This window comes from Accipiter gentilis, chromosome 17 (assembly GCF_929443795.1).
Source record: "Accipiter gentilis chromosome 17, bAccGen1.1, whole genome shotgun sequence".
Classification (NCBI taxonomy): domain Eukaryota; kingdom Metazoa; phylum Chordata; class Aves; order Accipitriformes; family Accipitridae; genus Astur; species Astur gentilis.
The window spans coordinates 22,715,174-22,787,262 of NC_064896.1; the positions used below are offsets into that span (position 1 = coordinate 22,715,174).

A 72,089-nucleotide genomic window follows, 5' to 3' on the forward strand; every position below is an offset into this window, starting at 1 on the left:
CACCTTTCAGTAATGACTTTCTATGTGTCCTTCAAGTGCCAGTTATACGTACTGGGGGGAAGTATTTTAAGTTTATCTGAGTTTGGGGACTGGCGGTTACAAGACAGCTGATAACTTAAATTTCACCTCGCTTAAGATCAGGGGCAAGATTTGAGTTAGAGTTGGATGTAAATAGTTGTGGGCACAGAGCACCTTGCTGGGGAGCCGTGCTGCTCGCTGGCTACCGCTGCCCCGCTTTGAGGCAGTTTCTGATAGTTTCTCATTTTCTTTCTTTTCTGTGGCTGCTCACGTGAGCTTTTCCCTCCCCCTTTAAGACCAGATTAGAGAATTACTTAGTGTTTTAAGAAAGACAACAACATGTGGCCATGCTCCCCGCCTGGAGCGGGCAGAGACTTGCTGGCCTCGCAGCCTTCGTCTTAGTCCTTGTGCTCTCTCCTCCAGAGGAAAACACGTCAGCTGGTCCCCAGCTCAGCGAGAGAGCTTCCTTTTCCCAGTGAAGAGCAAAAACCAAGCCTTGGCTTTGCCCCCTCCACACCCCACCGGTGGGCACAGAGAGGAAGAAATGCCCTTGCAGCCAGCAGTCCATCTCCGAGCCTGACAGGAAAGCAGTGAAAATAAACTGCTTTGGGCTGTGAGAATAAGACTGTGAGCAAACCCTCAGACACGTAACTTCGTTAGGTCTAGAATTTAGCAGCAGTCACAGTCACGCTCAACAGTTTATTTGTGAACAATTAGTGTATGTTAAAGCTATTGGAGAGTCAAGACTTACAGCAGCTCTGTAAAATGGAAAAAAGAAGAGCCCCAAACTTCCTAATTCCTCAGCTCAGCAAACAAGTAGCAGCTACTTGGCTTTCCCAAGGCCACGTGGCAAATCGCCTGTGTCCCAGCGAAAGAACCAGACGCTTTGGGGCAGTCCTTCAGCCACAAAGCACGTATCTTTTTTTCTCGAAAGAAAATGGTTTTATTTCTAAAAATAACCTGGAGAACAGGTTATCAGCATCCGTTGCCTTACGAAAGTAGACACGGACGGACTTTCAGCTGGGCTCTGAAAGGGAGTAAATCCGTGGGGAGACTGGTCTGCCTAGCTGGTGGCACCGTGGGAGCAGAGCCCAAGCCTGACGGCCGGGGTCCGATGTTTCACTGGTCCCAGAGCTGCCTGAACTGGCCAGCAAAGGATGGTTGAGTCCCCATCTCGGCGCTTTCCCTCAAAGCAAGCGAAGTGTTCGTTTCCACGTAGGTGATCGCTACAAATCCTTTCTCCTGCAACGGCAGTTCCCTTCCTTGAGAAAACACAGTGAAGAGGAGCTGCTCCCCTCCACCCATTAGCCAGTAATCCCGGGGTTAATTGTGGGCCTTGACAGGATTTCAGCACAGGCTAGGTACTGAAGCGCACAGCACTCTGAAGATTTCAGCAAACTCTGGCTATGCCAAGAGCATTTAGAAAGATTTATTGGGAGGCACTTAAACACCTAAGGAATTAAAGCACAGTGGCTAGGTGACAACAGAGTGGGAGGACGGAGGTCTCGTTACTTCCTAGGCAGTTAGATGGTTAGGGGGTTTTTTTGCACTTTCCCACCCTCCCCACACTAAGAAGCCTTTAAATCTGTGTTTCCTGGTATTACACTTGCTGCTCAGAAGACCAAAAAGGGGCTTAATTTTTAAATATTGTCATGACCACAGAGTGGTGAAGCATTGCTAAACTGGCAAGTGTTTGGCTAAATGCTTCAAAATGTCAAATGACTGTATTATCATTAGATCTGGAAATTACTGGGTTTTTAAAAAAGATAATAATGCAGCCAGTTTTGTTATTTATACCATACTAGTTTTGATAGTAAGTGGTATACGGTAAAGATTGAATCATCCAAAGCTTGGTGAAAAGATACATAGGAATTGCTATTATGGTGTTTATGACTCTGTTGAGGGGAAATAGCTGTAACCAGCTCATTTATTTTCTTTGACCACGTCACATGTTGGTGGACAGCAAATTCATTTTATCCGACGCACAGACACACGGTTAACGCCAAACTTCTTTAGTAGCTAGTCCAAGAAAAGTTAAAAAAGTAAAGGTCTTGTTATAACACATTCAAAAAACTAGCAGAAGACGATCTGGCAGGCTCAGTAGCACAGATTCTTGTAGGAAAAATTTGCCTCATGAAAATCAGTTGTTCCGCTTACAGAATCGGGGGCTGCTCGCCGGTGCAAGGCTTTCCAAAGCTGAATTGCAGAGCTGCTTGCTTTCCACTGGAGCAAGCACTGATACCTGCCTGCCTCAGCCTCATACCAGAAAAAATGGACTCCTAGATGGTTTCTTGTTCTGCATTTCATCCCAGAAAAATGTTAGGATGGGGGAAGAACGCAAGTGAAGCAGCTTGCTTATTCCTTCTACATCTGGCTGCAAAGCTGGTAAGTGATAAATTGTTTGCAAAGAGCTGGAAATGTGCGATATGACAAAACATATCCCCATCTCTGCAAGTTTGGTGATATCGCCTCTGAATTAAATGGATGACTTAAAAAGATGATTCAATCAGCAAGCAGAGAAAGTTGCAAAAATTAAATGCAGTTTAATGGTGAAACATTTCAAATTTTGAGGCACTACATTAAATTATGCAGCTGTACATCAAACTAACTTTCAAGTCAAAGTGACCTTTGGTTAAGGTATATTGAAATAATCTTATTTTATGAAATATTTGTTAGGGGGAAAAAAACCCACATGACATACATAGATTTTGCCATTTCAGATACTTGTCTTACTAAATTAAAAAATACCGCCTTGTAAGTGTTCATTAGCAGCAAAAGAAGCGCAGCAATACGTAGAGTTAGTGTGATCACACTGAAGTGTTAAATTACCTGAGCCAGAACTGCAGTAATAGATTTCTTTTAGAAAAAGGATGGTCAAGTAGACATAGATGGTAAGATTACCTTTACAATGTTTTACTGTAGACCTAAAATAGCCGCCCAGCTTAAAAAAAAAAAAAGACCGAGAAGGGGAGGGGGGGGGGGAAGAGAGTGAGAGAGAAAATAATTTCAAAACCCTTAGCTTATTTTTAATTTATAGTCCTTGGAAAAAAAATAAGTGGATAGCCCAATCATTTATATGCCTGGGCAAAAGCAATACATCTATATAAAAGTACAGTGATATATTTCTGTTGCTAGTTTAATGTGCTGCTCTGTGCCCTGCGTGTTCTGATTCATTGGAGAGCAGCAATCATGTCGACAGGAGCTGTTCTTCAGTTCCCATCAGCGACAACTAAAGGCCAATTCAAGGTTGTGGTGGGGTCATGAATCTAACATAGTCACTGATAGAACAATTTCCCTTCCGCATGACACCATTGGTGGGACACAGAGGGAATATACAGCAAGGACTGCTGCAGGTATGTCTTGTTATTCTCATCCCTCCTCTCCTTCCCCCCCCCCCTTTCCTTTTTTATTTTTAATTTTTGGCGATGGTCTGTGCTGTTAACAAGGAGCCTCTGGGGAATACAGAATCAGTCAGTGGAAAATAAGAAGAGGGGAAACTTCTAAGCCTTTAAGAAACCAGCATACTCCTGGCCTCTGTGCAGGGCAACTCGGCAACATCAGCTCAGTTTGAAAGCTGGATCCACCCCAAGACAATACGAGCTGTGCATCCCTGCCAGTCTGACAAACGAGAAGGATGCTGGACCAAACCCCGCAGTGATTTCACCTCTGGTCCAGCACCCTTTGAATTAAATAAAGAGGCATTTTTATCTGGACACAACCCCACCAGAACTGCTACTCTTCTGCGGCATGAAAATCAGACCTGAATTTTGCCTGACAACGCTATTATTTTTGCACGTTGAAGCCTGTAGATGATCCTTCCAGGGGACTTGGCACAAGCTTTGAACAAGTTGCAAAAAAAAAAGAGCCAACTCCCACTATTGTTTCTGCCATACACATCCCAGGGAGAGCAGATTTTGGACCAGATGAGTAATATTTCATTCTCTTGCCACTATTAGCCATCATGAGACTGTACCGGTGTGACTTAGCCCTGCAAATTCTAAGCACCGGGCATGGGGCTCATGTTGAGGAGCAACTGCATTGCAGCTGATAGAAATGCTTAATGCGGTAAGCTTTAAATTTTGAAAAATTACTTCTAGTACCTCAAGTCTGCAGACAGTACTGTTTTCTGCCTCCCCTATTAGAAGAAGCAGACCTGTAAAATGTGGCTTTGCAGATTTTGTTAGAAAGAGACCACTTTAATTAATGCAATTAATGTTTAAATCATGCTAGAAAAAGCTGCAGACCGCCGGTTCAAAACCGAAAATAATCAGCTACAGCAAGGTGCATGGTTATACTCGATGCTTTGTATTTCCCGTGTCTCGAAAGCCAAAAGCCTAGGTCATATCTGCAGTGAATAGGGATGGGTCCAAGCTTTTCTTATGACCAAATTTTCCTCCCTTGTGCGTTATGCTTATTCACACCCGGCACCAGGCCACGCTGCGGAGGTCTCTGAAAAGGCCATAAGTGAACTTGACCTCGCTCAAGTCCTCCTTCAACGGGCTGAACGCGGAAGGGCTGAAAGAACAACGGCCCTTCCTATTCACGCGGATGCTGTTCGACAGGGGCATGGGGAGCTCAGCCAGCCTGCGGGCTTGAACCTGCTGGCTGGTTCAATCTTCCCTTTCTGGTACAAACGCACCAGGCACGACTCGGCGAAGATGGGGGAGAGGGAGCTGCGGCAGTACCAGAAAGCAGGTGGAGCCCCCAGAGGAGCTCTGCTCACTGGAGGCATCTCCCCAGCTTTCTAGGGAATGTCCTTCAAAAGAAGTTCTGCTCTCCCTTTAAAATAAGGGGCTTCCCTCCTTTTTTTTTTTTTTTTTTAAGCAGCTTTAAAGCTAGATGAGCCCCAGTCTGCCATTTCCCTTTGATCCCCAAGACAATTTCAATGATAGTTTACGTGAAAACACCAACAGGACCCGTTTTAGGTATCTAAACAAAATTTAGGCCTCGTCTCTACCGCTGTGACCTTTAAGACTTTTCAGACCGGCGGCATTTCACAGCTCAGCATTGGGGAAACTTAAATGCACCTTGGCTTGCACATTGGTATGGGGATCCCTAGCACAAGGAGCACGGGAGTTTCACGCGAGTCGTGCGATGGAGCCAGCCCAGCCTCAAGCCTCGCTGAGGTCTCACTACGTCAAGTAGTGTTACAGCATTTTGGGTGGTGTTTTGGTGGCCTCCCCTGAGTAAGCATGTGGGCTCGCAACCGTGTCCCTTGCAGAATTAGCGTCACAAGGAGGACCTCAGTGGAGGCTGCGATGAAGGCCCTTGCTCTGAGCACTCTTAAATTGGTAGGCGAAGGTGCGGAGGGAGGTCACCCGCTCTTTTGTGGCGGTTGCTTCCACGGGTATCGCTAGTACCTCTGCTCACGCACGCTGATATGAAAACACAGGCGATGAACGAGATAAATTGTCCCTTTTTCAGTGCCAGTGGTTCTTCAACAACATGAAAAGCTGCTTTGCCTTTGTCTGGATTTGGAAGAGTCCGTGAAGCTCTGGACAACCTTCTCAGTCCCAGAATGGGCCTTCTCAGGCCGAGATGCATTGGCAAAGCAAAGCCTGAAAAGCGACGGTGGGTCTGTGTGCATGCTGGGGTATAAATACAAGGCTTTGGGGCCCAGAATCGTCCCACAGTTACCAGCTGCAAATACTAAAATCGCAGTGTTTCTGGGAAACACTAAAACCAAATTAACAAAAAGCTCAAATCTAAAAATATAGCTGTAATTTACAATTCCCTTTAATAGAATTTTATTCCTGCACTTGTTATAATTGAAGATATTTATAGATAGTGTAAAAAAGGGGTCTGGAAATTTGTATTTATAAATAATGAGGAAGAGCTGTAAATGGCAAGAAGAGAGGTTGTGCAACGTTCCTGCTGAAATTCCCCAGCAAGGTCCCGTCGAGGATGTTAACGCTTACCCACTAACTGCTGACTCTGGCTCAGGCCCTGTCGGCTGTACGCAGCTGTGTCTAAGTACAGGAGGGGGTTTTTCACTCTTGTTTATACTGTTGTAGTTGCTTCTCATCAAACTTGCTGCAGATAAGATCACAGCATGTATTTGAACTCAAAGGTGAAAGCACACGTCTTTTATCCTCTTACTGAGCAACTTCCATGTGTGCATGCATCGCTGTCACACCAGGGGTGAATAAAAGGGAGGGTCTAAACCCTCTTGTCCTCAGGCATTACAGCTAAACTCGGGTTTTAGCCTGTCTTTGGGCAGAATGTTTTGCCATATTTATTTCACTTGCACTAAAAATTCTTCTCTGGAAATGAAAGACTTGGATCTGTCTCATTATTTTAGATCTGAGCTGGCAACTGAGTCAATATTAAAATGACATACACACACAAATCACATTTCCTATGTTACAAATAAGTGGAGCAAAGCGAATATACCAACATTAATAATTTACCTTATGAGCTCAGCTCCTTTTTCTTTTTCTGGAACTTCCACAAGCAGATTGCAATTTCCTCCAATTTATTCATTATTCAAATTCAGTCAACAATTTAAAAGAAAATGTTTACCTACCAGATAGCTTGCATTTTGCTTCCATTTTCACTACTCGGTATTTGTAACAAAGTGTTAGTCACAGTTGTGTAATTAAGTCACATAGTATAATTTCTTTTCCTCAGCTAAATCAAAATGTAATACTTCTGGGAAAAAAGTACTGTTGATGTGTCTATAAAAATCAAATATATACAAATAGTCTTGTCTATGTCTGAATTCCATCTACATTCATTCTGACTAACAATTCAACTGCTCAGATGTTTAGCAAATGATCATCAAAACAGGCAAAGAAGCTTTATTTCCTTGCTTCTTTGTAAAGAAAGAAAATACATTTTCTTTCCTTTGGCAATCTTTAACTTCTTCTGCTGCCCCTTCCCCCTGGTTCTGCAGGTGCCATTAACAAATAAAAGGCTACTGACAGCAGCCGTCTTTTAGCTAGCTTTTATTCACGTCCTAGAAGCAGCCTTCAGGTTTCTGCAGATCCATGGGCCACAAGTGAAAACCAACACCAAACCAAGGAAACCTCGGGTACCAGGAGCAGAACGATAAATCTTCTTTCACTCTTCCCCCAATTCTTGGGGTTTTTTTTTTTCATTTTTCTTACCCAGGACAGTTTTTTTTTCATCCCTGTTTAGTTATCTTTATTGTTAATTTCTGATCATATTCCTCATTTATTGGGGGGTTAGCAAGAGGTGAAACGTGCCCATAGAAACTTAAAGGGCACCAAGCAGACCTTTGCCATTTCTCCTTATCTGATTTTCAGCTAAGCATTCAGATGCTCCTCACAATCTGAAGTCGCTGCCATCGTGGCAGGATGCGATGTCTTTCCATTACCACTGGAAAAACAGCGTCTCACCAAACCCAAGTCCTTACCACGTACTGCAAATCCAAGCAGAAGACCACACTTGACCAGACGTAATCCCCTTGTGTGAACAGCGTAAGTTATTTTGTCAAGCCCCGTGGGCTGCGTGGGTCCTGTGAGGTGAGCCACCCAGGCGGCTCTTGATTACTGGCCCGAATACCTGTACCTTCAAATGAGAATAGAAATAAATATACAAAGATGAAAAAAGCCTGTCCTAGGAGACAGCATTACTAAAGCATACTTAGGAGAGGTTTCTCTCTGCTGCTCCTCTATAATGATAACATAACTTTCAGCTGTCTGCCACAGCGATCACTGAACGTGATCAAATTGGGTAGGAAACCTGCAGACTGCTCTGTTAGACACCGTAAGGATTAAATGTGCGTGCCACCCAAGCAGCTGTTCCAGCGCAAGCACTGCAAGTCCTACAACGGGCGATGAAGTTCTACCAGAAAGTAGTTATCACTTATGGAATTAGCATAGCGAATATGCAATACCAGGTGACAGCTGCACGTGACCTGCAGACCCTCCGTCGCTAAAGCAGAAAATGTTGTTCCTCATAAGAGCATGTCCATGGGGCTTGTCCACAGCAGAGACGGGCGACCCTGGCCACCGCTGGCAGGAGCTGTTCGCTGCCTCCAAGGTCTGTCCCAGGTTCGGCCAGGCACTTGCAGCAGCTGCTGGATCCTAACGCCTCTATGCGATTCAAACAGGCGAGGCGACGTCATTCCGTGGAGGATTTCTGCCAACCTGGTCTTTGGTGCTGCTCAACGGATGTGAAGATTTTAACACCAGTTTGCATAGGCGCAGCTCTCAGAAATGAGCAAAGGCTTTGCCAACGAAAAGCTGAGTCGCCGCAGGAGCTGTGCTGCTGTCGAGAGGGCTGTGTGAAGGCAGGTTCGCAGCAGGCGGGTCAGCTCTCGGAGGGCAGGGATCTCTTCTTCCTAATCTATTCTGCCTTCTAAACGGCAGTGCTCTCTCTGCATTTTTGGAGGAGACAGAATAGATTTAGAAAGTGGCTGCTTATTGATTTATAGTCTTTAGGCTGGACATAGCTTTTTATTAGAGAAAGCAGATACTCAATAGTGTTAACTAGTAATAGGAATTGACTTTTCACTAATTGCACAGAACCTGGCATTAATACACTTTAATAGAAAATAGGCCTGTGCGCTCCAGATCAATCCAAAAGTTTTTCCTGACTACGCTGCAGACAAAGGACTCCGACAACAACAACAACATGGCTAAATAAGACATTTTATTTATTTATTTATTATTCCTCCAATTATCAAGATAAGGACATATCTCCAGGGAACGAGGGAAACGATTTAACTCAGCTGCGCTTCCGCTGTTTGTTTGCTCCATAGGGATCATTATTTCCCAGGCTGCTATTCTGCCCCATTCGCCTAGTTTGTACACGGAGGAGTGGTTTTGTCTGCCTCAGGTACAGTGGGATGCAGGCAGAATAAATGTCCTAGAAGTAAGGCTGACATTAGAAATAAAGCAATTTATTATTTAATAAATATTGTAAATATATAGAAATAATAATATTATTATTATTAATAATAATTAATTATTATTATTGGCTTGTTTTAAATGTTAATGTTATGAAACAAATTCTCTATGTGCTTAGCTTCACCTTCTGGTTTCTCATTAGAGAAGCACAAGGTGGATTAACAGCTGTGCCCTGCTGAGCACCCTCTCCCTCCCTAGCTCTTCATCGCCAGCCAGCCCTCTCCTGAACTACTACTTCACTTGAAAAGCTCCAGCTTCCACAAGAGCAGTCCCTGCCTGGCTATCTTGCTGGGTTGCTCTTTTTGTCCAGAGAACATGTAGCCACCAAAGTAATTCTCTGTGACAAAATGTTGGTGGTTCTTAAAAAATCCCTCAAGGTTATCTATCATTTCGGGTGTGTAGCTCCCCAGGGCTCAGCAGCTGGTCACCGAGAAGGTATATCATGAATTTGTGGGATCCAGCAGAAGAGAAAGCTGGTGTGCTCAGTTACAAGTACTGCATTGTTCACCCAAGTGTTGTCACTAATTTTGAATATTTGCTAAAGAAAGTCTTGCTCCCATTATGCAGCTGATATTTATTTTGCATTGCCTGTCAGCCACCTCCATAAAAAAGTTGAAGACAAACCAGGATCAAGACTCAGTCCCTGCCCTGCTGAAACTCTCGTAGAAAATGAGATTTTGTGCTCTCACAGCAAATAGCGGTTCCAAGTGGAGCAAATTGGAGTCCCGGCCCCTTTTAGGCACTATTACCAGTCAAATAAAGCAGCTAATAATAAAGGATTGCTGTTTTATTTCAAGCACTTAAATAAAACAGATTGGTAAAACCTTACTAATGGTTTGTGACGCTCAAGCCTTATACCAGCCAGCTCCTGGAGACAGGCTCCTGCAAAAAGGCAGGGTTTTTTTCCAACAGCTGTAGGCTTTTAAAGGGTAGACGCCCATAACTCCACCTGAATAAAGTTTGAAGCACCCTCACCTTTACAACTATCCCTCCCATAGTTATCGGCTGCTTTTAGATCCCCCCCTTTAGCCTACTCTGAGCCCAACTGAAAAAAAGAGCCCTGTTCCCCAGGGCAGCGGCAGTGACACGGGGGCTGACAAAGGGCAGTGCTAATTAATGCTTCATGCTAGTTAGTGATGTATGCTCGTGTCATGAGAAAATCATTTTTAGCTCCCTGTAGTTCACACAGCTTGACTACTTCTGTTGCCGGCCTCCCACGGAAGGGACCCCGAGATAAGCCGGGATACAGCAACGCTGTATTTCTCCCCACCGAGGCAAAAGCAGCTCTGAAAAAAGGAATCCTAAACTTCGGAAAACTTCTGGCTCACCACGACACTCCTAGCGCGACAGAGCCAAACAGCGGAGGAAGGGGTACTCGGAAATCCCTCTCTAGGTTAGTCCCGACGGCTACAGCTCTGCCGTGCTTGGGAGGACGCAGGAAAGCGGGAGGTCTCCTCTGGCAGGGCTTCAGGCTCAGGGTGGAGATTTGCCGTCTGAGAAGATGGTGAATGTGGTCCCGCAGGCGGCTAAAGGGACCCCCTTGGGATGCGGTACCAACGTGCTCATTACTACTTAAAAGCATGTTGTGATACTGCCTGTAAAACACTATTAATGTATCGTTAGTATCCTATCCTGAAGTGAATTTATGCCATTATTAATCGGTGATAAAGCCACCTATATTTGTCCTCTTTTCATAATATGGTAGTTTGTACACAGAGAGCCACTCTACTAGTAGTGCTGGACACTTGGATTCTTCCGGATGCCTGCAGATATGCAGTGTAACCTGTCCCCCAGGAATGTTTTTTTTAGTAAGACAGGACTTGGAGAAGTGAAAGGGTAGCCATTTCTGATCATAACCTTGGCTTTGCATGCCTAGTAATTATCCTTTAGTTGCATTACCCTATTTGAAATAGAGTTGTAATTGGAAAAAAACAATTTGACGTTCCCTGATGCATACTCTGACATGCGTTATTTGCTTTTTATTTAAATATAAATGTTCTCTATAATACTATCAAAGAAAGGGGAAAAATGAAGTGAAATTGAAATGTCAGTAGCAATTTCTGACATGTGAGAAGCATCATCAACTAGTGCTGGAAGGTAGGCAAGGATTTTCAATCCATTAAAAAAAAATAAATAAAAAATTGTGAAATTAGCAGAGTCAGAGGGAAGGAGAGATGTAAAGGGGGAAAGGGCTACAGCTCTCTTCTTCCAGGAGAGCTTTCTGTTGCACATGGTAGTATCAAAATACCAAGCCAGCTACCAGCTGTAATTGAGTGATGAATGGGCCTTTCAGATTACATTGAAGCAGAAGACGCAGAAGGATAATTTCCAGCCTTCCAGTTAACTATTGAATAATTGTTAAGGTCAATAAAAGTCAATGAAACGGAGGTCCCCTTCACTCATACCCTACAGTACAGAACATGCACTTAGGCAGAAAAGCGGTTTTGCATCTTCCTTCTCAACTCCTCTTGGTGTGTGGGTCATACAAATCCACTCTGATGAGCGGCAACTTACACCACTTCGTTTGCACCTTGTATTTCGGAGAGGTGAGCTCCAACTAGTTTGTCTGGATCAGCTGCACATACAATCCTATATGCACTTACACATACACACAGAGCTTTATCGAGAACTGGAAGAAGTAAAAACTACCTGATGGGGTTCAGGATCTGAATCAGCCTTGGACCATTTGGGGCACTATGTCCCCGAATTAAATTAAATTAAATTTAAAAAATTAAAAATTAAATGAATTACATGTACAAAGTTAGTGGGCTAGGTTCTGCCACTCCGGAAGAAAAATATTACTTAAAACTAAGGAATCAGTATGTGCTCAGACAGTACATGAGGAAAACCATGGCTTATCATGTTACCCCAGTTTGGGAAGACGGTACCCGGCTGGGATGGGGGTGTGTGCATGTAGAACTGGCTGTTGGAGTTTACTTACACTGGAGGAGGAGAAACTGCAGACATCTTCTGCAGCGACTCCTATGATGGATGTCCTTTGTCAGCAGCCCTGAATTCTCATTTGCTCCAAACCAGATCTAGCCCAATGTTTTACTTCAAAGAGTCAGCAGTTCACAGACAAGAAATTAACACAGGGGAGTCATAAAGCAGAAGTAGTTGGCACAGACTAGGCTGGATAAATTGTGCCTTTCTGGTTTTTTTGATAAAAGCAAAACCAAATTCAAAACACAACAGTAGGAAGAGAAGAAGAAAATTCTGGGTTTGCCTAGAGATATAACCAGCTTTCATTAGTGTAAAAGTTAATTACTCTGTGCTTTCTACCCAGCTAGTTTATTATGATCACATCCAACAGAAAGCATATGAGAAGTCATCTATTCTACCTCTCCACATTCGGCTGCCTTGTCCCCATTTCCAAGCCTGACTCTGAACTCCAGTGGGAAGTCCAAACATTTAAGTCCAGATCCAGGCATACGGCACTTAACATTTCGTAGGGACATCAGGCTTCTCTGGATCTGGTCTGTAGGGGACAATCCTGTAAAGGTTACCAAAACATTTTATTTTGGGACCCCAGCAGCTGAAGGAGATTTTATTTTAGGCGTACACTGATGGCTGCTCCCTTCCACGGTGGCTCGTAAGATCTTGGGCACAGTCTCTACTCCTGGGCCAGTACTAAAGCATCCGTAACGGGGTGGACGGAGGGTGAACGGTGTCTTTGTCCAAACAGTCCCGTCAGCTTCAGCGCTTTATCGTGACGCATTTCACCTGTGCAGAACCCATCTATTTGCTCGGCTTGCTTATCCACCTAAGCAATTTCACTGAAGTCAATAGGACTGTTAATATGAGCTCATTACCGAGACAGAACAGCTTGCTATTGCCAATGAAATACATGGACAAAGTGGCTTGATGTAACAGTGTAGCTGAGATCGGGCCCCCCTCAGCGATGATCCGAGGATTCTGTACAATTTAAGGGGTCTGGCTTGAGGTTAGGCATACCACACACGTATATTTAACAGAGTAATAACTGATTTTTCTCTTTTCTTAGAGATTCAGCTGAAACTCCCAGGAAGCAGCACAAAGATAGTAACAGAAAACTAAGCTGAAATATAATCACTCTAATTAATGCTTACTAAGAAGAGCTGGTTGTCAGGAGAAAGGTTGCAGCAACATTGAAGTCAGCTGGCAAGATCCAGACCATCTGATTGGAAATTGCCAAGGGAGTCACGTCCCAGAGCACTACTGTGTTATAAAACAGAAGGGAAGAAGCAGCCTTGAGGTTTGGTGGTGGGGATTTTAATGTTTGTTTCTTTTTTTGGGGGTGTGGTGTGTGAATTATTTTTGTGCTACAAACTTGCAATAGAAAATGAAATGAGGAGAAAACTCATTCTCTTGAATACGTCTGGATTATCAGGTACTCCTAGGAAGGATGAACTAGAACAAGAAATACTGGATTTAGGAAACTTAACTTTGGTCCTGAAAGTCGGTAAAATCTGATTTTCTATCTTTAAGCAAAGTAGTTTTGTTAATTGAAGAACTCTGTGATCTTTATATATACATTAGATTATGATGCTTCTTTCTTCTTTATCTGGGCTGGGCTCTGGAGAACATACTTTGATCCTTAGTTCCAGTTTCTTGGATGACTTATGAGGCCTTAAGAACTGTGAATTGAGTAGGATCCTAGTGACTTCTTTTGAGAAGTTTTTAAGTTCTGATGGTTCTTGTAAGTGACTCGCTTGGTGCTTGCCAGGACTATTTTTTTTTAATATATATATATAAAAATGACTGTTGTCAGCTTCATGGTACTAATTCAGTAGCTAAAATGAACAATTTAAGGTAGGGAGAGCTATCAATTAAAATGCAAGAACAAATGGAATAATAACAAGGAGAAAATCAGAAAATGACAGAAGAGGATTGCTTTTACTTGTGGTTGCAGTTTTGGGCTCTGCATGGACAGTAAATCACTGTTTACGCTCAGGAGGTTATAGCAGATAGTGCTGTCACCTGTGGGCGAGATGGAGAACTGAGTTTATTACACTCCAGTTGTTAATATTGCCCTAACTAGAGCCTAGAAGGGCAAGTAATTTAGTGAGCTATACAGATTTAATTTGCTGGCAAGTACATGTGAAGGGCTGCCAAAGGAAGCTGGGGGAAGAAGAGAAGAACTAGGGCAATTTTCTCACCACCTAGTAATACTAGGAGACCTAGTATTTTCCCTAGTAAAGGGAAACTTTTCCCATCCCCGGCTGCCCCTCTTGTCTTTCCCCACCCTGGCCTACCACAGCTTACGCTAGGCTCCTTCTGGTTCCTACTGTAGCTTCTCTGGTAAAATACTGTCAGAATATTTTACCTGCTTGTCTGGGAAACAGGAGATGTGTGGTTATTCAGCTGCGTATTGCACGCTGGCAGTAGCACCAGTGTGGATGTCAGAAGGTTTCCTGTTTTGCTAACAAGTGTAGGACCCTGCTGTGGGCGGCTTTCTTGGCTACTGATACTGAATTTCTAAGGGAATGCTCAGGTAGAAGCTCTAAACCAAGGTTTCATAGTGAACACTGTAAATTTTAAATGTATCTATAAAAATCACATTGATCTCTAGTTAAAGAACTAACAATTGGCAAGGTACCTGGGGGCCTGGGTGAGAAGCTCTTATAAAGACCAAAAAGCAAATGAATGTCTCCTTTTTTGAAGTGCTAATCTTGTACTTGAGTCTACTGTGTTTCAACCTCGCAGCTGTGGGTAATGCCTCTCTTGTCCTGGGCTTGATTCCTGAATCTGTTGAATGATGAATTCCCCCCTGCTCAGATGACTGGGGATGCAGCTCTTAAAAAGGTGCACAAGAAATTCAGGGTCAGGTTTGCAGTAAGCTGATGCCCTCTGCTGGATATGAGGAATTTTTACAACTCAAAACTTCTACTTCAGAGCAGGGTAATGAGTCTTGAACAAAACCCCTACAAAGAGTGAAGTGGGCAGTTGAAGTGCAACTTTTCACACCTCTCTATGATAATTGTTTTGTATGTGCTTGGAGGAGAGCTGTTAATTTGAAATCTAATTGCAGTGAATGAATACAATAGTTCTGGTTATGGTTCCCACGTTGGTAAACATTAGATGAAACTTTTAAAGATATTTAAATACAAGTATAATCCTTTAATAAACTGTTCCTCTACTATTAGTAGGATTTAAAAGCATGCATAACTTGATGAAGAATTACTGTGGAAAATTATTTGGATCATGAGGGACAAGCTACTGCATGTCTGTACATCCTATATTCCACTGAGAAATCAGTTGAAAAATGCTGAAATTCTGCATTTATTGAGACACAAATATGACCAAAAAATGACTCTAATTTTAGAGGGAAAACAAAGAAATTGAAACTGGAAATTGTATGTTTATGCTTTTTCACGAGACTAAGAGAACTCAAAGGCGTTCATGCTGATTCCAGCAAGCTGTAGCTGTTTCTGTCACATACCAAGTGACAGATGGCCACCTGAACACTTAACCTCTGTGTAGCTATGTCACTACGGGATTTCAGTGTGAGCTCTTGTGCAGTTGTCTATTGGTCCATTCTGGCTAATATGGGTAACACCTGTATGAAAAGCCTAAAAAGAACATTAAAACAGGTCTAAAATAATAATAATAAAAAATACAGTCGCTTTAACTCAGTTTTCTTTTCCTTTAGAGGCTTTAGGTCTGACTTCTGGATTTATAAAATCATGCTTTTTGAGTAGGCCTGTCTACTTCCTGCTGTTTCTGATGTCTTGAATGGTCAGCCAAGAGATTCAAAAGTTACAGTCTCCTTATGTTAGTTTCTAAGAGTTAGGAACTTAATTCATTAAAACAAAACCAAATTCAAGCTGTGTCTAAGGTTATAATGTATCTATCTCCCAAAGATAAATGCCTTTTAGTAGCATAGATGCCAAAAATGTTAATACAACACATTCTCTGAGTTAATTAGCTGACTGTACTATATCGTTATTTGAGCACTTACTTACACTTCTTGTTTGAGTATTTAACAGAAAGTATTCCAGGGCATGTTTCATCAGTTTGAAACTTTCAACTCCACTTGCGGGGTGGGAGGGAAGAGTGGGCACATCCCATCTATGACCTCAAGGTTGTGTGGTAACTCTCACAAGGTCCACAGAACACCCACTGACTTTAGAAGATGTTAAATTTGACCATGTTGCAAACCTGATGTGAATTTTGCTCTGTGTGAAAAAGAAACCAAAACAGTACTTAACACTGTACTTGAGAGCACAAAGCTGTAGCTTCTGTTCAATAAACTCAAATTGATCCATGGGATATGTATTATTCATAAAACAGATTCTTTTACTGTCATTGATTTCTGTCTTTTGAATATATACTTTGGCTAGGCATTAATTTTTGCAATTAATATCAAAAGGCAAGTTTTAACATGGTAACTGGGATATATTTGCAGTTGGCTTTTCTCTTTAATGCATGCAGTGTTTAAAGTGGCTATTATACCTGGTTTATGAACTTTGGCTTTTATGGAAAGTAGTTGTTTCCTTTGGCTATATTAAAAGAACATACTGTTTAGCAGGCTTAGTTGTAGAGTAATTCTGAAAGATAGGGACCTACATATGTTATTTGGAACAATATGCAATCACTTTTAGATGATGATAAAATAGCTTGGGTATTATGCTGGGGTAAGTTTTGTGTGGTGTTTATAAAAACATACAGAACCCCCCCCCCCCCCCCCCCCCCCCCCCGCAAGAAATTCATAGCTGTAAGCATCTTAAATCTACTAAGATTGTAAATTTTGACTTGCAACAATGTATTTTAACAGAAAAAAATAGATGAGGGGGACATGAAGTGTATAAAAACATACTATTGAACTTACTACATACTATTGAACACACTACAGCCTAGGCATGTTATAGAAATGCAGCTAAATGGAAATGCCCTAAATACTTCAGCAGGCCCTGTGAAAAACCAACACCAAGATGTCCTGTTTTACTGGAAAAAAACCCCTATGTCTCCTGTAGCTTCTATAACAATCAACAGTACCCAGTACTTAGTGCAGATTTTTAGTCAAACAGCAGTCCTATGCATTTTGTTAGGAAACAACCTGAGTGAGTTATTTGGGAAAGTACTAATTGCTAGTGAATCTGTAAAATGAGAGACTGAAATACTAACTTTTCAGAGACTTAATGGAGAAATACAGTTCTAATAATGGGATGCTCTAGGCAATTTAAGCTACTGGTAGACTTGCGTTTCATTTCAGTGAAATGCTTTAACAGTTACTGAATCTGAAGTCTAACTGTGGACTTAAGTGATAAATTATATTTATCAAACAGTTGGAAGCCTGTTAAGTTTATTAACAATGGGTACTGCTGACTCTGGTCTAAATTAAAAAAAAAAATTATAAGATTGGACCAGTTTCCCCTCTCACTTTCATGGAGGTATCTATTTATATTTTCATCTAATTAAAAAGGTTGCTTAAGAGATGAAACAGTTCCAAACATGGATCAAGCACACAAGATTAACTGCTGTCAGGATAAGCATGCCCTGTAGTCAACAAAGTAAAATGTATTAAATGCCACTTGCATGTAAGGAAAGCCATGGCTATTACTCAGTTGTGGTGTTGCTATCTGGAAAAGCATGAAGAGCCTGCTGCTCTCCCTAAATGAACTCGTATGATGGTTCTTGTGATGAATGTGTCTGGAATCCAAGGCCAATGAGAGACATCCATTGGAAGAACAGCCAATGCTCTGACCAAAAAAAGAAAGTCTGTTTATTTTTGTAGCAGATTTAATAACAATGTAGTATAAATTGATGCTTATACTTCACTAGAACCAGCAGATGTCAGTACAACTCAAAGCATAACTGGATTTTAGCAATGCAATCTTCATGACACTTATCAGAAAACATTCTAAACAAATAGCAAGATTATACAACTTTACCAAGTAAGTCTTCAGAAATCAATAGTTAACAGTGTTCTTGAATAAATGTGACCCAATAAACATGCAGATTTTCCAAGACTATCACAGAAATAGGTAATTTATCCAAAACACAACAAAAATACAAAGGAATAATGCTTAATGTCACTAAGATTTCAATTATAAATTCTCTTTTCCATAAATCCTGTTGTATTGTAAAATTTTAATGTCCTGAGGATAGATAATGCATCAACTAAACATAACTTCAATTTTCAATTCAACTGTTTTTGGGTTTTTTTTGTAGCAGTCTGGATATTCTTAGTTTGGGACCAGACACTCAAATTCATTTCAACTGCGTGTAAACTTTTACCTTAAAAACAAGTAAAAAGAAAAAAAGGGAAGAGGGCTGTTGAATTACCAGTCCGGCCCAATTTCAGACTGATAACAACTACAGCAAAATTATTTCAATTGTGTGATACAGAAATCAACAAAACACTACCATAATTAAATACTTTAATGTTATTTTTCAATGCCTTGACAATTCAATTTAATTTAAACACTTCAGCAGTGAGACTTTAATTCATAAGGATAACTTGATCTCAAATCCCAGTAAACTGGATAGGATCTGAACTCCTAATTGCCTTTGAATCCATTTAAGTGAACAGGATTGAATTTATCAGATGTTGCTGGGATAATCTATACAAGATACAGCATGCACTGTTAATACTGGAGAGAGCTTTATTAACACTGCATGTAAATTCACTGAGAACTTCTAGAGTGTTTCACATAAACCAGATTCAAAACCATGAGATCCTGAACTAGAGAAGGAAAAATGAGGGATACATACACTCTACAAAACAGTACATGAAACCATAGTGAGTGGCTCAGGACCTCTCACGTGAAAATTTAGTACCTTATACTTAAATACAGTGAAAGATTGTTCAATGAGACTTACTTGGATGGCTAACAAGACTGAGTACAAGGTAGAATGAAGTGTGAAAAGACAGTAGTACAATTATCTTCATAATCACACTGAAAATGAATGTGAAAGTGAGCACATTAATCATGTGGCTTGACATAAATTCCAATGGCTTTCATTAAACCACTAAACGATGAATGTGCTGTGTTTAATCAAAGCATGGAATATATACTCAGGATAAATAATGTGCATATACACTAACCAACATGCTTATTTCTAATTATTTCCCCTCCTTCTATCTCAATTTGCTCATACAGCCACTTGCGGTCACAGCGACATTCAGCTCCACACTTGTTGGAGCCACACTTGGGGCAAGCATAGAAACATCCCAGGCAATCTTCATCAAGACAATCACAGAGATCCATCCCACTATAAAGTAGTAGCCCCTGGCTATCGTAGACTTTACTCTTGGCTGGTATAACTTGCCTGTATAAAGAAAAACAACAGTTAATTCCATGTTAAAAAATCCACCCATTTTGATGCAAAGCCGCTAGTAGTAGTGGACAGAAGTTCGCTTTCTTCAGTTGTTCATTTAAACATGCTGTTGATTCAAAAAAGGTATGTATGTTACTGTATTTGACAATATTTGTCAGTCCTAATTTTATCTCCACTACGGTGCTTTTGAAATAATTTCAAGAATGGGAAGTTTTTATTTCTTCAATAGCATACTTATTCAAGCACTTATGAATACTCTTAGTTATATGAAGTAAACTTCAGATTACCTTTCAGATTATGTGAAATGCTCCCTTTAATTTACTTTTGTTTTGTAACCTGTAGCTGTAATTCAAAGGAGGTCACGCAATATCATTTAGGGTGTGCACATCCTAATTTCAAAGTATTTTTTATGCTTTTATCATTACCCATCTCTGTAAGAGTTCTGTTAAACTGCAGAATCACAGAAAAACTGTTGGGAAAGGACCTCCGGAAGCCACCTTGTCTGACCCTCTGTTTAAAGCCAGGTCAACTCAAATTAGGTTGCTTAGGGCTGCATGTAGTTGAGTTCTGAATAGCTCTAATGTCAGAGGTGCCACACCACTTTTGATCCAGTGTTTTACTACATACATAGAAAAAGTTTTCCTAACATCTCAACAAAATTTCCCTGGTTGCAACTTGTACCCAAACTGAGTAGAAGAAACAAATGGAGAGGAGAAGGACGTGTAGTTTGTCAGCAGCACATCTAGTGTCTGTTTCTGTCTTGTAAGGTTAAACTTAGGTGGAGAGCATGAGAAAGGCATTAATGTGATCTATCTTGCATGTTTTAACAAATATTGTATGACTAGTTAAAGCTGGGATTTCTATTGCTCTCCTATTAGGACAAGACTGAATTGGTCCAAACTTTTAGTGGAAAATGACAGACAAAATTCAGCTGCATATACCTTTCCTCTGTAGAAAGCATGATTTTAAAATCAGTCACATTAGAAGGTTGTAATTTGTCATCTAGTACTGTCCAACTTCAACACTAACTTCCTTTTAAAAAAGGAAGGTAAGGTCCTAACTTGCACACTTTTGTTTACAGAGTATAACTCTGGAGTTTACTGAAAGATGACAACTCCAATATTTTAAGTGTAGTCTACTTGATCTTACGTATTCAAATTTAGCCTATTATCAGAATCTTAGTTTATGCACAAATAGCTTAATCTATGATCTGTGTACTATTGTCATCCCTTAACAAATACTTGTTTGTATTTTAATTGCCTGAAACACAGACTGTATGCTAACACTTCACCTTCTGTTTTGTTTATCTCAGTAATGAGTGAGCTTTAACATCATCAAAAACAAAAAAGCAATCCCTAAACATGTAAACCTCTATGTAGAAAATGTTATAGTGTTACAGGGACACTGACCACCAAGGCTATTTTATTTTGAAATCCAGGAAACGGCTCACCTGTCTGAATTAAATGATGCATTTTTTGTTTGCAGCCTTCTTTTTTCCCTCTTGCTGGTCTCAGGAGTGAATTCAGTCTGTCGTCCTGGATTAGCAAACTGTAGAGACTTTAAAGCCTTAGCTGTACGCCCCTGAACAAAGACAGAAAATCTCATTATTACAAATACAAACCTAAATTCCTAAGAAAACATCCAGTTGAGCCAGGATATTGTAATAACTTGGGTAAATTGTTGACCTCAACTCTAAGCACTGGATTTCCCAGGAGAAACAACTTAAGTCTTAAAATTTTTATACTGGAGAACTGTACCAGTCTCAAAACCCAACAATGCAAGCTTTGTAGTAGCAGTTTTAATCAATGCTTTCAAATTTCACCCCCTATCAGTCTCCTAATCATACTGACATTTAACTGAAAAATACAGTTGGGCAACACTCCCTGGGCTGAAAGGGACAACAGCTCCTAGAATGCAATTCTGCTTTGCCACAGGGCATTTATGGATGACCTCTTGCTGGTTTGGTTGCTCACACTTTGACTGATTACCTGCATACATCTTGAACAGTGGTTCCAACAATGTATGAGCTGCATTCCAAACTCAGCACTTAGAGCATTATCCTCCCACACCAGTTCATTACTGCCCCTGAACAAACGCCATGGCCTTCACAACTCAGACACCACCACAAGAGTACACCTAATTCACCTCCGTGCAGGTTCACTTGGTAATGAACTGCTAGAAAAAGTGGATTTTATTTTTAAACTGAAGAGACTAAACCAGAAGTTTATCTCAACATCCTTAGAAGCAACCTTTAGTGTTCAGTTTTAAGCACACAAGCTTGTTTTTTGCAAGGCTTGAGTAACAACTTATAATACCAGCAGCAGCAGTCTGGTATTTATTTAAACTTATGAGTTGTAAGTCACCCTAGTAGACACAACCATTTGAATTTAAAAGGCCATGATACTTAATTCGGGAAGAGGATTTTTCTAAGGTCCTCCAAATAAAGGTTTCAATACGGTAAACTCCCACACATCTATAAGACTACGCCCTTTCATGTTTCTATTTAAAAAGTTAATTTCTTTATGCAGGACTTGTATGAAGCCCAACTCCAATAGCTTGCAGAACTTAGGGGGGTGGGAAAACCAATCCATATACATACGTCCGAATCAAGTTTTCTTCTTTGGCGATCTTCAGATTCAACATCCACGCTTCCGTTTATAATCTGCATACATTTGGGACAAAGCTTCCAACCAGGTACAAACTGTCTTCCAAACTTGGCACTTAGAAAAGTTGCATCATCTAAGTCAATTGCTCGTAAGTTTTTCTTTGATAGTTTTCTGTGTATATTAAAGGGATCACAACATGATTTTTGTAAGTCTTCAAATCTTTCAATGTAAATTTTTGCATGGTGGAAGCAGATTGTATTGTTCTCGGAAAGGGTTATTCCAGTTCTAAGCTGAAGTAACAGTAGATCAGATGAAGATATATCTTGCTTAGTCTTGAAGCCAGTGTGACGGGTGTAATACGTCTTATGGCATTCATTGGTAGCTTGAAGCTGAACTCCAACTGAACAAGGATCCATTTTACTTTATCAGAACAACTTATTTCACTTATTTTGCCTAAAATGAATTCTTTGAAGTCTTTAGTAGTTTCTATGAAGATCACCCTAGAGAAAGCATTAAAATCAATCAGATTTGTGCTGCAAACCTTTATCTGTAAGCTTGAGAGACGAGGTTTAAGTAATTTAAAAAGAACATGTAAAGAAATTATAGCCTTCTAGTCTAGATAAGACTAAAAATACACTAAATTTAATTCTGGAATTAAACTATGCATCTTATATTCCTTTCAGAGGCAATTTTTTCCCAGCTATAATACTTATCAATTCAAAATGTTTAGTAGCATTACTTCTCAAAAGCAATCTGGGAGCAAGGTATGAGGTGGACGAATTGTTCAGACAGCAGCCTGCCTTGGTCATCAGTTTCCTAGGGGCCCCCTCTCTTGGCACAATCCCTGCTAGTCAAGACCAGTTGCTAAGATGGCCCACAGGAAGAGACTGCTGATGGGTAAACAATTAATCCATCCTGTTTCCAAGTAGCTTCTAGGAAAAAAAGCTGTTGAAGGTAGGCTGCACAGGCTGCCTGATGTCAGTTAGCAACTCATATCTAACAGTGCTTTCCTGCGGGTTCTTCCCATGTGTGCCAGGTGCAAGTCAGGGCACACAGAATCAGCCTAAGCCTTTTCAAGAAACAGCCTGGGGTATACACAAAGATTGATGGTTCTAAATGTGTGCAGTTGTTGTGGTCATGTGGCCTTTGTGTGCAGCGCTCTCCAACTGAGTGCCATGTCTGTTTGATGTAAATATTGGGCAGTTATTTAAGTTAAACACTAGTTTAATTACCAAATACAAAGCTAGCTACTGCAGCTGTGGTCTCGCATGCCAAAGTTTGTTGCAAATCCAATGCTGGTCCTAACGCATCAGAGCCTGAGCCCATCTTGCACTATTTTCTACTGCAACATAAAGGACAAATTTCTACTAAAAGAAGGAATTCACTTTCAAAACCTGAGAACCTTAATTACAATGAATACAACCTAACTGGGATGTTAATGTTCACCTACACGCTACTCTGCAAAGACAAAAATCAGACAAATTAAAAAGCAGTGTACTGGTGTTGGCTGGGACAGAGTTAAATTCCTTCACAGTAATTTATATGGGGTTATGTTTTGGACTTGTACTGAAAACAGTGTTGACAAAATGCTGATGTTTTAGCTAATGCTGAACAGTACTTACACAGTGTCAAGGCCTTTTCTGCCCCTGACACTGCCCTGCAAGTGAGTAGGTTGGAGGTACACAAGTTGGGAGGGGACACAGCTGGGACAGTTGACCCCAATTGACCAAAGAGATATTCCATACCATATGATGTCATGGTCAGTAATAAAACTGAGAGGGGGGGTTGCTGCTCAGGGAATGGCTGGGCATTGGTCAGTTGGTGGTATGCAATTGTTTTCACTTCCATTGCTTGTTTTGCTTGGATTTTATTTCCCTCTCTTTTTTTTTTTCCTTTTCCTTACATTTCTTTTTTAACATTTCTTTTAATTATTAAACTGTTTTTATCTCAACCCACAAGTTTCTTTCTCATTTTTACCCTTCCGATCCTCCCTCCCACCCCACTCTGGGGGAACGAGTAGCTCTGTGGTACTTAGTTGCTGGCTGGGGTTAAACCATGACACATAGTTATTTATGCTAACCACCGAACAGGGTAATACGGCTTTTTAATCAATAAAAGTAACAGCTAATTGTATAATGGAAAAAGTCTGGGATGCTACTTTCAATAAAATAAAAGCAAACAGCATCACACACAACCTAATGACATGAAATATGTAAGTTCATCCAATACACAGAAATACTTTTGCACTGCTGTGTTTGTGTAACAAAGAACAATGAGAAGTTAATTGGCTTTTTAAAATTACTCTGAAAACCACTGCCTGGAGCATTTTTGCAGCAGAAATCCTCTTGATTGTAATACTTTAGTTTTTCTGAAACAGATGTGTATATCTGAAGCAATTACACAACACATTTCCATATATTAAACTGTATGCACAGTAATTTAAAGTTCTTGCACAGGACATGCTATTGTCTAGTGATTTAACTGATCCAAATATAAATGACATGCTGGCCTATACAAGGGCCAGTAAACTTGTTTTAAAGTATAGTTTTATATCTAAGTCAAGACAGAACTGAGTATAACTGAACAATTATTTTTAAACAAGTTCTCTCAGCCTATTGTTAAGAATGCTCCAGCTTTCATATTTAAATTAAAACAAGAACAACAGAGGCACAAAGAGTCTCAAACGTAGAGGTACAATGTTATAAACACCTAAGTTTGCAAAAGAGGGTCTGTATTTCATTCTAAAAATAAAGCAAACTTGGGGTTTTGGGGTTTTTTTTTTTTTGGCAAGTAATCTGAAAATATCTAATGCTTAACACTGATTTCTTGGGTCAAAACCTAAATCCTGTATTTTAAGCAGTAGGTCTAGTCCAGTCCTAAGTTGCTAGGCTATATGAACTCCACTAAGATTTCTATATTCTGTTAACAAAGACCTCTCCTGAAGTTCTGACCCTGCACAGCTCTTCAGAGCTGCAATGAATAATACAAATAAGGACTAAAGTGTAGATATGAACGAAGTTTTAAAAATTCTTATTCTCAGTGCCTGCTGAGCCATGAGAGTGTTAAGTTTTACTATGTAAGAGTTCCAGTGGCTTTGCCTATTTATGTACTTTTACTGTGGTAATGACTTTGAATTTTTTTTTTTTAATCTCTTTTAAAAGACCATCTGTCAAACTTTACCATCTTAGTGAACCAGCTATACTTAGAACTAATCTTTTTTCTCATTAGGTCACGAAGTTTGTCTTTCAAACTAAGGTCACTGGAACTGTGTACATTCAAAGCAATTTAGCTAATACCAAATAACTCAATTCAAATAAGCCTTTTATAGGTTTTGCATCAAGTTTGCTTCAAATGCTAACATGTACTTTTGACTGATTCCTTCTGTGGAAGGTGGGGGTTATGTGCGTGGATGAGGAAGCACATGAGGTCAATATAAAAGTGACGATGTGAATTGTCAAAATTTGCAGATGTATTAGAAATAGGAACTCTTGGAAGATGTTCTGATCAAAAAAAAGCAAACTTGTTTTCTATAAAACAGAAAATATTACAATGCTCTCTTTGGCAGGTATCTGTTTTGACAGTTTACTACACTACCTGAAATACCACTGTATTAAAGAGAGGAAAAGCACATTGACTCTATCACCACAGCTTGTTCAAACGATAGTCTGCCGGTGACATAAGTTATGTATTTCATCCACTTGATTTGTAAGAATTCTTGGTAGAAGCTTCAGATGCATTTCTTCCCTCCTCCCCTCGGGAGGAGTACGCAGCTTTTTGCCTTTCAATTCTCTTTGGTGAAAGCAGGCGAGAGCTTCGAAAACCAAATGCTAAAATGAAGGCCTGTATTCACACCTGTGAAATCATTAATTAGCGTTTACTGCACCAAACACAATAACCTAAAGCAGAAGACAGCGAGGAGGATCAGAACAGCGAAGCACTAGTGCACAATAAGCCTGCTGCACTAGCAGAGAGTCAGCAAGGGTTTTCTAGCTTCTCGCAGCCAGCAGAAACAAAGGACGGAAGAAACTACAGTTTAGACTGGCAGCCCCAAGTTATAAGAAGCCGAAAGGAAAGAACAGTCCTGAAACTGAAGACTGGACGCTGGATGTTCAGCAGCTGCACGGCACTGCACGACAGACCCTCATCCAAACGTGAGAGCCCCTAGCCAGGGCTGCGTCTTGAGAACCGTCCGTGGGTCCAGTGGAAAGGCCGGCTGCTCGTTTGGAGCACTAACCCTCCGAGAGGCCAGCTTGCCAGGCCGGCTGAGCGGAGAGCAGGGCGGGAGGTGAGCAGCGGGCCCGTCCGCGACCGAGGGTTAGCTGGGCGCCACCGGGAAGGCCCGGTTCCTCCCCCCCCCCCGCCGCCGTGTTCCTCCCGCTGCCAGCCGCGCACCCGCGACCCCTCCGGCGGCGGGAGGCTGCCCCGGTACCTTGCCGTGGACCTTCTTCCGCCGTTGCGCCGGGACGCCGGCACCCGACTTCCGCGCTCCCTCAGCGACGGCCGCGCTGCTTGTGGCGGCCATTAACCGCCCCTCACCGCCCCCGACCTCCGGCTCACCATAGAGCAGCGCAACCGCCGAACGGCCCGGAGCGGCACTTCCGGGCTAGAGATGGAGAACAGCGACACCAGCCGCTACGGAGGCTAAGCGGCGGGAGTGGAGGTCACGTGGCCAAGGGCGGGCGGGCGAGCGGGGGTTTCGTGCGCGACGTGCCGCCGGGTTCGGATGGCGCTGCGCGTGCGCGGCCCGCTCCCTGCGGGGGCGGGCGTGAGGCGGCCGCGGGCGCGAGGCGGGCTGAGGCGGCCGTCTCCCTCAGCGCAGGGGACGGGTCGTGGTAGTCGTGGGCTGCGTTAGGTGTAGCCTGGCGAGGAAGTGGGGGCGCTCGTCTTGTAGCGTCGTCGCTCCTGGGCACGGCTGGGGCTGGGACTAGGCGGCGGTTGGGGTGTGGTAGCCTGGCCGGGATGGCGGCTGGGTGATGAGGGGAGAAGCGCAGCCCTCCTCGGCCGGGGCTGACGCTGGGGGAACGGGGCCCGGGGAGCAGGGATTTCAGGGGCCGTTTCGCTTGTCGCGAAGGGCCGGGTGCGGTGCCGGGCCAGTGAAATGCCGTCCCGAGAGCAGCGCCTGCTCCGAGGGCAGCGCCGTGCCTTAGAATGGGGGAAGGCGTTGGAAACAAGTCGGGCTTCATGCGAGGCAAACCCTTCTCTTCCCCCGAGGAAAGTCGGGGACACAAAGGGCTGTGTCCCACTGGAAGAGCCGCCGTGCCCGCAGCAAGCCGCCCCCACACGCCCTGCCCAGCTCCACGGCTGGGGTGAGATACTTCGTGAGGCGGTCTAGCTAATTAAAGCAGGGAAAGCTTTCAGTGTTACCAGCCTAGGGCAATCTCGGGGAGTCAATAGTTCTCCCCCCTCAGGTTCCTCACAACAGTATTCCCCCCCACCCCCAAATTAAGTGCTACTGAAGCTCTTACCTATTTAAAATAAAACAAAAACCTTGAAAATCTGTTGTTTCATTTAGGAAAAAACAGTTTCTTGGTTACTAGAATGTCTCTCAAAAGTCGGGGTTTTTTTGTGGTTGGTTGTTTGTTTGTTTTAAATTCTATAATGTTTTCAGGACAATGGATCTTTCCAAGGAGGAGGTATGAAATTTTGAGTGGTGTTTGTTCTACAGCTAGATAATGACACCATGTGCTACTTATTCTTGGGCATTTCTGGAACAATAATAATAATAAACAGAATACAAGTGTCCTAATAAGTACCTTAAATTTATAATACTGATGCTGATTTCAAATTGTAATGATGTTAGTGATATCTAAAAGAAAGCCTTAAATTACCACTTAATGCCTATACAAAGTTTTTGTTGGTTTATCTATTTCTGTTGAGAATTTTAGAGCGTTCAAGAAAAAAGTGTTGGATGAGCACTTCTATTTCTGTCAGCTTGCTCTCTTTCCAGACTGGATTCAACCCAGAATTTTTTAGAGCATATGACAACTCATTCCAAACCTCTTCAAAGGCAGGATAGCCTTTTGAAAACATTACCGTTCTCATAAATGAGATGTGACATGCAGACTTGTTAGGCACTGGGCTGCTCTACCTGTGTTGCTTGTGTCCTGCATGTTTCTGAGTTGTTGGTGAGTTGTGACACAGTGAGACAGAAAAGATCTGTGAGATCATCTGCTATACGTTTCTGCACACTTAGAGCTATTGCCCATAGTACATCAGTATATCACAGCCTGAAAACAGCAGCAGCAAATTAAGGCCACCCAGTTAGTCACACTAGAGGCTTAGGTTCCCTCCCCAATCACTTAAAACTAACTGGTTTTCCAATAGATTTTCAGGGGATGGTAATTGTAAGAAAGCTGAATTATAGTGAGAGCAAATACAGAAAGGCATGGCATGAACCTAAAAAATAATTTTGATGAGCCATAGAAACTAATATTAGTAACAGAATAGTGAGTAATACCATACTCATTACTTGGGGTTGACACAGCAGATGGGATAGTATGGTAATAGCTGACACCTCTTTCTAAACAAATAAATGATTTTGGGCCTGAGCTAGGGCAGTGATTAGTACAATAGAAGTCAGTCTTGATTCACCATAAATATTTGGGTGTAGATCTAGGTGGTTAATGTGATTCAAACAGCTTTTGGACCTGGTTTTATTGAAGGTGTTCTTAAGTTGAAGCTATGTCAGGATCTTGGATTTGGCAAATATTAGCCAAGCCTAAAAGAAACTAAATTTTCCTTAGAGGGCAAAACAACTGGCTTGAAATATGCAGCCAACTTAAGCTAAAAATGTTAAAAATAATACATACAACTTCTTGAGGCCTAGCAGTAGGCTTTGCTATATTTTTTATGGCTTTGCTATATTTTGCATTAGAAAAAAAATCCTAGCATAATGAAATACTGAAGCCAACTGGGCACAAATGGTAGAAACAGCACAAAAGATCAAAAGCAGCAAAGTGGGGGGATTTCTCTTACAGTCTGTTATTCACAGTAGCCTTTGTCAGTACTGGTAAGAGATCAGCGAAAGGATATTTTCAGGTAGAAATATGGTTTTGAAATTGTCTGTATCCCTTTAAAATGCAAGACTGTAAATCAGGATGTCTTTTCATCTACCTTTTTGCGACTGTTGAAGAATTGGTGGAATAGTAATCTGGAAATAATTAAAAGCCTGTGGAGGTGAGAAATAATTTTATACTTGCTTCAGGAGATACCCAGGATTCTAAAGCACAGGAATACAAAGCTTTAATTGTAATGTGACAGTAACAGCATGTAGGCTGTGCCATTTTCTATTTCATCTGACCATTAAAGAAAGCCATTATGAATTCCATATATATTGCTTAAGTCATACATTGGCTCAATGATGACAGAGAGACTGTGAAGTGCTGTCGTTCAAGGAGGCTTCAATAAGGCTGCTACTGCTTAGGATGAAGTGTGTGGAATTAATGAAGGGGAATAATTCATGAGAGGAAGTATTTGAGATACAGGTTGTGACATCAATTTGTGTTAAATAAATATAGGAAGAGCTGTGAGGTGTGTGTATTCGCTTTTTTAGTGTTAAGTGTCAATCTGTGAGGCTGATTGTGTAGGGCTAGGTTTCAGGTTATCTGGGTGTTAACTTGTAACAAGTCTGCCATCTCTGGATTTAGACTGGTTTTGGTTGATTAAATTAGCTTTTATCTATGTAAATGGAATTGTGCCTTAATGAGGGAAAAGTTTGGGGTTTAGAGTAAAAGGATTCTAGATATGGAAGGTGAAAGGGAACAGGATCATGAGCTAGACTAGATGCGGTAAAGATATTCTCATGTATTTTGGTAATACTGGGCTGGAATTTAAATTTGTTTCTCTGCCTGTGCAGGTTGACTCCATATGCCATTTTCATACACAAGTGCATCTGAAAGCTGTCAAAGCTTGTGCTGCAAAGGAATATGTATGTCAAGGGAGTTTTTAATGGATTTCATATTGAAGAGTAGAAGTCGTACTCTCTGAATCCAGTTTTGGTCTGCTTACTAAGATTCAGTGATTAGTGTGTGCCTCCGTTCACTCGTGTAAAAATTGAATGAAGTAGTATTGACATCTGTCATCACTTAAAAATTGCCGTGTCTTTCTGTCACCCGATTTTCCAGAGTTTGAGTCAGTTACAGATTTGTTACTGACCTGCAAAAGCCACTGGGATAGACTCAGAAGAAAGATGATATTACCACTGTATTCAATACAGTACAAGTTCCAGGTAGCTCAGCCCAATTTCAAAGATAATCAAGCAAAAATTTTTACAGGAGAGGACTACCTGAGAAAACACAAAAAGTAAGTCTTTTGGTATTTTTTCCTCCAGGAGCACTACCTGGGTTTTAAGTTTTTCGTAACTTTACCTATCACGCAAACAGTATTGTTTTAAAAGCTTACAGTTTATCCATAGAAAACTTCCAGAAATTCAGTTTATCTACATAATACCCAGGTAGACTGGCCTTGAAACCAGCAAAATGCTGGTAAGGGTCAGAGATTTGATTTAATTTCTTCTTCAATCTAAGCAAGTGTGAGGATGCTGTTAAATTGTTTTTTATTAAAGTGAAACAGATTAAGATACTTCACTAGTACAGAACCTTTTGTATCACATGAAGTGTCTCTCTTAAACATAAGTGTTAAAGGAAAATAAAATTTGTACATTATTATATTTAGCATATTTCATAAGAAAAAAAGCATCTAGTTTAGGTTATATATTTTTGTTACAACCAGAGATCCTGTTTCTTTTCTTCAAAGTTTTTAGGCAAACATATCTCTGTCTAGCTCCTAGCAAGTGTGCTGGAACACTTAGTAGGCATAGGTGTTGTCTGCTTTGAGTTTTCCTATGATTTTCTTATGAAGTATTGTCATTTTGGTAAGGAGCATTTTGGCATAACTGGAAAAAAGAAAACCTTTACTATCAAGGAATACCCCAGTAAATTCAGTGTGAAGGGGCAAAATTCTATGTGAGGTGTAATTCAGAACCTTAAAGGCTGCATAAGAATTGGGAGGACTCAAGGCAGAAAGGGGGCTTTATCAGTTGAAAGGGTTATTATGAATTACAAAGATTTGGTGGGATAAAACAGGAGACAAATTTGGATTAAATCCTAAATTGTGTTTGGAAGCTGCCACCTTTCTTACAGCTTGTATATTCCCTTATGCTATGGGGATCCCCAGCTCAGGGGACTTCTTTCTTTTGTGACTGAACATTACAGTCTGGGAGTAAGTATTAGCCTGTTTAAATATTGCTTGTGGAACAAAAATGTTAGTTTGTGGGAGGGTGAAAGAAGAGGACCTTAGAGAATTTGTTATGTTGCCATTACATTTATGTTGTCCAACTGATTTTTTTTTTCTTCTTTTGTGTTGCCATTGGTTAAGTTGTCTTATCTTTACCCTTTACCAGGACCTGCAGTTTCATTTGAATGACACCTAAATAAATACATTTTAATGCAAATAAGGGTAAGTGCTGATTTCATGCTTTTGCCTACACAAACTCAAATACAACATAAAGACATTAACTAAACCATAAGCAGGGTTGTAAATAAGTAGCCTACATGAGTTTTTCCTTGTAAAAAATGTGATGCCAAGTGCTGCATTTTATCTAAGAGTCATGAAGTAATGTCTTGTCACCAACAGAACTGTTGCTTTCACACCAAATCTTAAAGTTGCCAAAAGGCTGGGTATCACCATAAAGCTAATGGTTTAAAAAACAAATTTCTTAAAAAGTACCTTGGGATATTTTGTAACATGATACTAACTTCTGTTTTGTAAAATATGGATATAAAAGCATGCATATACTGGCTTAAATAACTTTCTGGCCTGGTTGTGGTTTGGTTTTATTTTAATTGACAGTGTTATAAAGATTATGGATTATTTTCAAAATTTGCATTTAAATTTTGACCCACAAATATTGAATATTTGGATTCATATCATGCTGCATTTTTTGAGTAATAGAAATAACAGAAATTCTGTCAGGCTGCAAAAAAACTAAAATCCCCTCAATACTGATTCTCACTGTGTCTCAATGAGAATCATCTTCTTTACTGGCATCTGACTTTGGGATGCCTCTTTGGGAATCTTTTGCCCTTTCCAGCCTGATTTCTTGGTAGTCTTTATAAATTTATTGCTGGGAACATTCTGTCTGTCTGCTCAGTGAGATCTTTCTTTTTTTTGTGTTGAGCAGGATTTTGGCTGCTACTTCCAATCTGCTCCTCTTGTTTGAGCAACTTCACAGATGATGTAGCATCACCCTGTTGCTATACTGTGTTCTTTGCTTTGGGGCTGAAGAGGACGTGCTTAGAAACATGGATGTTTGCTGTCCTTTGGAATTGGTGCAGCATCTCTCTGCCAGGTTTGTATCTCATTAGAAAGCCCCAGTAGACAGCATTTTGTTCTAACATTTGTGTCTCAGATGGTGCTGATTTTAGGGAGTTTTCTTTACCTGTCTGTAAAGGTACTGTATTTATTGTTCAGAAAGCAGGAACATTAGTTTTTGCTGTTATTAAAAGCAATCTCATTCAGCCTCTTTCTAGTCTCTTAGAGAGCAACTAATATTTGCACGGGCCTAAGACCAGTTAATGCTTACTCACTGGTAACAGGTTAGGGTGTTCAAGGAATTTAGGATTTGTCCTTTGCTAAGAAAAATGTCCTCACCATGCTTGGTTTGATTGAAAATGAAGGTTGTTAATCTGACAGTTGGCGACTCAAATAGGGAAGACTACTGTTTTCGCACTGGTGTATGCTCAAGCATGTGTCTGTTTATCCGTTACTTCTTCCCAATGCGCTCTTATGTCCAAGGAAGCAAACAGCACAGATAATGAATACGTGCCTGTGAATGGGCATTGTGTTGGAAAGTAAGTGTGAGTTTATGGGTCATACATCATTCTAGCAAGCCTTGCATGATTGTTTCCTATTAAATAGTAGGGCTTCATTTGTGGTTATTCTACATTTCTGTTATGCTGTCTGCCACAGAGAACAAGCTCTAAGGGTGTCTTAATTGAACACCAAAGTTGAGGAGAAGAAATGGACAGATCAGCATTCAGGTCTAGGTTTGTTTGTTGTATAGCTGCCACCAGCTATTGACAAGGACTGTAGTTAAGTCTTAGTTTTGGAAAACCTGTCCAGCACAAATAGCTAGCAGTGATTATTAGCCATATCCTGGAAACTCTTGTGTATGATATTGTCTGTAAAGGAAGAAATTTTCCTGTGATAATTTTATTCAAGGAAAAGATTTACTCTGTTGACATGCTTATAGTGGCTTAAAAGTGTTTCTGCTACTATGGGTAGGTGATAAATACTACATTTTAAAAGGATGTTTTCCAGGGCAAATCTTGTCTATCAACACTCATCGGTTTGGTATTGAGAAGGTCCTAAACAATATCACTTAGAGAAGTGGAATGACTTGCTGAAATCCTGAAGCAGTTCAGTAGCAAAGTAAGAATAGCACCTAGCAAGTCTCAGTGTAGACTTACATTGCTGAGGGCACCTGTGCAAGGTTTTATTGGTGCAGTTGTACTGGTATAGTTCATATGGGAAACACATTTTAGTATAGCCTATTCCTTTGTGAGGGCCTGCTGCAAGAATACCTTTTTTTGCTAAGCTTGCTGTTCTAACACATCTACGCTTCCTCAGTTACACTCATGGAACAATGAGTCCTGAAATACTTGTGACAAGGAATGTCAGAAACTGACTCTTAAGTTTGACTATCAAGTGTGTTGCACAACTTATTAAACATAAAGTCTTGGTATTAAAATCATCAGTGCAGCTGGTTGATACATAAACTAAAAAGAAATGTATCTGTGAGCTTAGAAATCTTTTTTTTTTTCCAGTCCTCTTCTGTTACAGGGGTTGGGCTCTGCACAAAATTCTGTAACTGTATTCTTCAGTTCTACAGCATTCTGCTCCATGACTCACTGTACATCAAACTTTTAACTGTACAGCAAACTATTAACTGTAGCTGTGGGAATTGCCATGGTTCCTTGAAATCTTTATAGAAATGAGACAGTTATCCCATGAAACCTTTACTGAAATCAGGTTTATTTATATCCTTTCTATTTTTACATTAGAGAGTGATTATTTTTTTTCTTAAAGCATGGGAGACAGTTACATTGTCCAGTAGTTTTATAGCCTTGTGACAAATCGGTGACCTAAAAACACACAGTTTGCCCCCTGGATTTCATGCATCATTATGTATTTGGAGAGAAAATGGTGCATTTGTCTGCAACTGATAGGTCTGTTAGCAGGTACCAGCAAATACTGCAAACAGTCAGAGTCTAAACGTAGCAGTTTTTAACTTCCAGAAACTAATATAAAACCATTACATATTGTATTAGGCTGTGTTATTTAAAAATGTTCAAGCAATCAGATTTTGGATGTTTTATCCTCTTTGTCATTTTGAAAGGTAAACCAGGAAAGCCTCTGATAAATCATGGGAGAAAATTCAAGTGTTTCCCATCCCCACTCAAAAACCACAATAAAACATGTTCAACCTAAGACCACTTTGTGATGTACTTTAGAGTGTCAAAGCCAAACCAATACTATTACTTACTATGCTGGAACAAACCATTTTACGAGTCAGTCAATCTATAGTTTATCAGGAGTGTTGTACAGTAGTTTATAAGTTACAGCAACAGTTTTCTTTACAGCCTTTATTGGATCCAAGTGACATAGTTAAAAGAGGACACCTCAGCTTCCTGAGGTAATGAATATGAATTAATACCAGCTGTTGTACTGACAAAAGAAAGCTATTACCAAACTGAAAAAGTGTAACTATCCTAAAGATGACGTAAAAGAAGTTTCTTAGTTTTGACAGCAATTATAAGTTTTTATTTTTCAAATTAGAAATTTTCAGCTTATGCCTTTATTGAAAGCTAGGGAACAAGAAAGGTGGTGATATCATGCAACATGCAGTTAAAATTTCTTTATGGAGGGAGGAGTGGATGGCATTCTATACTTCATTGAGACTTCCTGTTTCTCTAGGTTTTTTCAGTGTCATTTCAGTGCCAACATCATAGCTGAGGGGAAGAGGAAGGTCCTGGTCATTAGGGCCTCTAAGTGAGTCACCACGTGCCCACAAAGCGCTAAGGGAAGGCTCTATGTGTGTATCTAACCCCTGGTTCCCAGGATCAGCTGGAGTCTGCTTTAGGCCCATGGTGCAGGCTCAATAGTGAGTTGCTTTGAGATTCTAGAGTCTGTTCTAGAGTCTGTTTTTTTCACTGTATCTGAACACCTTCTCCTAGAATATCCTGAAATGACTTGTTAAGGCAGCTCATACCATGAGCTGGGTTTATGGATTCATGTCTTAATATTCTTCTCTTTTCATTGCCAACTTCAAATACTCTTTTTAAGTTTTTCCCTGCGTAAGTTGTGTACTAGCTTCACAGTAATGACCTGCTATCATTTTACCTGTAATGGTTCTCTCTTGTCTGTCTTGGAGGTATTCGCAGCATGTAAGCCTGCTGGTTGATTTCTGACAAAATTCTGCTTTTCCCCAATAATATTTCTGATATAAGCATTCCTTGTCTTCTAAGAAGTCTTTGTTGCTATCATCTCAAAGGTTTTGTTTCTTGTGTCAGTAACGTGAATTTACTATGATCTATAAACACACAGTGGAGAAATAAATTATTCACTATTTAAATCAATTTATGTTTGGAGAGTCCACAGTCTTCCTGAACTTTAATAGTTAGTAAATTGTTTAGGACTTTTCCTTCTATTTCTTACAATTGATATTTCATGATGTCATGGTGTTAATTCTGCTTCTGAAATTTGCTTCATGCAATCCTGAACTACAAAGAACAGTTCTGATATTGGGAGTAATACTTTTGTGTCGAGACTCCAGATTCTCATTCTTTAGCATGAACAAAAAGATTCCCTTTGTCTGCTTGTCCAGCTGGTATCTAGTCAGCTATACATCATTGCAGGTTTCCCATTGTAACATAATTGCTAATTGCTTTGAATAAATCTCCTGGTACTTCCCCAGGTTTTATTTTCAAAGGAGAAGCTGCCTCTTTCTCTTATGCAGTTAGTATCTGACTCTTATTTTCATTTCTCATGTACGGCATTTTAAATAGTTCTGATGAGGCAAATCTTTTGCTAATCTTTTACACGTTACTTAATTGCATTTTTACTGCTTGGGCAGAACTGCCATGCTGTCAGAGTGCCACTGTAGAATCAGATCCTTGTTGAACATTTGCTCTCAAATTATGCATCAGAATTTTTTGTCACGGGCCATTGGTTCACAGTGTTCATTTCTCTGAGATGACTGAAGAGCAGAGCTAAGAAAAGGCAATAGCTGATAAATCATCATAAAACTTTGGTAAGCAAGATGCTTTCCCCATTCCCAGCACTTACGGCCTCCTTTATATGTACATAATAAACTGACTACCTGAATACTGAAGTTCACACACTGTGTACTCATAATAGAGCGTCTGGTCTACACTGCAGACCAAGAACATTTTCCAGTGTGCTTGGTGTGGTCTCTGGTTGTCCAGACTGAGTGACCTGCTGGAATGTGTGACAGCTTAGCACTTCTGGGTTTGTTTGAAAGAGAAGAATGGGATGGTGGCCACCTGTGCAGTCAGGATCTGGAAGCTGGGGAGTGCTTGCAAAGCCCATGGTTGTGCCTAAAGAAATGTGGGTAGGACTGAGTTACATACATTAATTTTAGTTACAAAATATTCATAATTGTGTAGTGACACTAACTGTGAAGTATGCTAATGAAAAGACTTCTCAGGCTTATGAAGGGGGAAGTTAAAAGGCTGATATTTCAGACATATGAATATTCTCCTTTCTGTACATGCTTTGCTTTGGTTTGTTTTCCTGTCTTTATTATCCTCCAGCTATAGGAGACAAACATTTGGGCCATTTGTCATCTTGAATTCAAGTAATTTTAAGTATATAAACATACCACTGGAACATTTCCTTATTTATTCACTTTAATGGACTGTGACCAAAATGTTATTTTCCTTTTGTGTGATTTCCTTTTCTTTTCTGTAATCTCTAGGTTTATGGTGTTTTATATTGCTTTCTTTTCCTTTATTTTGAAGCTTATGCATATTATGTTCATACAGCCTCCTTGTTATACTGAGTGGAAGAATTTTAGAAGTCTGTGTGACTCTTTAAATGATAAGCATGCATTTACTTAGTTTCTAATGCTTTCTATGGATTTTGAAATATTAGGAAATCCTTGGAAAAGTCCTTAACATATTAAAAGTCCTTAGCTTTGTATAAGCATCCTATTGAAAAATGTAAGTCATATGCACAAGTGCAATTTTTAATTTTGGCAGCCAGGAGCTACATTTACGGGCTACAACTTCTGTGTGTCAATTGCTGCATAAGAAAAAGGGCAAACCCAAGTGGTTAGTTGTTCCATTGTTGCAAGCAAATGGATATTGGGAAACCTGTCCAGAAAATGGCTCAGCAAATAGGTTATGAGCGACATGGTTAGGATGAGGAGATGTCTCCTTCAAAAGGCTACTTTGTATTGTTAATATTCTATAGCATCTTGGACGTTCTCTGCTGGAATTGTTACAATATTGTTATGTATTGATCTGACTGGAGAGTTGTTTTTAATCTGGATTTTAATCTGAATATTCTCAAAAAGTGGAGAGGCTTGAAGACCCTTGTGTGCAGGCTCATCCTATCTCAGATCGGTGGCTTCTCAAGTAAGGGACATGCAATGGAACCACAGTTTTCTGTCTCAGGAGAATATCTTCTCATAAATTCATGTTTTGTATATTTATCAGATGTCTCTGAATGTAAAGTGCTTTTTCTTTTAGTAGCCACAAACTCTTTCGAGTGGTATAACACAGTGAAGTACACAGAAGCATCTGCTTTGTTCTGTGTTCGTTCCCATGAGGTAACTTGTACTCTACACAGTGTTACATTCTTTTGGTGTCTCTTTGCTGAAGGAAGGGGAAGCTAATTTTGTGAAGTGAAATATGGTCACTGTGTACTGTGCTTGGATCAGGGTGAGTATTCTGGAGTTAGGTCAGACTTGTATTTAACAGTTTTTCAGTGTGGTTTTGTCTTAGCAGTGCCTTTTTTTTTAATAGTGGAAAGCATCAGAAAACAATGGCAATCATAGAAAAAAAGTAGAAGAAAGATTTTGTGTTTGTGTGGGAATAGATTCTTTATGCGACCAAGTAGGATGGTTATTAATTATTTTTACTTGTCTTTACTCTCCAGATAGCACCATGACTAACAGAAAAGAGGTAATGTGCTATGTTATAGTCATTTGCATAGAAAAACTGTGTATACTATCTAATCCTTTTCAGGCTCTTGTCTCCCCAAGCACCAAATGATGTCTGAATTATCTTTTTTTAAGCAGAAGCACAAGCAGGCTGATGCCTGTACAGTGCAACCCTGTGGGAAAACTTTTTGAGCTTTGCAAAATGTTTAGCTCTGAGAAGCTAAAGCAGATGTTAGAGCAGAAAGAATTTATGCCAGAACTTAGTAAGGTGAACAGAAGGGGAAAAGTAACGCAGGAAAACACATAATGAGAGACTAGGCTGGACTGGGACAGAATAAATGGAGGAACATTGAGGACTGACTGAGAACCTAAGTTTGATATGAACTGAGAATGCAAGATAGTAAGACTCAAGGATGGGGAAGAGTGGATGGAAAGAGAAAGATGTAAACAGCAAAATAGGCAGAAGCAAAATAAATGGTCGTAATAGGAAAGACCAGAGCTCTGAAGGTAGTGCAATTTTTTCCCTTCCTGTTAATTTCACTTGATAAAATTATAATGTATGAGAAATCTGGCTTTGGTCCTTCTGGCAGTCAATGTACACTGGTTTCTCGAAATAGGGAAAATAGCAGGGAAGTAATATGTTTAACTTTAGGAAGCAAGTATGAGAAAATCCAGTACAGATTGCTTTCCCTTTAGTTTATAAAGTAGCAGTCATTTGTCGAGTGGCTTGTGCAGCGTACTCTGCTGGTCACCAACTGTGCACTTTCTTCTGTGTTTTTGTGCAATTTTATGAACACTGAGAGCCCAGAATGTTGGCATGTAATAATTAAAACATAAGATAAGACCAGTGGTTGTATCGAACTCTATAAATACTCTTGTTATTTTGTCAAAACAACCGCTTCAAGAAAACACAAGGCGGCAAGTGAAAAACAGTTCGGAGATAACTAGCCTGTCAGAGGCTGGGTTAAAAATAAGCATAGCAACCTGAGTTTGGCTCACATACTGAAGCAAACAAGTTTAAATTGGCATGTAATAATAATGCATGCCCAGAAATTGGGGGGGAATCACACTATTGTTGTATTAGAGAAAACAGAGGATGAGGCTGTGGCATTTATTGTGCTTTTCACAGTGCTTTATGAAATTTGCAAATAAAATTATACAATACCTTATTCATATTGAAATGTTACACAATCATAAGTCAAGAGTCTTGATCCACTCAATTTTTACCCAAAAGTCAACATTTTGGCTATGAACAAATTAGAATGAGAAGACTCAAGAAGAAGGTATGTGCTACTAAAACATGGTAATTCAAACAGAAGAGAAAATCTTCTGGCTGTTCTGTGACTGTTTGTTGTACTAACAGCCTAAATCTCAAACTGTTTCAAAATGTTGTGCAAATCATGCTGTTAGATAAGTCTCTCTACAAGGATCTGTTTCCCCTTGAGTAGAACACAGTAGCTCTTTGTAGCAGTGAAAAGCAATTGTTGGCAGCAGTTAGTATAGAAGAGTAATTTCTCTACATGCGGGAATCTTTGATAGCAGCTGTATTTATTTACACTGAATTATGGTTCAGTATGCCAAGCTTTTCTTTATCCCCTCTCTTCTGGTCTTCAGAAATGTCACTAAAGTTCACAAAGGGACAGGGCCAAGAAAACAAGAGAAGCCAAGAGCTCAAATGCTCTTGAGATGCGTTATACAAGACCCATTACAGGGATAAAAGTGATGGAAGCACTGGCTTGACTTTTTGCTTGTAGGTTAACTTTGTCCTTATTGAACAAATTAGAGGTGTATCAGCAGTCAGATGTTGGTGTTCCATCAGTGTAAGGTGTTTGGGGTCTCCCAGAGCAACATGCTTAGTCTTGGCTATAAACTGATAAATCACCACAGTTACCTCTCTGCTGTGTACGTTTGGCAAATCTTTTTCCATTCAGTTCTTGTCAGTGATGCTGTAAAATTCCATGTGGTGTTACATTGCAAAACCAAAGCAGAAGCAGTTACTTATGTAGTAGATTTTCTGATTTGAAGTTGAATGTTTAATTTTATGTGAGGTGATGCTAGATTTTAAACTGAGTATGTTTAAAATTGGAGAAACAGTATTCAGCATCATCAGGCAATTCTGACTATCATTGCACTTTAGATATAAATTAATAGTGAGTACTACAGTCTTTATGAAATAAGTGTATTTCAATGTCCTGTAGTAAAAAGAGAAAACCAGAAATCAGGGAGTTGAGTGGGACTGAAAAAAAGAAGGATCGGGTTAAAATTGTAATTGAAAAGTCCATTACATATATGCAGACATCAAAGCACCTAGGGGTGGGTATTTATTCAATAGAAAAATTAGTTTATTTCTAAGTTCTGAGGAAACCAAGAAGAGCCTAAAGAGGGTCATTAGAGTGAACTGCAGTCAAATATTCAGTTCCAATTACTAAACTGGGTGGGTGGGGTTTTCAAATGCCAGGAACCAGACAATTTGGATTGGCCTGCAGTACTTAGGCAAGATTTACGAGTTTTACTCCACTAATTATTTGTTGCCATGCCATGCAGTTACACTTTCCACTATGTTCCCAGTCACTCATTTGAACCTCAAGTGCAGGAGAGAGAGAATATCCTCTAATTTATGTTGTTAAAGGGAAAGAAATGTCAGCACGTCATCTTGTTTTGCTAGAATGTAATAATGTGTGCCCAATTTTCTTACTTTCTTCTGTTGCAATTATTTACAGTTATTGAAAAAAGGTTTCAAGGAGGGTATAAGCAGCTGCCCGCTTTCTGAAGGGTTAAACTTGGTTGCCACTGAAAAAAGGGACTCCAACAAGTATTAGGAGTGTACTTTTAATAAGTAGACAGTTTGAATTTGATAGTGATTTTTTTATTGCATTTCACGGGTATAAATAGGTTCATAGAGTCAAGGATTATAAATTCAGAAGGGATCTTTAGGGTTGTTCAATTTTATTTCCAGTAGGTATTAAAAAGTTAAAGAATAATTCCTGGATCAAACACAGAACACATCTTGTTGAACTGGAACATGTCTGTTATAAACATGGAATGATATTATAAAGTACCTGGCTATATTTCTGCTAGCTATAGTCCTTGCTTGCTTGCTCATACATAGAACATGTTTTATTTTGTGTCATTCTGTTACTTTTGAAGAAATGGCATATTCTTCAGTATAATCAAAATTAGATTTACTTAACTTTCTTTAGAGCCAATGAAATTTTAGCATAGATTTTAGCTGTATCCTTAAAGCCTCTGTAAAGTAAGTGGATTTATTCATTTTACAAATACGTGTGTTGATCATACGTAGAGTGCGCAACCATTGTTCCTCTTTGTTCCCAATGCTGTTCTTGGTGTGAATTCATGTTATATTCCAAGAGTGTTGTCAGTTAAGTGAAACCTGTTAGTTCTTGTGGCAGGAACTTGTGTTTTTTGGAGAAGGAGGATCTAAGTTCTTTCTGAGTTGCTAACTGGATGATCCATGACTGCATGCTGAGACAGTACAGAAAACAGTTTTTCTTTGCAAGAAGGGTTCTCCTACGCATGTTAGTTAAAATAAGGGATGTTATTGTCTCATCTTTCCTGGGGCATCAGAATGTTGACTCATCGATGCATAATTTATGGAACAATATCTGTTTCTTTTGCTATTGGTGGCAACACCAACTGTATGATGAAGCTGAAAGGAGAAAAATATGGTTTGGGAAGGAAAAGTTCTCTGTGTGACAAGCAGCATGGATAATTTCAAAGGGAATAAGTAATATCAGCCCATTTACTTTTCATCTTTAGAGGTACTTTCAATCACAGTGTTGCACCATTGTGAAAATCACCCTTTCTGTTCTTTTAAATATAACAGTATTCTGAGCAGTAATATTTGTATTAGTAGTGTAATGCAGACAAAACAAAAATCCTGTTCAACAGTCTATATCTAAAATATCATTTTTTTTCTGATTGTCATTGCCCAATCAAGCTATAGTGTCACAAGTAGAAATCTACAGTGTGTAAAACATTGAAGATTCAAGCTCAGCCTTCTGTTGGATATTGCTCTATGGCACAGATAGTGAAAGTGTGCATAAAAAGATATGCAGTAAATATCAGACTGGGGCCAAATCTTATAAGTAGAAATATGTCATTTGTACCTTTTTCCACATGAACTGCAATTTAATAATGTGTTGATGCTAGCCCTGAATCCTAACCTACAGTTCAGTTTTTTGATCATTGACACTTTTCATTGGTTCTTCACAATGCAAATAAAATTAAACTTAGATTAAATCTAAAGAGACATTTATGGCTGTCCATGCTATCAAGCAGAAAAGAAGTCCAAACTTTTTACAGATATGTTGTCTTTAGTAGTTTAAGCATCTTGTGATTCATCAATTTTTAATGTTAATTTCAGTTTATGTCTTGATTTTAATGAGGACTGGCTAAACCACTGCAGCCCAGGGCAGAATTCCAGTAGTTGATATAATTTGAAATATTTTTCATACTTAATTATTTTAGATTTGTAGCAACATTAATGTGATGTGAATACGGCCATCAGAATTGAAGCTCGGTTCTTTGCAAAATAATGAAAATCTTGTGAGACATCTAATGCATAAAATCTAATAATTCATTATGAACTTACAGAAAATATACCATATCAATATGAAGTGTGATAAGTGTCCCTTATAGTCACAAAGAAGAAATATTCTAAGCAGTTTTCTACTTGAGTCCTATGTTTATTCCTCAGAAAGCAAGACCCACTGCATGTGTCCAGCCTTTTCTATCAACTTTCATTTCATCATTTTCCAGTGCAGTTGGAAAGAAAGATGTTATGCACATAGTTTTCTTTAAAGTGTAGCATGAGATAAGAACTAGACTGGAGCGAACAACTCAGGCTGCTTGCTATGTTATTACTCAAAATGGCCTCAGACTGTTCCTTCCCCTTTACACACTAATTGTGGTCTTCCTGGTGGGGAAGGTAGTGCTGCTGTATTTAGACTGAGTTTGTCCTTTTCACAAACTTCTACTTCTTCCTAACCGATTGCCCCTTAATATCCTTCTCAGTGTTTTTTAATCCAACAAATATCTTCTGAACAGTGAGCTTATATTGTATCTTGCAGTGTGTGGAAATTCTGCAATCTCTTTATTAAGATTCCCTTGCCTCTGTTCAGTAAGTCTTTAGAGCTATTGCTTTTTCATGCTATTTTCTCCTTTTTTTTTTTTTTTCTTAACATCAATATTTTTTTGATACTCAGAGAAAGCCACACTCTAAAAGATCAGCTATGCTGTTAGAATCGGCATTTCAATTGCTGCGGTCATAGCTTGATCCTGAAATGAGGCTCTGCCCCAAATGAAGTTACTGGGATCTTCTGTAACAGCTAAGCAGTGTAAATACACTAGTGGATGCTGCAGTTACACAGCTTTCTTTTAAAGTCATCTTGCTGATGATTGTACAAGCATATCTTCTGCCCTGAGAAGCATAAAAATAAAAGCATTCCCATTAGAGTAGCAGGTGGGAGGGCTGTTAATCAACTGAGAGCCTTGTTAAAGAGATGACTGAAAAGTTTTCCTCGGCTAAGGCTTGATCTAGAGCCCATTGAAGTCAGCAGGTGGCTTTGAATTAGATCTGGCCTGCAGTGTTTCAGATGAAACTAACAATAAAGCAGAAGGTGCCATTGGTATTTGTTTTAATAGATTCTCCCATCACTTGATCTCTGGGGAAAAAGGTAGATTACATTAGTTAGGTTTTTTAATGCTTTTTTGTTGTTGTTGTTGGGACATATGAGACTTTCCTGGCACTGGGAGTTTCGTGCACGCTGTACTGCTGATTCCATGACTGTACAATTGAACAGGATGATGAGTGAACAAGTGACAGCTTTGATACAAATCTATTTTATCTGGAAATAGTGCAGGTAGAATTAGAGACCTGGAATAATTCTAGCTGCCTAGATTATCTTGCTCAGCCTCTGTTATAGTTCATAGGATCTTTCTCCTGCTGTAAAATTCTGCCTCAGCCTCTGCATGCATCCTTCAAGACTGCTTTCCTGCCAAAGCCTCTGAGAAGATACTGTCTTAATCTTGGTGTGATGCTGGCTTATCTGCAATAGGCCCCTGAAATCTCATAATGCCGTGTTTTTACTGCAGAGGTAGTATGCATCATCTGCACTGGCAATTATTTAAGAGGAATGTATTTGACTCTCAGGAGAACACCAAATGATACTGCAGTTTTTTTCTTTAGCTAACTGGGTACTTCTATTAATTGCACAGAGAGCCTGAGTCCCCATTTCGGTGCTACGCTGATTTTCACTATACTTAAATGTCAGCCTGCACCCCTTATGGGCCAGTCAGCTTGAGTGAAAAACATTGCTTCACCTAGAGAATTGTGTTTGGTAGGAACTGAGTGAACATCAGTGCTCAGGATGTAATTGAACTGGTTCTGCAGTGACAGTGAGCCTGTAGTATCCCATAGATTGCTCACATGCAGTTTGTTTCTATATAAAAAATCGTCTATGAAGTCAGTAGTCCGTGTTTTTTAAAAGGAAAAATTGTAGTTTTACTGTTCTGCATTTTCATTCCCTTTATATGTTTTCTCGGCTTACTTTCAAGAGCAGAGATTGGGATGTCAGTTTTCTGCATGCTGGCTGTTTACAGATGATTTGATGAGTACTGAATCCTCCCTGAAAATAAGCAGTCAAGAGAGTGAACGTGTGCCACTGCCTCGTATTCCTCTACCTGGGTGTAGTGTAATGCCATCTTGTGGAGTTGTTGATATATTACTCTAGATTAAAATGAGTAACAAATTCTGTGGGTTTGGCGAGTGCTTTCCCTTTACCTCAAAGGGAAACCTGCACATTTATCTTGTCATAAGAGATAGAATAAACCACCAAGCTCTAAAGCATTATCAAGATGAGTAAATAATTCATGGCTTTAAATAACACAAAGGTACTTATATAGATAGGTTGTCAAGGAGACCATTTAATATTCTTGATCAACATGTGAAGTATCTATTTTGATACACCACAATATTCTTCATATTGGCATCAAAGCAAAGGAGAATTTTAAGGGAAAATACAAAGGAGGACCAGAAAGTGCCTTTTTGGATGTGTCGACTCTTAACTTGACAGAAAGTATAGAGGTGCTTGTCTGAAAAATTAACAAATAGATGATGGAAGCTGTCACTATAGCTTGATTGGAGGCCTCTAAATACTTGATGAAAGATGATGGATAGGAAGGATCAATTATAAAGAGCCTTGAAAGTGATGGCAAATAGTTTATGGTTAATGCAATACAGAAGGGACAGTCAGTAGAAGGTTGCAAAGAGCAATGATATAGTTAGATCAGCAAGCAAGGCTGATGATTTGTACAGCAGCATTCTTCATAAATCTATCATCTATAAATGCATAGAAAAGTAATAATCTTTTGCACTTTATAAAAAGTGCACTTTTTATAAAGTGCAAAAGATTATTACTTTTCTATGCATTTTACTGTTTGATGTTAACATAATCACTGACAAATAGATATTCTTTATCTTCGCTTTTTCCTTCTGTCAAATGTGTCACTGTGTCACAATATCACATAGGGTAAGGCATATTCTTGGGAAGTTCTGCAGCTAAAACATACATAATGGGACACCTATATGACATAGATGTTTGCAGAAGATATTTATTTATAGTATAGATCAAACAGCAATTCTTAATTCTCCATTAACTTTCTGTTGCATTCTTAGCACACAATAACTGTATCGCTCACTTGCGTGAAAGTAGGTAAACAGGTAAATATTGTTTCTATGAATATGAAATGCCCTCTCAGCTGAGGTGGTATGGTATGCCTGCTATCTCTATTGTTCTGTGTATGCTACTCTGCCATTATTTGATACTCAGAGGATGGTTTTTAAGAATCAAGTTCTGTCTGTATATTTGATTTGGTTTGTTTGGGGCTTTTTGGTTTTGTTGTGTTTTTTTTCCCCCACTGAGTGTGTTTCAGTTATGCTCAGCTAGTTTTAGCATCTTTTTAAATAAGTTTAAGTAATTGAATATTACTTCTGGCAGTTCAAGGAGTCTGAATTTCTAGTTTATACCCATGCTTAGTGGTACCCAAAAGATTCTTTGTAAGAGTTGACATTCTTCAGCTGAAAAAGAATTGTGGTACCTAATTTGTGACCCTTCACAACTGCTAAGACTGATAGGATTTCAAATATTGAGTCTTTACCACTTTCCTTGGAAATATTCTGAAACAGTCTGTAGGGTAAAATCACCAGATAAATCAGTCTAGTTTGCTTGTTAGCATTCTGTGAGCTAAGAAAGAGGTTACATCAGTTAATTAATATCCTGGTTATTCGTACTGTTCCAGACACTTCTATAAGGTTATTTTCTGAATACTGTATCTGTAAGGGTTGATTCAGAGAGTAGTAAGACTCCTAGAAAATATCCATGGGAAATAAAAGGAAGATTCCCTTTGTTCCAGAATCATGCGAACTTTCAGTCTTCCTGAGTCTTTGACAGGGTGAGAAAGATAAGTGAAAGATACCTAGTGTAAGATCCCTATCCATTGAAATGAAAGGAAACTAACTTCTTATGACTAGTGCTGGGGTATATTTTAAAGTCAGAGAATACTATCATAGTATCATATTAAAGGAGAATCTTCCCATCCCCACTTAAAGAGTAATTCCCTGGAAAGTGAAGGGTAGTTTGCTTAAAGGCAGGATTTGTTTATTTAATTTTTTTTTAAAATCAGAATATCTGGTACTACAGCTGTTTCAGAATGTTATAGTTATTGAAGCTTTTTTTTTTTCTGTGGGAGTAAAAAAGGGATTATGGCCAAATTTTTAAAAACAACTTTAGGCTTTGCTCCAATCTTTGTTTTACTAACATATTATTCAGGAAAATAGACTGCTTCTGCTTCAGTACTGCTTCTGCTTTCAAAAAGTGTTATAGATATTATATTTCACTTTAAAATAATTACTAATAAATTATCAAGCTATGAAAACTTTAGAATTAGTTCAAAATGTAGATTTCAGCACCACTAAAATGTGATGAGATTGCTATCTGATGGTTCAGGTTAGGCCTGCGCCTGGACCTATGTTTCCATTTTTGAAGTTTGAGATACACTTGATTAAAAAAATAAATAAATAAAATTCACACTTATGAGGAAAGCAGAGATAGTCCTCAAGACATAATTGGGGTTTAATCCAATATAAGAACTATGTAGAAAAGCACTGTTTAAAAGGTTTTTCTTCTACATTCTTTCTCTACCCCTACTTTTTTGATTATGCCCTTTCTTGATTTTAAATAAGTGACTAGTACGCAGTGGATTGTCAGAATTGGTGTACATGCATTGTGTTTAGGCATTTGCTGCTGAATATATGCTTTACTTTGCTCTGCTGAATGAAAAGTCGGTCTTTGTTACTTTTTTAATTATGTAGCTTTAGTTTCTGAGAAGCCTCACAATCAAAGTGTGAAACCCTCAGACTGGGCATGTTATTTAAACTGAAACCTTATGAGTGTTGATGGAATGAGAAAAAAACTCTTCTAGTTTTTTATAGCTTGTTTTAGCCCCCTGTTAATAGATCTTAGGATGAAATTTTACATGTCTGAAACAATATATGGTTGAGTCATAATTTCTTTGTTAATCACTTGAACTCAGAGATTCCCTTTCTGCTGTACTGCTGCTTGGTGAGTTTTTCTTCTTTTTAAATTTATCTGCTGTATCTTTCATAAGGGTTACACTTAACAGTTGTATGTTTTGTGTATCTATGTTTTGTGTTTTCCAGAAAGGACGTACAATATTGCTTATGTGGAAAGCTACATACCTTTTTCAGGTCCCAGGGCAACTAAAACATCTAAATTGATGCCTGTCATAGAAATTTGACAGCACCTATATGACCTGGAAAAACATATACAGTCCTGGAGATGATGCTTCAGGGATAAATCCTCACTTAGTTGCTCCTAAGTCTTGTGCTTTGTTTTCAAACATCTGAAGGTATTTGGTATGAAGGCATTCCTACATGATAAGTAGCTGGCTCCATTTCATCTCTTCTCAGCTTCCTGGATGGGACGTAGCCCAAAGATGTTCTTAAATTACACTGGAGCTGGATAGACTTCAGGATACTTATAAAGATAATGGGAAGCTACCCATAAGTGAGTTTCAAACCTAAGCACAAGACCTTTGAATTGCATGAATTCATTGCTGCTGTTAATGCTGTATAGGCAAATGAGAAGGGTTCTTATGTTGAAAAGCCTGTTTGTGATTTAGAGTTTGTCTCATTCAAAAAAGAATTATGCATTTAGGAGAGACTGTTCAAACATGGGAAGTTTTACAAGTTAGGTGGAATTTCAGAGCCTAACTTCAGGCAACTGTTACACAGACTCATAGCTTATTCTGGTGAGCTACCTGAGGACACATTAGTGTACTAAAGAGTAAATTAGATTTAGGAAACCTGACTTGTGGAGATTTTAATTTAGATAACTAATGCTGGGTTCCTGAAAGTATTGCTTACAATGAATTACAACATGATTTGTTTTGGAAACTCAAGTGTTCACCAGGAAAATCTGTCTGGCCTTGGTTTCCCAATGAATTTTACTTCGGTGCAGGTGCCACATAAAGGTCATTCTCATCCAAGCAAAGAAGAACATTACTTGAAATCAAAACATTGAGCTCAATAAATGCCAAAGGCTGTCTGAGCTGAAGAGGTGAAAGGGGAAATTATCTTTTGTTCTACATTGAAAGCAGACTTTGTGAGTTTCATTACTCATATGTGTGTTTCTTTTTGTCACAATATCAATTTCATTCTCTTGTTTTTTGTGATTCTTGCTCAAACAGCATTACAGTAGACTCTATGTTGTGCTCAGCAGAGGTGGAAAGCCAACTAAAGAAACATTTAAAAATACCAGTGACAGGTTATTTATAGACTTTATTGTACCTTTTTCTGATCTGGAGGGACTTATATAAGATAGTTTTTTCCAAAGAGAACCAGAGTTGTAAGTCCTTCAGAGGATTTTTATGCTATCTTCTTCACTGCAGAATATGAGCATTTCATAGTTATGCCACGCGCTAATTAGCTTTTGCCATATGTCCTTCATCTGAGGACTTCTTAAAAAGACATACGCTGTTGTGCATTTAAGTCAAAGGCTGTATTGAAAACATCCACTTAGTGTCTTAAGCAGAGGATGACTGATGATGGTTCTTGGTACCTAAGATCCCTGCCATTTATCAATTATTGAAAATTTGATTTTCAAACTTGTGTGTGGCGTTATGTGTGCCCAAAAGTGAGAGTGTATCCGGTTAGTATTAGAGTAAAACTACTGAGTAACTGGATATATGCGTACTGAAACTTTTAAACTGCAAACTTTAATAAGGTGGGCATAACACTATGCACACCATTTGCAAAAGTAGACATGATTTCAGGTGCTTATCATGTGAAAAGAATGGAAACAGAGTTACTGACATGAAAAAGTGACTAGAATTGCTCTTCAAAAGACTTTCTGTGGAGTAGATATGAATTGTTAGCAATGGTGTGATCGAAAATGTGCCTGTCTCTGCTACTGTCAGTAGCCAGAAAATGTAGTAATGAAAGAGGAAAGCAGGCGTTTTATTAAAACTTATGAATACAAATGTAAAATACCCAAATAAGTAGTTTTTTTTCTTTTTACCTATGTCATGGTTTAACCCCAGCCAGCAACTAAGCACCATGCAGCCACTCACTCATTCCCCCCCCCCATCCAGTGGGATGGGGGAGAAAATCGGGAGAAAGAAGTAAAACTCGTGGGTTGAGATAAGAACAGTTTAATAGAACAGAAAAGAAGAAACTAATAATGATAATGATAACACTAATAAAATGACAACAGTAGTAATAAAAGTATTGGAATGTACAAATGATGTGCAGTGCAATTGCTCACCACCCACCGACGGACACCCAGCTAGCCCAAGCAGCGATTCCCTGCCCCCACTTCCCCGTTCCTGTACTAGATGGGACGTCCCATGGTATGGAATACACCGTTGGCCAGTTTGGGTCAGCTGCCCTGGCTGTGTCCTGTGCCAACTTCTTGTGCCCCTCCAGCTTTCTCGCCGGCTGGGCATGAGAAGCTGAAAAATCCTTGACTATAGTCTAAACACTACTGAGCAACAACTGAAAACATCAGTGTTATCAACATTCTTCGCATGCTGAACTCAAAACAGCACCGTACCAGCTACTAGGAAGACAGTTAACTCTATCCCAGCTGAAACCAGGACAAGCTAAAAGCCTTAAAAAGAGTTACACAACCTGAAATCCTGAGCACCAACTAAGAGAAAGGGCAGTAAGGTTTGTCTGGCCGGCAATCCTTGATGCATTAAATGCATGCCAAAGAAAGACTATTCTTCTCTTGGAGTTTTCCTAAACAATAGAGAAAATTTATAAAGCATTGTGGGGTTCAAGCCTAGTGAGACCTAGATGGCATTAACTGTTGTCTTCATGAGATAGACTGTACACATCCCTGTGTTTAACAAACAGATGAGGTCTAGGATTTTTAATTTGACTTCTGAGTAAGTGTGAACTGCAGAAACTGATGCTTCATGAATATTCAGCTGTATTATTGGCTCATGTCTGTTAGGTTGCATGATAAAGGCCTGTCTGCACACCCAGAAAGGAGCACAGAGAGACAGTGGCAGGTGGGCATCCCAAAGGAATGCTCTGCTCAGCTACTGCCAGGCTCATTGCAGGAGAGCTGTCAGCCCATCAAAGGCTCATGTCTGTAAGCCCAGAGGAGCACAGAGGCACAAAGGCATGGCGGGAACCCAAATTAAGGACTTGGAGGAAGGAACCCCCCTGTCTGGGCCCTTCCCAAGACTGCCTCCCTTAGCCCCAGTTTCCAGGTGTGAAACCCAATCAAGATGAGTTAACACTGGAGCACCTTTTGGACTGGGAGAGGTCACTGCCTAGGGATATGCGATGCATTATGGGGTGCAGGGGAAGAGTATTTTGGGTTTGCACAGGACTTATTGTAGGATGTTTAGGGGAGGCATCAAAGGTGGGGAAAGGGATAGATTGAGGTGATTTGGGGAGCAGCAAGTGTGGGAAAAGGTAAGGGGATAAAAAGGGCTGGTCTGACATAAATAGCTTGCTGGTTGGCATGCTTGCCTGGCCATGCCTTGCACCTGATCGGCGCAGTCTGTCCTATCTTCCAGAGGGCCCATGTGCCTGGGTGCCAGCAACTGGAGAGTCTGGAGTGAATGAAATCAAGTGGCAGCCACTGGGGTAGCTGATCTGTGTGGCTAGCTGTGTATGTATGTAGTGTATGTATGTGCTCCGTGTGCATATGCCTATTGGGCATGTGTCTTCAGCCTTGCTGCTGGTTGGACCTGGGGGTACGGAGCTGCAGAAGCCTTGTCTCTTTTGGGCTGTTGGATCCAGCATGATATATTTTTCCCTTAACAATGTCCATACCTGTTGAGTCAGAGATGCAGTAATTGTCACCAGAACCAGTCATTAAACTGCGTAACAGTTGACAAATAATGAGAAGTCTCTTTGTGAGGACATGGTCCATTTCTGTTTAATTCAGTAAGTTTATAGTTTCCTTTATCTCTTGTTTTCTTTTGGGAAGAAGCTTGTGCTGTACAGTACTTTCCATCTGTATAACTCTACTGATGTCAAATTTAAGATGAGTTTGAAATATCTGTTCCTTGAACACCCCTCTTTCAGACTTATTTGGCTTTCCCTGTAGAAGGAAACATAGCAAACCAGGCTGCAAGGGAGGGAACACTTGACTAGAGAGTATTATGCAGTTAATTCCTGCTAGTAACATTCTGTGATTGATTTCTTGCTATATTGTTTCACAATGGTTGAGGGTCTTTTATTTTGTGCCACAGTGATACTACTTGATTTGTTTTAACTGTGAGATCTCCAGTGCTTTCAGTTTCTTTGTTTTCACTGACATAAATTTAGATTGTCAAATATTCAGTAGCATGTCCAGGTTCACAGCGATAAGTTCTAGTCACAAACAGACTAGCAATATTTATTGCCATGTCATTACTCACACAATAGTTGGAATGTATTGGGAAAATAGGTCCATTACTGTGTGCCCTCATTGATATGAGGAAGAAATGTGACTAAGGCATCTTGCTTGGTAGTGTTGTTGGGTTGCATTATCCATTGCAAACAAAACAGTTACCAACATCTACTTGGAAATATTTCACAAATTGAAAGAAGAACTAAATTGCATGAATTTCTCATTAGGAATCAGCTGAGGTAAGCAGGAGGTCCTTTGTCTAGCACAGACATGTTCACTGGGAGAATGTGACACATTTCAAGCAGGAGAATCCAATTATGACATAGAGTTCCTGATGTGTGAAAGATCTTGTTTCAGTGCTTTTTGAACAGCTGTTTGCATAAAGTTTTTGGAGCCGTATAACATAATAAGGATTTATGTAGTGATGTCATACCAAGACAAGGGATTTCCCAGTTCAGTTGTCTGTTTTCAAAACCTGGCAGGTCTACATTAGGCTCTTTTCATCTAGTAGTAGAGTTACAATTTGACACTTATCCCTTGTTCTTCCTTTTGCAATAAGCTTTTATTTTATTTTCAGATCAAGTACGAGGATACATTTTTAATAAACTGGTGTAGAATAGTAATATTACCCATTGTATAATGCTTCAAAAAGTGTTTTTATGTAGCTTTGCTAGAGTGAGAAGTTGGGAGGTCCTGAAGTTTCCCTTATCGATTGCCATATCCTTGGGCATGTCACTTTTCCCATTTTGAAGTCAATGGGGCTGTGTATGTCAAAAGCAGAATTGCTTGTTTCTTTCATGTGGCATACTGAGTTATCAAGAAAGAGAAGATCCTTTTTTGTGCTATTAATATTACCTAGTTTGAGATGTGGCAAATAACCTGAAGTAATATGACAGAAATTAACGCAAGAGTGACATTGAAAGGAAATTTTCTAATTTGAGATCTGACACAATTCCAGTCTTAAAAGTGTGAGTGAGTATTTGATGGATCAGACATCTACTGAAAGGATGTAGACTGAATTATTTAAGGGCATCACAAACCCTTGAGTATTTAACCCCTGAAGCATTGAAATTTATAACCGAGGCTTAGTTATTCTCGTGTAATGTTCTTCTTTCCCAGGCTTGCTGCCATGCTATTTTTTTTTTTTTTTTGATTATTAAAGCAAGATCATTGGTCTACACAGTACAAGCAAAACTAAAGGGATATTCTTCAGATGCTATATCAGAATACTCTGTAATCCCACTAGCTATCCTAGTATTTTTAAAATAAGTATTCTAAAATACTATAGTGTTAAATAGATGAAAATAAATATTCTTAGAGTGGTTCTCATGAGTCTGTAAGAGCATTCCAGACAGCACCCTTTCCATTAACTACAGTGCTTATTCTTACAGGTGATGTTTGGAGCTTGTGTTGGGGTGAACTGAATCTTTGTCAAAAACTGCTGCACCTTCATTATCTCTAATGAATTTATTAGCTGGAATTTGACAAGGTAGTTCCTACATTCTGCTTAGAGATATGCTTAATAAAAAGGCAGTCCTCCATGTCTTGTACATGCAGAATAACAAATACTGAGTAACTAGGTTGTGCATAGATGGAATTGATTTGGTTGTGCTTTTACATTGTCCCTGAACTAAGCATCACAGTGTCAAGTTCCAGACATAATAATCCAAGTATATGAACACATGCAGATACTTGCAGATCAGGATCTACTTGTCTTAAGGCTAGATTGCATAAACAAAGCCAGCGTGGTAAAGTTTGTATCCATTCACACTGATGGTGTAAATTAGTCTCACATCTAAAGCATTAGCTCACATGTGATTTACAATTCTCATGAAGATTCAGATATTTATTCTAAAAGGAGAGATCATATAGGAAAGAATTTTAACTGATTGGGCAAGATCCATTGCTTGGAAGAGCTGCCTTTGGTACTATTTGGAGGTGGGAGCAGAATTAATTTTAAGCTGTCTTTATTATTTCTCGATCATTGGGCTAGCTGAAGTGTGTACCCTACTTTTGTGTTACACAGCTGTTGATGATTCTAAACGCCTGTTTGAAAAGGCAAGTATTACCAAGGCATAGACCTGATCCATAACCCTTTGCCTCAGTGTGACATAAATTTTGACAGTGTCTGAACTGAAAGTTTTCTTTCTAACTTCTTAAGATATTTCTTCATTATATTATTTTAACTGGGAATTCCCACAGCCTTCATGAAAGCATCAAGACTTGCCAATACTGTATAATGAGAGAAGGAGGTAAGATAATTTTTGAATGAAACTTTAAATGTAACCACATGAAGCAAGAGGAAAATTGGATTCCTGAAGTTGTTCAAAGGTTTGTCTACAAGCCATTGGATAATGCTAGTTTACCTTATATGTCTTGAATGTTGGTATCTTAAGAAGATGTATTTTAGGGGTTAGACTCATATTCTGGCTGAATAATATCTCTGTCTGTAGCATTATTCAATGTGTATAACTATAGCCGAATGTAATCCAAAGATATTAGATCCAGATTTATCCAGAATTTACCTTCCTTTCTCATACGGAATAACTTCATGCTATACAAGTATTACATCTGACCCTGCCCCCTGCCCCTCTCCCCACCCCCCCAGTATTTTTACAGTGAATTAAGAGGTCATCAGTGTGAAGTAAGACTTTACCTCTTGCCTTTTAGAGTCGCTGCATGGAAGAAAACTAATGGTTAATGACTGTGAAGCACAGCTAGTTAATGTTTTCTCTTCCCCACCTACACATAATGAAACACTGACATTTTATTTCTTGAAAGTATGTCCTTTCTTTAACCCTGCTCCTGTCTCGTTTTCTATATTTCCCAGGGACTGCAGCCTTGTGAGCTGCTGTAATGTCTATGAGTGAAAGTCACATTGAAAGACCAAGGCTTTGATAGATAATGTTAATAATGTAAATTGAAGAGAAATATGAGATACACAGAACAATTTTATAGATCCCATTGCCCGAATGGAGGGGAGCCACTAATCTCAAGGCTGCCATCTTCAAATGAAGTTTTCAGATTCGCTGCTTAGCTCTTTTTTGTAGGTTTTTTTAGTTTCAAGTAAGATGCTAGATGTATTATTTTTTTTTTATGAAAATGAAGTGTGTAGCTAAATATTGCATACTGACAAAGCAAAATGCACTTGCTGAGGGTGGAGGATGAAGGAGGAATATAGCATATTAACACCACGCTCAACTGTTTTTCCCCTTCCCATTCAAATAGCCCAAGTTAAGTGTAGCCTCAATTTGCCATGAGTCAAGAGCCAGAGTCCTGACATTCCTGTTTTCCATCTATTATTTGTAATTACCTCTGTCTCAGGCTAGATTTGTCTGAGGATTTGTGGATGACTAATAAATTCTTATTCATCAGTTGGGTTAATACAAGGAGAGGACATTTATATTTCTTGCTTATGGTAAAAAATATTGTGAGCCCAGTTATATGCCAAAATTAAAGGCAAATGTAAACTTGTTTTAAGCTAGGAGGAATGATTTACAAAACTTAAGTAGGGAATAATAGCTGAGCATTGACAACAGTGGGGTGATTAATATGTTGATGCTTTATTAATGGCTTCAAGGTGAGGAACATGTATTTCTTTGCCTGTCTGTAAAATCAGCATGTGCTTTCTTCTTAAAAAGGCAGTTGGGATTAAACGGTCATTTCAATTAGTAGGATCATGAATACTGCTGCTGCACTCCATGTTCCCGTCTTGATGTCTGGAGAGCTTCAAGTACAACTGGCACAGACACTCCTAAGATCAAGGTCAAACTGTCTGCATAATAAATGATAGAAAGTATTAATTCACCCACAGATGTGGCAGCAGAGATGAATAATCTTCACGCAGTTTATCTATACATCTGGGTATTTGAAAGACTTAATTAATTACAATACAGTGAATCCTGCATTAAGTGTCCCTCTCAAAGGTCTTTAAGGGACAGTTCAACACTATGTATTGGCTCTGTGGTGTATGTGTTCACCAGGGGGTTATAAATTGTAGTTTTCCAGTTTTGCTTCTTTCAAGGTGATGCAAGAAGAGATAATTTTACTTAACTGGGAGTAAATAATAGATAGTTCAGTCCATTTTAGTTTTTTACTACCTCTAAAGTTAGTTTCTGTAGGCTGGTGGCTAAAGTCTGACATGTTGTAAGGTCTTTTTGCAGAGCCTGCCTCTAAAAATAGAATTAATATGCAGTTTTTGAAAAGTTCACTGTTGGCAGAACAGCTGCATTGAAGTTGAAAAGCATTTTACCTATTGATTTCAATGGAATGGGCCCATGGTAGGAATTTTTGAAAATTTACTTCTGACTCTATTAGGAATGTTTCTAAAAGCATACCCACCAATTTTGTATTTAGAGTAGCATGTCATACTGAGACTTTCACCTTTTGACAGAGTTCCCATTTATTCATCATGACAGAGCTAGGCAAAAAGCATACAGATTACTTCTTAAAATTTTTTCTTAATTCAAAGCAGATTTAGACCTCACACTACACTGATATTAATGGCTTGCTTGTACCTTCACAAAAATTTTGAAAAAACGTTGATGTAAAAGTGAGTTTAATGAAATTATTATTGGGCATTGACTGGAAAGGGAACTTTGAGAAGATAAAGTCAAAGTCTGTCTTAGAAATTATCAAAGGTAGTCCAAGATATCTTCAAGTCAGGCCAACCTTTTGTAATTTTGCTGTCAGTGAAACTACTGACAGTGAAATACTTGCTATCAGTCCATAGAACAACAAATAATTGTTGACACAATTTGGAATAGATTTTAGTTCAGAGTAGAATACCAATGGTACTTTCATTTAAATGGAGGCATGCATTCAAAGCTCACTGAGGTTAACAGCAAGACTTCATGTGGGACTTTTATGTTTCTGAGCCTTTTGTGTGATCACTTATGATTAGAAAAAGAAGACAAATTCAATAAATTATTTGTTTGGTGTTCCCCATTGATCTTTGAAAAACTAAAAGCTTTTGATGCACAATATACCCATTTTTCAAAAAGCTAGTTTTATGGAAGAGATTCGGTTAGAACTCATATCTAGGTACTGGAGAGGGGTTGAGAAAGTGTTTGGAAGAGGTATTCCCAAAGGCTATAACTTGCTTGGCAGGGGTTTGTGCTTATATGGAGGGTACCTTTTTCTTTGCATCTTTGAGTCTCTAGAATTTGGTATTTATCTCAGCATTGGTACCTAAGGTGCATGAGAGAGATGAAGTGAGAGTCTGGAAGCTTGCAGAGATGCATGATGAGGATTTTTTTTGCTAGCATTCTGATATTAACCTCAATACTCTTTTGACTGTGTTAGTTACAGTTTTAGATTCGAGGTTCTGAATAGATTCATTTGCAAAATGAAAATGAGTGGTGCATTTGTCTGATGGATGAAGTAAGAGCTATATGGTTTTTGCTAATTTGTGACAGAAGTGTGGACACAGCTTTGGAGAGGTTCTAATCCTTATAGTTTAAATAAATTATTAATAATAATCTTTATTCTCATCCGTAGTTCTGTTGTGTTACAACTGTGTAATATTTCATAATCACATTACTGGATCAGGCTAAAATATACCAGTCTTTTATTTGCTGTGATTTGGCCATATAATGCTGTATGGCTCAGGTGGGCATGTTAGTTACTTGAAAAAAATGATGAGGGGGGAAGAAAACGTGTGATTTAAAGGATAGTAAAGTGGGCAGGTGGACTTTTAAGTTTTTTAATTGGCTTATTAAGACATAGAGAACAAGTGCAACAAAATTAGTTTTATTATTCCAAAATGCACAACAGAAATACAGGTGTTTACAGATCTATTTTGAAAATGTATCTTTTCCCATACTTTTTTACTACAACCTACTGTGTTTTGCAATTGCAATTCAAAATTCTCTCATCCAGAATGGAATAATTTCTGATATGAATAATATGCTTAGTTTTAACTGAAGTCAACTAATGTTTAAAACTGAAATGAGTGAGAGGCAATTTGATTTACCTATTACTTTACCACTTTTAAAACTTCACTAGACCAAAGAAAATGTCCATGCAGATTAATTGTATAAATAAAATTAAGAGAACTAATATCTTTCAGTAAAAAAGCTAAAAATGAAATAAGTTAAAATATCTATTATCTATTATAAGAGAGATTCAGAGTAACAGACAAATTCCTTTTAAATAAACATGTCTGTAACGGTCTGAAAAGCAGACATGCCAGGCGACCTCAAGAGGTCATCTACTTTATTCCCTTGCCTCATGGCAAATTAACTTTATCTCTGTCATTCCTAACAGGTTCAGTGTGTTCTTGAAGACCTGTAGTGGTCACTGCTCCACAGACCCCACTGTCTTCCTTCCTTCCTTCCTTCCTTCCTTCCTTCCTTCCTTCCTTCCTTCCTTCCTTCCTTCCTTCCCCAGCCCCTGACAATTTATTTCAGTGTCTAGCTGTCTGTACCTTTCAGAAGATTTCCTGGTTACTACTCTGAATCTTTCATTAGTTGTTCTGTTCACTATGAACATGGAGAACTGACTGTTCATTTTCTCTTTGTAACAGTCTTCAAGCATGTAAAATGTTCCACTAATTCCCCCTGTAAGTGTTACATCCCATAAGCAAAACAACCACATTTATTTAAATCTTTTTCTACTAAGATGTTTGTTAGGCCTCTCTCCACATTTCTTACTCTTCTGTGGATTTTCTCTGTTTTTTCAATGCCTTGAAGTTCTGTGTCCAAAGATGGAAATAACTCAGTTGAGGCCCTTATCTTTTGAGCTGAGTGGTGGAAGTAGATTGTGTCTTGTAGATTCTATTCCTTACATTCCCACTTTTCTGCATTGGTGGGATACTGTTGACTCATACTTTGTATAACCTCCAAGTCTTTGGTGCCGAACTGCTGCTGAACCAGTTGCTCTCCTTTCTGTGTTTGTGTAGGTGATTGTTTCTGATGAAGGGCAGTATCTTTTCATTTTCCTGATAGGATTTCATTTTGTAGGTTTCAGATCATTTTCACAATAATATGAGGTAATTTTCCATTCTGATTCAGTCAGTCCTCCAGCTTGCTTCCAGACCATCCCAACTTCATATTGGCCACTGCAGAATTAGGTTACTGCAGAACTCTCTGAACTTCCATTCTCAAAAGGGACTCCTGTGAACTACTTTCAAGGTATGTTATTACACCATGTTTGCACTAATGGGATCAGGTGCATCTAGATTCATCCCTAAATAGTTTGTGAGACTCCTATATGAAACAGTGTTAAAATTCTCATTATTACGTTCTGTTGTATAACGAGAGGAAATCTGGTGTTTCTGATATGTGGCAAAATTCTCAGAATTGTTTAACTGACTTAGGATGTGTTTACTCAGGTGAAAGTAGACAGCTGATTATTCTTTTTTCAAGTTAGCCAGCTATGAACTAGAGTTCATGTTATTTGTGTTACTGAGGCACTGGGCCTGAGCTAACAAGCCTTACTGAGAAAGTACAAGAGTTCAGGTGACTTTCAACATTTGAACATAAATTTTGGCTCTTAAATAAACATGCTGTTATTATTTACAGAGCATAATGACTATATGAAATATTTTGTCAAAAAAAAAATTCAGGATCTCAGCTGAGAGAGATTTATAGTCCAACTAATAGAAAGTGAGGACACAGATGTTGGCTATAAGAAAACCAGTGAAGCAAGGCTTTTTAAAATAAGCGCTTTCTGAGGAGAGAGGGAAAGCAGGGGGTAGTAAAGACTTGGAACTTGGGAACTTTTTGAAAGTATAGGATAGCATAGAATAAGCTAAGTGAACTAGACAGTGGAAATACAGGAATATAAAGAATGAAGGTGTGATAGAGAAGAAGGGGAGGCAAGGGCAGAAGGAATCGGAAGCAGTGTTCTATAGACGTATGAAAATGATTTTAAGGAAACTGATGGGATAAGTAGGGAAGGCCTGGAGAGAAGTTTAGGCAGTAGCTGTCAATTTGGCCTTAAAAATCTTTGTTTGAGTCTTGGCAGTTTCTAAATAGCCTTACCTATTATCTTCCACTTATGCCCGATCAGTACCTTTATTTAGAAGTGAACATTTAAAGCCAAACTGCCATCTCAAGTACCCTTCATTGGTTACTTCCATTCTGACTGAAGGAACAGTAAGATGGCCCGAGTCCCCTCACAGTGCAGTCCGTGCTGTCAGTGTCACAGGTCTCACAGTGGCACTCTGTAGCTACCGGGTACGAATAAAAAGATTCGGGATGATCACCACAGCCAGGGATCTTCACTGTTTCATACACAACCTCCTTGAAGGTACATGTTTGCTGAACAGATGATACTGGTGGATATTTATATACTGGATCCTGAAAATTACAAGAAGGAAATACCTATTTTGAAATTTGTTACGGGCTAGAATTCCAGATTTTTATAAAATAAAGGACCTGATGTGAAAATGAATTAAACTGGTGGGAAAATCCCACTGAGATCAAAAGGATTTGGATCAGACTCTTCTAATTTCACATAGATCCTTAGATTTCTTATTTCAGGAGGACCGATATGGCAAATTTGTGTCACACCATCACCAAACAGTCTTGCAGGTTAATTACTTGATTCTTCAAATTTGGAAAAGTAGAGGAGTCTACATAGTAATGGCTGCTTTATTGTATCGATTTGCAACTGCAAATTAAACACAAGGCAGAGATCCAGACTGTAATACTTTTAAGTCTAGTTATACAATATAAACATAATGTGTGCAGCCAGTTAAAGATCTGAATTTTACTAGCATCTTTTCACCCTTACCTTTGTGGCTCAGGTTCACTGTGTATCTACTTTCCTGTCAAATAGCACAGCAGTTACTCAACCTGTTCTTTCACAAGGCTCATCCTGCCTATATGTTCATTATGAACTGGAGAAATGGGTTATTCATACATCACTTGGAATATTTAATTCTTGTGCCTGAAATTAAACTTAAGATTCTCACCCTTGTGAAGCAGTATCCTGAGCACCACGTGGCATTCACTGTAATACAGAATTCACATTCTTCTCTTTCTACTGCTATAGTAATATTGGTGAGCTGACAGCTATTGCAACAAATTGCTTTCCAGCAAAATAACAGCATGTAAAAATTAACTGTCTTCATCCTGTTTATAAAACAAAAAAATATATCTGAACTGGAGAAACATGTATAGGTATTTTCAACAGAAAATACTTATAGAAACAGGGAGAAATTGAGTCTTCACATTATCCTCAAGTGGTTCTATAATAGCAAGCTTTTAGAAACATCAGTGAGAACACAGGATAAAGCCATTAAATAGATCTATCCTTATGTTTATTGTTAGAGGAGTTTGATTTTCCTAAGCGACTGAAATGGCATGTTGGCAATCTGTAGAATACTTAATAGCAGAGTACCATACCACTTCCAATGAAATATTTTTATCTAAGTTTCTGTACAGAGAATGTGTCTTTAAGGAGAAAGAAAAAGAAGCAAGGGAGAGAAAGAGCAAAGGATAATCTTATTTTTTCAGAAGTAATTAATTACATACAGTGTTTGCAATTTGAAAAAAAGATTTCTAGATCAGGATCTGATAAAAACTTACCTGTATTCTACTTGCCTTCCTGATAATAGCTGTAGTGAAAAGAAAGCCCTATGCTTACCTTTTATACTAAATTGTGTGTAACTTATACCTTGAGGATTTGCAGTGTATTAATTCAGCAAGCATTAGTTTGGTACTTGATGAAAGCGGATTAATGTTCAGCCAGACAGTGAGATCAAGCCTTCTTAAGAGGAAAAAGAAAAGCAAAACACACTCAGGAAGTGATGGTGAAGGTTACTGTCACAATGTCTTTTTAGAAGTTTCACTGAATTTGATTCAGTGGCATTTAGAAATAGCTGAGCCATTCCACAATTTGAAAGAAGGTTGAGAAGCCTATTTTTGGAAAAGAAATGTTCAGGTGTTTTAACTGTGTTTTATGTCAGCCCTCAAACTAATAGACTTGGGGTGCAAGCTGGTCCTCTGGTAATTCATAGCAGAGACGTTGCTAGAGTATTTCTTGGCTAGTGAATATGTTCCTGAGTTTTTCATGGTATCAATCTTAATTGCTTTTCTCTGAATTAGGTCTTACCCAGTGAGCTGCATATGTACTTGTTTATCGATCTGTGGTCCAAGAAAGCTAGTAGTGTGAGTTTTGTTAAACCATGAGTAACTCCACTTTTCTTTACCATTTAAAATACCACTGGGGTTTTTCAAATTCCTATCCCAGTATATGCAGTCCTGGTTCCTGTCTGTCGCATGGTCACATTTTTTTAAACTTATGTAATGAATGTCTGTATTGTGGAAAGGGACTATAAAGATGTCATAATGAGGCTCCAGATCTGTGTTTTCTTGTCAGGGATCTCAGATATTTTTAGCAGGCAACCATGCAAACTCAACTTGAATGCCTAGTTTGTTATGATAATAAAAGTTTCTATGAATAGTGTTCCCCTGCTTACTGCCCTTTTCCTGCATTCACAAGTTACTGATGTGTGCCTCTTCAACAGAATAAAGACAGACAAATAACTTTGTTGAGCTTCATATATCATTTCTGGGGAAAATGACTCACAGTAGCACTGTATTTACTATGATCTGCCCAGAACAGCCAGTCTTGCTTTGTTATGACTGATCTATTATGGTCAGTCTGACTTTTACAGAAATCCATCCACAAAAGAAAACTGGTCAAGGACATACAGTTAAAAGCATTTTATCATGAAAAGAAATTCTCACTGGCTTATTAGTTGTCCTGCAAATGGGATACTTTTCAAAATGGCTTTTACAAATGAGCCCTTCAAGTGTCTCATACCTTCCTGTCGTCCTGCAGACTGGCCATCTGTTCATTTCCATCCAGTCTGCAATACCTTAATTTGTTAATGAATTTCCTATCACACCAAAGTTAGAAAGTGATCTGCAAATTTTCCCTGGACATATCCTGTAATAATTACTTTGAGAGAGAACACAGCTCAAGTAAATGTATAAAGAAGTCAAGAAAGCAGGCATCTTCCTCTTTACTAATATAAACTCTGTGATCGTTTAATAATGTTCTTTTGTGTCATTTAGTGTCAACACAGTCTGTTTGCTCAGAGAAGATTCTCATTTTCTGTAAATCACCAATTCCGGAGATGCCAGACAAAACCTGATTACAATTTGTTATATCCTGCTGAGGATCTGGCCTTTTCTAGGTACTAATTTATGCAAATTAAATAAAACTAAATAAACTTCATTTGCGAAGGACAATACAGAAAATATCTAATCTCTCAGTTGCAAAGATCTGTTTATGGTTTGAGGAAGTCATACACATTCACTAAAACCATAGTTTCACAAGCAGAGAAGGCAAGTTTAGTCCCTGCCATGCTTTTTCTTCCCTCCCCTAGTTCCTTCATCTGGGCCTCTCAGCCTCCTTGTGGCAATGCAAATAAGGGAAATCATTCTGATTAAAAGGAAAAAAACCAACCCAGCCATCTTTTACAGCATTGTTGTTAATCCTTATCAATTTGTTCCACAATGAAATGAACAGCTGTAGCAGTGTAAGTGATGGGATTGATTGGGAAGCGGGAATGAGGGGGAAGCTTAACAGGAAATGCTTTACGTAGGGTCCATGAAGGCACACTGTAAACACAACACAAACTTTGTAACAGGAAGATTTTGTCCTGCACTGACTTTGAGGGCATTTGTTTTGGTAATCATCATTTCTAGGTTGGTTCTCCAGCTATCAGTTCTGCTAATTTCATTGTGTGAATATATGAATATACATTTTTAGTGTAATAGGAAATTACAAATTGAAATCGACTAACCACCAGTCTATCGTCTGAGGAGTGGTAATTTGGTGAGTTGTTAACTTGGTTGACTTTGATTTTGTTCCCACACCTTTTGTTAGAAAGATCCACAAAACTAATTACTTCTCATGATGGGCAAGATGCTGTTTAAGTACATGTTTTTCTAAGATTATTAGTTCATATATCTGGGAAATGTTTATATTCTAACTATATCATATTCCTTCAAGTTTATATTCCCATTAGATTAGAAGGTTATGGTAGTTGTGAAGGGAATAACAAATGTTATTTATTCAGGAAGCTGTAATTTTCACATATATGTGAACATTATACATAGATTCTGTGTTACTGAATTTTGTCTTTATTTGAGAAATAGAAATGCTTTCCAGTTTAAGTGGTTTATATTTCAATTTAGGGAATAATACCAGAGGGAAGAACACTTCCTTTTCACATGCTACAGCAACTTTTAACTAGTGGTTTTATCTATCTAGTTCTTAAGCAGTATTGTCCATCTTAGATTTAGCAGTTGTCATTATGCTTTTGGACTGAATGCTAGGTGTTGCCTGTGTTGTCAAAGAGGAATTATTGAAGCCATACTCCTGGAATTCTGTGGTGGTTTGTGTATAGAGGCTAGAAAATTAAAAGATGTTGTGGCATATATGTACAGAAAGATTCACAGACCTGCATGTGCTCTGCTCACACTTGGAGCTAGCTAAGCCATTCACAAATCTGCAGTGTCTTTGGAAATGGCCTGTTTGGATTGGAGCAAAGCAATCTCATGGGCTTTCTCCACCTTTCTAGGGTTAGCTTACTAGTGGGTCCATTGTGCAGAATCCAAGCTCTCCAAGCTCTGTGAGAGAGCTCAAGTTGCTGCAGAATGTTGTAATTGCATTATGATTGGGAATCAAAGAGTTGGGTTGGAACAGCTAGTGCTTTTCAATTTAGTCTTAATCAAGTTCAAGGAGAACATTTCTACTTGGCCCCACTGGTACTGTGAAGGCAGAGTTTATCTTCTTATTCTCAGCCTTGATATTCTGAGTTCAAGATCTGAGCCATTCGAAACCACACCGAGCTGAAATTAGTCTAAAACTTGTCAGCCCTGGTACATAAAGATCTTGATCACAACATGATTTGGGTCATATTTATCTAATACTTATTGATGAGAATGCTAACTTTACCCTGATGTGTTCAATGGAGATTGCTGTATTCCTATTGAAGTGAGTGCGGAAATATGGCAAATGCTGTAATGGAAGATCTTGTCTTCAACATGGGCAGGGAGTTGGTTCATCGGAGTAGAGGTAGTCCTGTAGATGAAGACTCTCCAACTTCTGTGCAAGTCATAGTGGGCATCAGATTCACATGGCTGTGTTAATGCCTTAGGGGCATCTCAGGGAAATAAAAAGCTTTTCTGTATGTCTATTTTTTGTATTCTATGGCTATTTCTCTTGGACTGTTTACTGTTGTAACCCAGCAAACCATTGCTACCACTGGTGCAACAAGAGAGCACTTGCTTCGCTATTACTAATCACTTCAACTAGAAATGCTGTGAGACATTCTGCTGCTGTTTCCCTTCTAAGCAGTAAATGCTCTTTTTCTTCTGTTTGTGTTTTGGGTGTTTGTTTTTTTTTGTGGTTGTGGGGTTTTTTGTTTGTTGGGTTTTTTTTGTTGTTTGTTTGTTTGTTTTTTTGCAAAAGCATCTAATACAGAACTGAAAGCTTTATGTTTCTTCTATGTCCTAAATGAATGAATTTTCTTTCTTCAAGAGGCATAGTGGTAAGACTAGCAATTCTGTTACTGCAAGTTGTAAATCTGCCTTGCTTAAAAGAAGGTAGATCAGATCTTTCAGAGAACTTCAGCATCTATCAAAGTGCTATTGGAAAACTTTGTTATATGTGTGCAACTTGTCCACCATGAGTCATAAATCTAACTCTGTCCTGATAGAAGTTGTATTGAACCTTCTAGTGGAAAAAATACAATGTCTGATATAAAAGACAGGTCTTACCTGTAAATTTTCCAGCTGCAGACTAGCTTTAGCTTCTAATATATTCTTTTAAAAGTGTCAAGGGATGGGATTTTAGGTTTGTTAGAATCATGGTTGTGGTTACATGTTTTAGATCCTGTTAAATAGATATGTTACTGGGGATAATAGTTTCTGCATCTGAAAGCTGTTTTTCATTGAAAATATGTCTCAAGGCATGTTTAAGGTGCTTCAATCTATGGCTTGATTAAATTCCTATGAGTTAGAACAGGATGAAGAGTTGGTTCTTTTAAGTTTGGAGTTGTGCACTTCAATGCCGTCACACTGACTATAGTATGTGCTTGTGTCAAGTTTCTTCTGCACACAGCCTGTCTTGACTGAGTACCCTTCCTCTCCCCTTTTTTGTTTGTCCAAATGTTTTTCTGCACAGGTCCAAATTTAACCTGAGGTATTTAACGCCAAAGACCTTATTGCTGCTACCCAGTGATTGACTAAAGGATAAAGGATACCCTTGAAGTACACAGATTGCAAATTGTTTCTGAATCTGTGCTTCAGGACTCCCTGTGTGGGTGTTGTGGTTTAACCCCAGCCAGCAACTAAGCACCACGCAGCCGCTCACTCACTCCCACCCATCCAGTGGGATGGGGGAGGAAATTGGGAAAAAAGTAAAACTCCTGGGTTGAGATAAGAACGGTTTAATAGAACAGAAAAGAAGAAACTAATAATGATAATGATAACACTAATAAAATGACAACAGTAGTAATAAAAGGATTGGAATGTACAAATGATGCGCAGGGCAATAGCTCACCACCCACCGACCGACACCCCACCAGTCCCCGAGCAGCGATTCACTGCCCCCCCACCTCCCAGTTCCTAAACTAGATGGGACATCCCATGGTATGGAATACACCGTTGGCCAGTTTGGATCAGGTGCCTTGGTTGTGTCCTGTGCCAACTTCTTGTGCCCTGGCTGGCCATGAGAAGCTGAAAAATCCTTGACTTTAGTCTAAACAATACTGAGCAACAACTGAAAACATCAGTGTTATCAACATTCTTCGCATGCTGAACTCAAAACATAGCACTGTACCAGCTACTAGGAAGACAGTTAACTCTATCCCAGCTGAAACCAGGACAGTGGGGTTGGCATTTCACAGCACAGCAGCACAGGCCTATGTTAAGTAAATTGACTGGAGTGTTGTTTTTCCCTTTTGTTGTTTTTATTGCTTACTACTGGTGGGAGATGACTTTTGTCATTGCATTACCTCTCTATATGCCTTTGGAGTTTACTGTGATTCTTATTACAGTAGTTGGAGAGATACTCATTGACTTTGGTGGTAATTGCATTGGGTAGTTGGTCGCTATGGTTCAATACAATTTTTACTGATACTGTTTTAGTTACCCGGCACTGATGATGCAGAATTGTGAAGTAGCTTAGGCCTGCCGAGCACATAGCTGGGTAGTTGAAACTAATTAGTGTCAGCTAAAGAGTTAATCATTAATGAAGAATTCACATATTCACTTGTATGCAAGCAGAATACTTTACCCTCAGGAGAATAAAGAAAACACTAGAATGCATTGACTATGCATTTATTAGCATAAAATTCTAGAAAGCTTTTGAGATACTAGTTTCCATTAGTTGGAGTAAAGATTATACAACCCGTATTTCCAAATACCTACACAAGCTGTTTGTCTTTCTAAGTCTTCTCAGAATCCTGCTTGCAGGCAACAGCAGGAGAAACTAATCTTTCTGAAAAGAGTTTAATAAACAGAGAAGAGTTCAAGGAACAATACAGATGTTATTCAGGTTTTTTTCCTGTAGTTTTTGTCTTGCATGATATAAATTCATTCATGGCTGATTTTTATACCACATTTCTGAATATATGAACCAGCTGCATTTTCTTACCCTTTTTAGTGATGGCATTCTTACAGCCTTCAGCTGTTCCTGCAAACCCACAGTGTGATCATGGCTTCTTATATAACATCATTTGATAACTCCAGTGGTATCTGTTAGTTGTAAGTAAGTTAAGATTCTGCTCAGGACTAAATGAAGTTTAAAAATTCTGTCTTTGTTAGGAATATTTTTTCTTTTTCATTCTTTCATTTTACCATCTCACTTTGTTTCCGAGTGTTTTATTTTTCTAATGAAAAGTAAATCTTTTTTTTTTTTCTAGGAATAGCTTCTCTGTGTGTGAATAAGTAGCAGTTTTGATCCTGTGACTGTCCTGGAGCACTACTGTTTTATTTTAAGCTTTCTGGGTACAACTAGTGTTTTTTCAACAAGAACAAGAAAGCATCTTAATGGACTTAACAAAATAGATTAGTCATTTTAGAAAAGAGTTGACAAAGCAAGGGAGAGACCTGATGGACAATATATGTAAAGTCATATATTCCATTAATACATAACCAGCTAGGGTTTACTTTTTGTTATGTGAGTAGGTTTTGGGTCTGTTTTTTAAATTTTCATTTCACTCTCAAAAAAGAAAACCCCAAATTTTGAAATCCTCCATATAAGGAAAGCCTTTTCATTGTTGACTTGATTCAGGTTACTGTCTTTCTGTCTCAAGTCTGTCTGTTGAAGCCAGAGCATACATGTGGACTGCCTAGGCAGCTGCAAATACTGGAAGCACTGGGTTCCCCACCCTTGGAAATGTAGTATCTTCAGCAACCCAGCTTCATAGGCTTCTGAGCAGTCAAGTGAGAAAGTTGGCAGGAAACCTAGGTTTCAATGAACTTCATTGAAATAATCTTTGTAGAGCAAGTTTTCAACAAATTTGAAATTCGTCATTTGCTATTTACCTATAGAAATGGTGAATTTTTGGAAAAAATGTTTCAGATATTTTTGGACTTCTGTTTTGAAGAACAGTGATCTTGGGTTGCTGAAGAGACACTTATCTGCACATTACTCTCTGGAACCACACTAATCAGGAGCTGACTGAATTCTGAAATCCAAAACAAAATGAAAACCCAAATAAATGTATCTGAGTATTCATTTGAAAAGCCAAATCCAATTTGACTGCATTTGAGTGCTTTGGTACTGCATATGCTTCCTAAAAGTAAGCGCTTGAGAGAAAGCTAAGATATTCCGTTTCATTGACACAACTTGCTGAGTGGCAAACCTGGCAATTTCTGAGCTAGGAGGCCTTCTGGTTTTCTTTCTTGTCAGTGCTTAAAACAAATGTACACAGATTCTATCAATAACAACATTTAATTTTTTTAAACTTTTATGTACGTAATACTTCAAGACCCAAATATTAAAGAAGGACTTGAGGCCAAAGGACAAAGGCTGTCATTAGTAGTTTGTGTAAGGAATGATTGCATTTTTTTTCTAGGTAGATTGTTTCACTTATCTGTGATGTTCATATTTTTTTAAACCTAGAAATAAAAAAGGCAATGTTTCAGACACTTTAAAAATTCATCAGTATTTCTATTATGTTCTGTAACCATGCTAAGAAGCTTGGCACGCATTTGTGTATGATGGATTTTAGGAAGGACTTCTGAAAAAATGTGCATTTCTTCTAAAACAGTAAGTTGGGCAGGACTGTCCCTTATGCTTACATAGACAACAGCACCTGCTATTTGTTTTCAAACTACAGCTATGATATGCAACATAAGGCTTATTTGAATCTTACTGACAGTGTGCATTGATAACACAATAAAGTTGATGCAGAACAATTCAGCACACTTGGATAATGGATGAAAAGCCCATCTTATTTGGGTTGCTAAATAAAGTCATAGGCTAAGATGCCTGACCCATATTCTTTTTGCAAATGCAGTAATTTTTAGGTCAAATTGCTTAAGACAGATGGGTTGAAAAGGATGCATACAGCCATAGCCACCTTCAGCTGTGGTTTTAACATTTTATCTGACCAGCTTTGTCTACAATATTCACTGCTTTTAGGGATTCTAAACATTTTTTTAAAAGGATTTTTTCTTAACAGTCCTATGGAATCTTTATTCTAGGCCACGGAGCCATTATTGCACAGAATATAGGGTGTTGAAGTTGCTCAGTGAGCTGTAAGAGTTTGATTGTGAACAGATTGCAAATTTGCAATGAAACTACTGCAGGAATCTGTATCGCAGAGCTTTAATGAGGAAACAGATCTGAAGCTAAAAGGAAGAACTTTACAGGTATCACCCAGTATATAGCTCAATACAAACCCCAAATCTTTGTTAGGTTGTATTAGCAGAATGATGAAATAAAAAAACCAAGCATTGTATTTGGCTAAATTCCTGATGAAGGTGTATTTTTCCAGGCATTTAAAATAATTAAAACCAGAGGCTTTATTCTTAAATAAAGTAGGTACAAATTTGGCAGGTTCAGACTTGAGCTGAAGTCTTAACTTTTGGTTACTTTATATCGCATTATACACTGTTCAACCAAATCTGTGGTTGGCAGGATCTGTGTTTTACTGTTGTCATTGACAGATGCAGCTCTTTCCTTTCCCTCCTGGTCTGCCTTTTGTGTTCGTATGATACTCTCCCCTCATTAACCATGTTGTAAGAATGCCACTGTTCTTACACAGAATGAGTCCCAGGCAAAGCAAGCTGTGGCAGAGAAGCAGACGTCTAGGGAGGGGAAGAGAAGCATTGCCTTGTTGCTCCTTTTGCTTGTGACAGAGCTTGAAGTGTGTCTGTGTGACAGAGTGAGAGTTTAGGGTTATTCTTCTGGTGGAAGAAACATTGTTCATCTCATCCCTCTGGACATTTTCCTGGCATTAGCCAGACCAAGATGCCAAGATTTCTCTGTTTTTCTGGTAGCGGCTCTTGGACTCCAGCATCCCAGTTCTAAGTACCAACAATTCAGTTTTGCTAATGTTTCTAGAGGATCTGACCTGGCACTGTCGTGTGGTCATTTTACTTCAGAAAAAATTCCCAAATTGATAAGAGATATTGAAAAATAAATATCTGAGCACCTTCATGTCACTGAATTTAAAAAACCCTATAATATGATAGCAGTCAGAAAATCAGTTTCATTTAATTCAGAATATTGGGAACCTTTTGCCTGCCATTTTGGGGACCAATGCACAGGCACCATATTTATTCAGACAAATACAGGTTTAGAAAGCTTATTTGAAGGTGTGTTATTTTAGGTGTTGTGTTGATGGCTTCTGGATTTGTTGTTGTTTCCTTGGTGATCATTGGAGGTTGAGTAAAGAAGTGCACAAAGCAGTTTGTGCCATGCCATAATATCATCCTTTTATACCCTCTCCAATTCACAGGGAAAATCTAGATATATTGTTCCTGTTAGGAAAGTGAAACACTGTTATAGTCTAGGGGATGTGAATTATAGTGACCAGAAGCACTCCATTATTTGAGGGCATAAAAAAATAGCTGAGAGGGTCTAATAGACAGCAGGAGCCTTCCATGTCATGGGACTGAGCACATGCACTGCACCAGGCTGTGCTGTGGTGGGATGTATTGGTTGCTTAGCCTATCGGGTAGATACTCCTGTATCCGACATGATGTCAGAAGATGGAAAGCTTTCTTATGGCAGAAAAGTAAAGGTACTTGATGGCTGGAACCTCCAGCCAGAGTCTTAGCCAGACTGACATCAGAAAATACTGCTTATTGTTCCCTTTAAGATCCTGGAGTCTCTCTTGTCTTGCCAAGGACGTTAGAAACTCATTTTTTTTCTCTCTCATTAGGGGCTTGGGACCCTCCTCTCCAACCTCCGTGGCAGGTGTCAGGCAGTGAAGGCCCACTTGGGAGGCAGCTCTGTGTGGAAATGGGGGAGTGTGGGATGCCAGGCAGGTCACTGGGGTAAGCAGAGGAGTTGAATGGCGGTGTGTGAGGGAGGAACAGGGCAGGTGTCATGCAGGACAGGTTGAATGAGCCAGCCTGTGGAATGGGAGTTTCTAAATGTGATTAAAATTACCTTGAAATCGGATACCTGTGGTCACTGATCCCCTTTTAAAATACTGGTTTATGTTGTGTCTGTTTCAGCACACTATTAAACAGCTGTTCAAAGTGGATCAGTCTAAACACTGGCTGCTCAGCTTTACAGGAACAGAAAAGTCACTGAGCAGAAATCCATTTATAATCTCCGTAGTACTGTCTGAAAAACAGTCCTATCCGATTGCTTTATTAATTATATAAATGAGCAAGATCATAGTTGCTGATAATTAAAGAGGTTTTGTGGCTGCTTGTGGTGCCATCTTGTGGTCCTTGAGTAAAAGTTCACACGTTGCTGAAAGTTAAAGCAGATTCTACAGCATTGCGTCAAGCAAAACTAAATGCTAGGGTTTAGAACTGAAACAGTACTTTAAGCCTCCTGGCTGCTGGCCATATTCCTCCCGTGCTCAGGCCTTTCTAGATCTAGTAAAGTCTTTGGGTGAAAAGAAGTTTCAGAACTCTCACTGTAAGAGTGGTGATAATACAGCAGTCTTTAAATGCAGTGACATTCTATTTGAATAACTTTTATATAATGATACTTCTGAAAGACGCTGTCAATATATCCATCTATCTGA

At 39.1% G+C, this 72,089-nt stretch overlaps 2 protein-coding genes across 3 annotated transcripts; both read right to left on the minus strand.

The window, feature by feature from the left end:
* Positions 1-17,571: 17,571 nt before the first annotated feature.
* ARL14EP (ADP ribosylation factor like GTPase 14 effector protein) lies at positions 17,572-26,313 on the minus strand. 2 transcript variants are annotated; one of them, XM_049820446.1, is made up of 5 exons: positions 26,193-26,300; positions 25,358-25,615; positions 21,757-22,263; positions 20,608-20,738; positions 17,572-19,148 (listed from the first exon to the last, which is right to left on the minus strand). In XM_049820446.1, exons 3-5 carry the CDS (start codon positions 22,177-22,179, stop codon positions 18,920-18,922), a joined length of 783 nt encoding a protein of 260 aa, XP_049676403.1. In that variant the 5' UTR covers positions 22,180-22,263; positions 25,358-25,615; positions 26,193-26,300; the 3' UTR covers positions 17,572-18,919. The 2 variants fall into 2 exon arrangements, with proteins under 2 accessions (XP_049676403.1, XP_049676402.1); XM_049820445.1 differs by lacking the exon at positions 25,358-25,615 and having other exon boundaries at positions 26,193-26,313.
* A 33,654-nt stretch (positions 26,314-59,967) lies between these two features.
* On the minus strand, positions 59,968-61,519 carry FSHB (follicle stimulating hormone subunit beta). The gene is made up of 3 exons (XM_049820417.1): positions 61,438-61,519; positions 60,822-60,981; positions 59,968-60,204 (listed from the first exon to the last, which is right to left on the minus strand). Exons 2-3 carry the CDS (start codon positions 60,978-60,980, stop codon positions 59,968-59,970), a joined length of 396 nt encoding a protein of 131 aa, XP_049676374.1. The 5' UTR covers position 60,981; positions 61,438-61,519.
* Between the last annotated feature and the right edge of the window lie 10,570 nt (positions 61,520-72,089).

Coding starts and splice junctions, on each gene's coding strand:
- ARL14EP (XM_049820445.1), bottom strand. CDS start 22,179: ATGGATCCTTGTTCAGTTGGAGTTCAGCTTCAAGCTACCAATGAATGC. Junction 20,739..21,756: donor GAAGAAAACTTGATTCGGAC/GTATGTATATGG, acceptor GTCTTTGTTCAG/GGGCGTACAGCTAAGGCTTT. Junction 19,149..20,607: donor GCATCATTTAATTCAGACAG/GTGAGCCGTTTC, acceptor TTCTTTATACAG/GCAAGTTATACCAGCCAAGA.
- FSHB (XM_049820417.1), bottom strand. CDS start 60,980: ATGAAGACAGTTAATTTTTACATGCTGTTATTTTGCTGGAAAGCAATT. Junction 60,205..60,821: donor CAGGATACTGCTTCACAAGG/GTGAGAATCTTA, acceptor TGTAATTTTCAG/GATCCAGTATATAAATATCC.